General features: G+C 51.1%; 1 protein-coding gene across 1 annotated transcript; it reads left to right on the top strand.

Moving 5' to 3' along the window:
• Nucleotides 1-12148: 12148 nt before the first annotated feature.
• Nucleotides 12149-50685, top strand: CHST3 (carbohydrate sulfotransferase 3). Its single transcript, XM_058543237.1, has 3 exons — nt 12149-12759; nt 43139-43363; nt 44552-50685. Exons 2-3 carry the CDS (start codon nt 43224-43226, stop codon nt 45816-45818), a joined length of 1407 nt encoding a protein of 468 aa, XP_058399220.1. The 5' UTR covers nt 12149-12759; nt 43139-43223; the 3' UTR covers nt 45819-50685.
• The last annotated feature ends 20430 nt before the right edge of the window (nt 50686-71115 follow it).

Below are 71115 nucleotides of genomic sequence, written 5' to 3'. Positions count from 1 at the left end.
TTACTGGCAGCGTGGGGTTCCTGCAAACGCACCAGACCAGCGTGAACAGAAGTCAGAGGGCAGAAGCAAGGGGAGCGGAGCCCAGAGCACTCGGCTTCGTTCCCCACTTCAGATTCTCAGAGCTGGGAGGGTGCCCGGTGCCACGGCACCCACGCCCCTGATCTGCAGAAAGGGAAACTGAGGGCTTCAGAGTTAATGACCACCCAAGGCTGCACAGATCAGTGAGGGAGCCAGAGCCTGGCCTGCAGGGTCCTATGCGGTCATATTTCCCTGTGGTTCCCAGTACTGGGTACTGGCTGGTTATTTCTCAAAGTAGATAACACACATCAAACACAGTCATCCACACCCCTCCCCTTCTCCCCACCTGCCTGGCCTGCTGAGGCTCAGGCTCTCTTCATCTCTTCTGGACCGTCAGAGGGCCCTCAGGCCTCCCTGCCTCCAGTCCAGCCCCTCACTGCCCATGGAACGGCTGGGACCCTCCCGTTGAATCTTTCCTGGCTCCTGTTGGTGTGCACACCTCTCTGTGGGGCACTGGGGCCACCCATCTCTCAGGCACCCCCCATCTCACACCTCACATTTCCTTGCCCTGGAGTTCCTGCAGTCTTCCAGTGAGTATTGCTTTATTGCCCATGAGGCTGTCAGCTCCAAGGTCCCTGCACGTGTCTGTCCTGTTCGCAGTGTCTCTGCACTGCATGGTCCAGCGCTTGGCACAGAGGAGATACTGGTCAAATATGTGAGGAGTGTAGGGCCAGCTTCATGGGTGTGTGATCTAGGCAGCCTCACAGGACCTCAGGCTTAGAAGGACCCTGCGATGGGTTTAATGTTCTGCTACTGTTGTCTTGAAGTTCTTAATAATCTGTGAACAAGTGCTCCTCTATTTTTATTTTTCACGGAGCCCCACAAATTATGGAGCCAGTCCTGGATGGATGGATGAATGAATGAATGAGTGAATAAGTGCCTCAGTGCCTTTGCACATGCTACTTCCTCTGTCCCAAAGGTCTTGTGCTCTCTTCACCAAGGAGGACTACTCAAGCTTTATTCAGTCAGGGTCCTGGCACACTTAACAGGCCTTTGTGGAAGGACAGAGGACAGAGGTGTGAGCAGGGTTAGGAGGGCCAATGTGGGATGGGGAAGCACCCAGGGACTAGCGCAGGCAGGAAGCTTCAGGGCCTGAGGGGCAAGGAGAGGAGGCGGTGCTACTGGAGCCAGGGAGAGCTGGACCCAGGGCTGCTGGAGGGGCTGTGGGATTAAAATATCCCCCACCTCTGTGCTCCCATCCTTCCATCTCTTGTCAGTGCTGCCCACAGGCCGAGCCCGACAGGAAGCCAGAGGGCAGAGCCCTGGGTGATGCGGGCAGTAGAGGTCCACCCCTTGGGGCACAGAGCAGGCTGAGAAGGGTAGAGAATGGATGGGGTGGCAAAGGAGGCAAACGGAATCACCACAAACCGTATGTTAAGCATCTTTCCCCTGCAAAGCCTTTTGTGATGACCCTGAGGACAAAGGGATGTTTCCTCCCCTGTCTCCTCACATGACAGCAATAATAAGCACTATCGCACTGTGCCAGGCACTATGCTAAGTACCTATGCTGCAGAGTCTACTATCAGCCCATCTTACAGATGAGGAAACTGAGGCTCAGAAAGGTCACACAGCCAGCAGGCGGGAGAACTGGCATCTGAGTTCTCCTAACCCTCGTCCTGGTTGCCTTGCTCTGGAATGCTTAACACAGGTCTGTCTCGCCACCAGCACGCAAGCTCCCCATGAACACTGTATCAGGTTTACCTCTGTCTCCCCAGCACCAAGTCAAGGGCTGAACGTGTAACGGGTGCCTGGCAAATATTTGTTGAATAAATGAATGAATGGATGATTACGAATTGTAAAGCTGTTTTCCAACATATGATTATTATTTCTTCTTTCTCTTTTTTCCTTACCCTTGATTCCTTCCCGATAATTAGGCCTGCCTTGGTGGCTCTATTCCCCCACACTCCGAAAGGCTTCGGAATCCCTAGGTCCAGGAAGAGGAGGTGCAGGACCACTGCCCCCAAGAGGCAACTTAGTATAAGGGCTAAGAACGCAATCTTTAGAGCCGGACTACCTGGGTTTGAATCCTGGCTCTGCTGTTGACTAGAGGGTGACCTCTGTGAGCATCAGTTTTCTCACCTGTAGAGTGGGGATAATGATGGTGGTGTGATAATAATGATGACCATGTATCACACACCCCTTAGGCACCACTTCAGATGCTCTTGGCCTCTGCTATTACTCATTCTAACCACTGCGGTGGCAACAGCTCTGCCTGGACTATGACCAGCTTCGCTGGGGTGCAACCTGACAGCGCCCAGCCTCGTGTCCACGCTGCGTGCCTCTGGCCTCCTGTCTTGGGGCTTCTCAGAGGCCATCAGAACAGAGGGTGCCGCAGGGCTCTGCTTGCTGTCTGCTCCTGCATAACCAAGTGGGGGGTGGTTAGGTAAAGACCCCTGTGGCGGCCATTGGCCAGTGGGAGACAGGAGCTGGTGGATAAATTCTTCCTCCTTTTTTCCCCCTGCTCCAACTGTCTTGAGGTGCATTTATATACCTTCTTGAAGGATGCTCCCAGGGGACAGAGCCTTCATTCCACTGTACCTAGTGGAGGCCAGTGGGATCACACACCCTCCTTCCCTGCGTCTCTCCTTGTCCCTCCCTCCCGCTCCCCGGGGTCACTCCTCCTAACCAAGGTTAGGAAAGTTTCAAACCTAACGTTTTACCTCGGGCTTTGCTTCCTAGGAATCCAGACTAAGACAACCATTCCTTCCTCTAAGGGTTTGAGAGAAGATGAAACCAGCTCATTAACGTAAGGTGCTGAGATCAGGCCCCACGCCAGTGGGCTCCGTCCCATTACCGCTGGGCTCCTCCTTCTCCCTCTTCCCCATGTCCAAGCAATCAGAGGCCCGCTCACTTCACCTCCTAAATAAATCTTGACTAGGTCCCCCTCTCTCTGCCCCCATGGCCACCACCTGCTCCTCGCCTGGACCCTAAGTGGGTGCTCACTCCAGCCTTCCCCTGCCGAAGCCTCCTCTACTCTGCGTCCACAGCGACCTTCCTAAAGAACAAATCTGGTTGCGCCTCTCTTCTGCTTTGAACCCTGCCATCTCTCCCCACTGCTCCTTAAACTGGCTCAAGCTCCTTAGTGTGCCGAGACCCGACTCTCCAAGGCTCCTCTCTGACCATGCCCACCCGCATCTGGGCTCCAGGCAGCTCTCCCTTCCCTTCAGCTCTTCACTTGCACCGTCTCTACCTGGAATGGTCTCTGCATGTCCCGCTTCCCTCCTCATCTGGCTAACATCAAGTAACAGCAGAAACGGGGAGCCTTTCACTGAACTTTTTATTGAAATTTTCAAACACATACAGATAGAATGAATACTATAATGAAGCCAACGTACCTATCACCCAGCTTGAACAATTACCAATACATGGCCGATCATGTTTCATCCATATGTACCCCACCCACTCCTTCCTCACACACATCATGTGTATCATTTCATCTGTAACTGTTTCACTGTGTCCCTTTACAAGATAAAGACTCTTTTTTACAAAAACAGTACCACAGTATCACTATGACATCTATAAAATTTAATAATAGTTCCCTAAATAGTTGTAGGAAACGCCATCAGAGTTCATATTTTACTAATTATTTTATAAATTTTTTAAAAATACAGTTTTTTTGTTTGAATCAGGATCCAAAGTCCATACACTATGTTTGGTTAATATGCCTTAAATTTCTTTTTTTTCCCTGTCAATTTCTTTTAATTTATGTTTCCCTTCCATCTCTTCTTTTTTCCTTGCAATTTTTATTTGGTGGTTGTTATTGAAAAACTTGGGTCTTTTGTCTGTAGAATTTTTCACGATCTGAATTACATCAGTTTTGATGGTATCATTTCAACAATGTTCCTTTGTCCCTCGAAGTTCCTTAAATTAGCAGTTAGATTATAGCTTGATCAGATTCAAGGTCATTTCTCCCCTCTGCCTCTATCTTCCTACTCCTCCTCCGCTTCGTCCCCCTTCTGCTTTTGCTTCTCCTTTTTGGCAAGACCGTTTAATAGGTGATGTTTTGTTCTTCCATCAGGAAACGCACAACATCTGATGGTCTCTCTCTCTGTGATATTAGCAGCCACAGATGACCATTGCCTGGATCCTTTAACACTTCAAGCTTACAAAATGGTGATATTTTAATTCTATGATTCTGCCTTCGTTTATTCGCTGGGATATTTCACAAGACTTAATTTCAGTGGTTCACCAATCTTCTTTTGTTTTCTGAAGCTTCTTCTCTAGTGGATTACCCGGAAAGGGCTCAAGGGAACAATATTTCTTGGGTTCTTCCATATTCATAACAGTTTGACTTTTATCCTTGAAGGTCAGTGTCACTCAATACAAAATCCTTGGTTCATATTTCCTGAAATATGTCATTACACTGTCTTCTGGCATAAATTCCTGTTGAAAAATCAGATGACTGTTTTTCCTTCCTTTATAAGTGATTGGGCATTTTGCTTGGATTCACTGCACTGTTATTATTATTTTTCTTTAAAGCTCAATAGTTCTCCTAGACTTAAATCTCAGGGTTGATTCACCAGGTACACAGCAAGCCCCTTCAACATGAAATTTCAGGCCATTTGCCTTGAATTATAGTTTTTTGGTATGTGTTCTACGCCTTTGTGTTGGTTTTCTTCAGGGTTCTTCATGGATTCTAGTACATGGATGTTGAATCTTCCTTTTCTATGAACTGTATCTATCACTTAACTCCTGAATCTTTCTATCTCTATTTTATTTCTATACGTTAAAATGCCCTCTGCTCTATCTTATTTTTCTCTTAAAATATTGTCTATTGTGGTTATTCTCTCTTGTTTCTTTTCATCTTCATTTCTGAAATGATCTCTTATTCTTTTATGCTTAGTTATTTGCTGACTTTTATCAACACTCTTTTCAAAACTTCCTTCTTTTTTCCCCATCACCTCATTTCTGAGTTTATCTGATTTTGATTTATGTCATTTCATAACTTCTATCATTTCTTAAATTTCTCTGAATTTGTTTTGAAATAGTAAGTTACAGATTTCATCTCTTCTGTGGACATGATTTTCTGGCATGATTTCATTATTTGTAGGAATGTTATTTCACTACTTATTCTTCCTTTACTTATAATTTTATGCAGGATTCAAACTGGATGCTTTTATGATGCTTCTTTTTAAAGTGAAGTGAATTTTCCAGTACTTTTAGGAGACATGGGGTGAGCAAGGGTAGTTTTCTAGCTTCATGGCTCTTGGGCCCTTTATACTGTTGAGTCCACAAAGTGATGGTTGTAATTACTATTGATGCATAACAAACCACCCCAAATTTAGTGTATAAAACAGCAACTGTTTTATTGTGTTCTCAGATTCTGTGGGTTGGACATTGAGAAAGAGTACAGTGAGGATGGCATGCCTGGAGCCTCAGCTGCACAACTGAGTGCAAGTGATTGATGGCTAGGGGCTGGGGTCCTCTGAGGGCCCGTTCACTCATATGCCACGTGGTCTCTGCTTCCGTTGTACTCCATTGGTCAGTCACAAAGTTCCAGCCAGGTACACAGATCCCACCATTTAAAGGGGCAAATGTCAAGGTCACATTGTAAGAAAAGCACGTGGGATGAGGAGATAATTTTTGCAGCCATCTTTGGAAAATAAAATCTGCCCCAATGATTATATATATATAAGTACATGTATGTGTGTGTGTGTATTATATATATATATATATATATATATATATATATATATATATATATATATCCCTAGTGTAACTGTCCTGATCAGTTTGGATTCTACTCTCAAAGTCCCAGTGAGGGACTCTGTCATGAAAAAGAGCCCCAGTCTATTAGTTTCAGGAGTTTATAGAAGAAGCAACAGTGAGTTTAGAGGGCCCAGATGGCTGCAGCACCATCAGCCCTCATAGCACGAGATCCCCCGGCACTCGCATGCAAATTAGATTCTGCAGAATTACTTTTCAGTTTCAGCTGCTGTTGAATTGGCTTGCCATACTTTTAGTACTAGTCGCTGATTTGGGTGTTTACCTATTCTCAGGAACATCAGAAGCCCAGTTGTCTTCCTTCTGCTTCCTCCCACACAGACACTGATATCACAGGGGTCTGGTAACTGCCTGTGGTTTGTCCCCAACCCCCCTGTATTTTTGGCTTGTGGGTTTAACTTGTCACCTACTTTTGGCATAGATGTTGTCTGTGGATCATCTGATTTTTTTTTTAATCCTAGTTGTGTCGTTTTATTTCGAGGGGGTGTATTAGTTACTCAGGCCATCATAACAAAATACCACAGATTGGGTGGCTTAAACAGGAGAAATTTATTTTCTCACAGTTCTGGAAGCTAGAAGTCCAAGATCAAGGTGCTGTCAGAGTTGGTTTCTGGTGAGAACTCTCTTCCTGGCTTATAGACAGGTGCCTTCTCACCTGTCCTCACACGGCCTTTCCCCTGTGAGCACCTGGAGGGGGGGGAGAGAGAGAGAGAGAGAGATCTCTGGTGTCTCTTCCTCTTCTCCTAAAGACACCACTCCTGTCAGATTAGGGCCCCACCCTTATGACCTCATTTAACCTTAATTACATCCTTAAAGGCCCTATCTCCAAATATGGTCACTTTGAGGGTTAAGATTTCAACATACGAATTTTGGGAGGATACGGTTCAGTTCATAACAGGGGGAATTTGGGGAAAGGCAAAAACTACATTGTGCCACGTTCCTGGAATAAGACAGGCTTTGGCTGCAGTCCATACAGGCCAGTGACCCAGGATAGGCAGCAGAGTGTAGAAGGCTGGGGAGTGCTCTTGAGGGGGTGAAAGGAGGGTTTCCAGCACATGACACAGGCCCTCCGTGGCTGGGCTCCTGCCTACGTCTCCCTCTCATCAACTCCTGACACCCACCACCTTCCCTGTTACACTGCGAGGACAGCAAACTGCTTCTCGTTTCCCTGCACACATCACCCTGTTTCTGGTCTCCTCACCTTTCTCACACAGACGTGACTGCCTGTAACGTCCTTCCTCGCTTCCCTACCCTCTTCTCTCTATTTCAACGAACAGCGCCCAGTTATTTTATCCTTTAACATTTACCTTGGGCATCTCCTTCTCTAGAAAGTCTTCCCAGCTGTCAGGCTGGCTGCAGGGACCCACATCCACGCTCCCATGGTGTGGGGCACTATGCACACATTCCCGCGCCGCCACTACACCTCCTCACGGCACTTACCTCTCTGCAGTGTAACTGTCTTTATGAGTCGCCCCACTAGCCTGTGAGCTCTCTGAGGACAAGGCCCGTGCCCTGTCACTGTTGGCAGACTGGATCCCTGCTCTCAATTCTTCATCCCCCTGTCTCAGAACTCACTCTCTGTGCCATCCCCGTGGCTTCATGGTGAGTAGAATAGACTTACCTGCCTTAATGACTTTAGGTTTGGGCCTGGGATTTGCCTTGGCAGGGATGTCAGCAGAGGCTTTAAATGTGCTTGGGTGGCTTGTCTTGTCTCCTGTACTCCTGTGATCTACCTTGAGAAGAACATGTCCCAGGGCAGCCATTGGTCCACGTAGAATGTGGGGACATGAAGAGTGACCTGAACCCAACCCAAAGGCTGGACCCACGCCCAGCAATCTGTGGCCTGAAACAGAATCCCTGCTGACCCACCAACCTGTGAGTGAGGAAAATGAATGCTTGCTGTTGTAGACCACTGAGATCTGGGGCATGTTTGCTTTGCAGCATTGCTGCAGCAATAGCTGACTAAGACATCAGTCATCCTTGTGTTCCAAGCCCAGCATAGTCCTGGGCCAAAAAATATTTGTTGAATAAAGAAGTAAATACATTCTTTGATTCAATACCTTTGCAGTACGAGTCTACTCAAGTCACCACACCTCCCAAGACCTCTGCTACCTCTTCTTGTCAAAGGGGAAAATAACGGTTTCTTTGCAGGATCGCTGTGAGGCTTAAATGAAATAATGTGGGTGAAGCTCCTGGCACTTTGTGCTAAATAAGTCACATTTTCCTTCCTCCCTCTCCACCCCTTGACATCTTTAAGTGAGCTCCCAGGTTAAAATGATGAGGGGGCAGAGGATGGGGTGGGGCAGCGGGGAGAGGGAAGAGCTGACTCTGGGCTGTTGAGCCTCGGGGCCCTTTAACCTCCAGCTGGGGGAGCCTCCTTATATCCTTCCTCTTCCCCTCCTCCTTTGCCCCCAGGATTCTTCCCTGAGTCACTGCTGTCTAGCTCTACCTGGCCCAGAGAAGAGGATTTGCCCCAGATCCCAAGAAGGGCTCAGCATGCAGCTGGGCTCCTTAAGAGGACGGGCAGCTTACACTTCCTCCCTCTTAAAAGCTGGCAGCTATGTACTACTATGTAAATGACCATGCTGTGAGGAAGCCCGAGCTAGCCACACAGGGCGAGAGGGACATGTTGAGGAGCACCAAGGTGCCAAACATGGGAGTGAAGCCCTCTCGGACTTTCCAGCCTAGCTCAGCCCAGTTGCCAGCTGAATGCAGCCGAGTGAGAGCCCTCAGCTGATGCCAAATGGAACAGAGCAACCTTCCAGATGAATCCTATCAACGCACAAAATTGTGAAAAAAAATACATTTTTGTTGTTTTAAATTATTAAGTTTTGAGGTAGTTTATTATACAATAGATAAATTAATAGATAAATGAAACTCTCTCTTTCTCTATAATATATATGTTATATATAATATTTATTTTTATTATTTATTTCTGAACCATTCAAAAGGTAGGAAGGAAATCATGACCTTAAATACTTTGGTGTATATCTCTAATGAACCAACATTATCTTACAAAACAGTGCAGTTATCAGACTCAGAAATTTAACATTGACATAATATTATTATTCATTGATCCCTATTACTATTTTGCCAGCTATCTAAGTAATGTTTTTCACAGTAATTTTTTTTTCTGTCCCAGGATCCAGTTCAGGATTACACATTGCATTTAGTAGTTGTATTAGTTACATATAGCTGCATAACAAGTTACCCCAAAACTTCGTGGCTTAAAACAACCACCTTTATGACCTCACAGTTTCTGTGGGTCAGGCGTCTGGATGTGGCTTAGCTGGGCTCTTTGGCTCAGGGTCCCCAAGGCTGCATCAAGATGTCGGCCAGTGATCTCAAGGTTCACCTGGGCCAGGGTGTGCTTCCAGGCTCACTTGGCGATTGTTGGCAGGATGCAGGTCATTGCTGCCTGTTGGCCAGAGGCCTCCCTCAGTTCCTTGAAACAGGGGCCTCTCCATAGGACAGCTCACAATGTGGCAACTCACTTCATCAAAGCAAGCAAGCTGAGAAGAGGTGGGGAGAGAATGCTAGCAAGACGGAAGGCAGTCACGGAAGTCACTCACGGTCTTTTGTAACCTCAATTGCAGTCCTCTGTAATCTCAGAAGTGACATTCTGTCACCTTTGCTATAATCTATTCATCAGGAGCAAGTCACCAGGTCCAAGCACACTCGAGGGAAGGGGAATACACAAGGGTGTGAACACCAGGAGAGGGGGTGTTATGGGGACCATCTTAGAAGTCTGCCTACCACAGTGCTCATGTCTCTTTAACCTCTTCTAATCTGGAATGGTTTCTTAGCCTTTTTCTTTGTCTTGCATGTCATTGACATTTTAAACATTACAGCCCAGCTGTTTCATAAATGTCCCTCAGTTTGGGTTTGTCTGGTGTTTCCTCGTGATTAGATTCAGAAGCTGCATTTTTTGGCAGGAATACTTCATACTCAACACTGTGTCCTTTAAGAACATCCCATCAGGAGGGACAGGATGTCAGCGTGTCCCATTGCTAGTGACCTTAACTTGCATTGCTTGGTCAAAGCGGTGCTCAGGCTCCCACATTCGTAACCTCTCTGCAATTCTGCCTCTGGCTTGGAAAGTTCTCTCAATTGTTCAAACAGGATAAAAAAACTGAGACCAGTTCTCTTGGCAGGGCAGTGTGTGGGAAGAAGTTGAGCCTGAAAACTATTGTAGGATGAAAATTCTTGATGTCCTGCGTCAGACCTTTATCCTATACCTCTCATTGGCACCCAAGACGCCCTCACTGGAGGCCCAAGTGTTGGCTGTCATGCCAGCCTGAAGCTTGGGGAATGAATACCCTTTCATACCTGTTTCTTTCATTGCTGGTCCCTTCACTTAGACAGCCCTCGTCCCAGCTCTTCTTTTCTACCTGCAGGACTCCAGCTCATCTCTTCAGCCCAGGCCTGGGGTCTTCAGCTCCAGGAATAAGGCTGCAGCATTGCACAATTCCAGGGGTCAACAGTCACATCATGATCCTTGTACCTGGCACCCCCTGGCGTGGTGCAAGCCTGTGTTCTTATTCTGGAGACACCCCCCACCCCCACCCTGCTCCCAGCCCAGCCTCACCTCACCCAGCCTCACCTCACCTAGCATATTGTATCACTAGTATTTATTTAGACATAGGTCTGTCTTCTCTAGACAGAAGGTGGGACTAAGGCTTGTTTACCTCTGCAGGCCCCAGTATCCAATATGTGCTCAACAAGTACGGGGTGAACACAGGAATTTCTCAGTGACTCCTTGCGCTCCCCTCCTCACCCTCACTTCAGCAGCACAGAGTCCCATTCTCTGTTTTCTGGTGGTGACACAGTTCTAGGTTTTGGCCTTTGTATCCCCTGAGGTGCATCACAAAGTTCTGGCAATAAAATCCAAGACTCCATATGTCCGACAGGAAGGCCTCCCTTATAAGGCCAGCAGGTGCAGTGAAATAGAGCTTCTTGACAGATTTGCGAGGCTGAAATGGATGTCCTCCCTTCCGAGAAGAGGCGATGGAGTCAGCAGGAACCCACCACGCGCAGGCGCAGGGGGAAGATTCCCGCTCTGAGAACCAGTTGGAGAGCATGCAGACTGCTTCCAGGGCTGAGACAGGCCCCCTGTGAGGTGAGGTGAGGGCAGCCAGGGCTGCAGGAGATACAGAGGGATTCAGGGCACTTACCCAGGAAGTGAACTAGGGTCTGAATTCTCACCAAATCTCTGGTCCCCTATAGCAGGTCACAGAACTGTTAATAACAGAACTGAAGCACCCAATCAAGTTTTTCTGCTACAAGAGACACCAAGGTCTCACCTCACAGCCCAGAGCACTTTGCCCAGGCCCCCTCCAGCCTGCAGCCCTGAGAGCTTCAGGTGGGCTGGACCCAGGTAATGAACAGGGACCTCTGATGTCCCCCTCTGTCAGGAGCTCCCGGGAAGGCCGGGGTCGTGCTCAGTTCTCTTCGGGTTTCTCATCTATAAATGTTGAGAATGAGGAGGGAGGCCAAGTGCAGATGTTGAGGTTTGTGCTTTTGGGGATTTTCCTATTTCTCCTTTACAGGAAATGACTTATTGTGCCTAAACCCTATACTATCCCATTAAATGCCAGGACCACTGTCTTACAGAGGCCTGAATTAGCTCCTGACGCTAAGTGTTGGGAAGACTTAGGAGAAAGCCTTGCGAGCCAGAATCTAAGCCTGGGAGGCGCGGGCATCACCAGGATTCAGGCAAGTAACAGGGAGGCGCGGATCGTGTTCCAGTTCCGAGCCCTTTACCGCGCTCCTGGTGAAGCTAGCCTTGTACCTCAGAGCCGGCGCTGCCCAGCTGGGCACTGCCCCACGAGCGGGAGGGGACTGGGTCACTCGTTCGGCAGTCCCCCGGCGGAGGTGCCCGCTGCCCAGGAGGGTCGGAAGATAACGCGAAGCGGCTCTGGCTGGGCCCGCATGGACCCTACTTCCTTCTGGCTTCCCGGGTCCTGCATTGGGGCGCCTGGACTGGCGGCGGGAGAAGGCACAGAAGGGCGGGTGGGTGACCTGTGACCGCCCAGGGAGGCGGTGCTGTAGTCTTTGGAAGCCCGGGGGACCATCATTTGCGTCCCCCTCCCCCGGCCTCCCCGAGGCGGGGGGTGAAGATCCCCCCGGGCAGAGATGGCGAAGATCCCACGCAGCCAGAGGAGTCTCCCTGGGGAGGGATAGGATGGGAGGCTGGTTACGGCTTGGGGGGCTCTGGCAGGGTCTCCTGCGAGGTCTTTCCGCGAGGATCTCCACGCTACCTCTACCCCCACCTACCCACTCAGGGGCCGGGAGCTCCTCCCAGCCTCTCTGGGAGGATTCGAGTGGCCCCGAGTCCCCGGGGAGGGGCGGGCCGAGGTGCAGCGGCCGGAACAAAGGCCCACAGAGGGGTCCTGGAGAGCGCGTCTCCCCGGGGGCGGGGAGGGCCCTCTCTCCCCGTCCCGCCTCAGCTCCTCCCTCTCCTCTCCTCTCCTTCCACGCGGAGGCCCGGCCGGCGCGCAGCCCGAACTGCGCCAACTTCGCCAACGGTTCCCAAGTTGCTGGGCGCGCAGGGCTGGGAGCAGGGTGGGGTGAAGAAGAAGAGGAGGAGAAGGAGGGCTCGCCAGGCGCCTTGGACGCGGTTCAGGAATCCGCCGCCGCCGTGGGCCGCTCGCCGGCTCTGGCCCGAGCAGGGAGGGCTCCGGGCAGGACTGCTCGCTCACTCGCTCGCTGCGCAGGACGGCGCCCGCCTGGCGCCGCTTCTCGCCCGGCGTGAGAACCGGCCGGGCCGCGCCTCCCTTCCTCCCTCCTTTCGCACCGCGGTCCCCTGGAGGCCGCAGAGCTCGGGCCGCGAGGGAGCCGGAGCCCCGGAGCCGCTTCTGCCGAGAGGAGCGCAAAGTTGCGAGCGGATGCTGCCGGTGCCGGACCCCAGCCGCGGAGAGTTGGATCCGCCCCCGCCGGAGGAGCCTCGGCGGCCGGGTAAGTGGGGCGCCAGCGTCCCGGAACCGCTTCTGGGGCCCGGAGGAGGCCGCCCAGCCGTGCGCCCCCCAACGTCCCCGTCCGGGCGCGCGCGCCAAACTTTGGAGGAGGAGGGGGCGAAACCGAGGGTGGGACAGGGAGTTTCCGGCTCGGGGAAAACTCCACGCAGGCACCCACACCACCAAGACCTACTGCACCCAGATTCACAACTGCCGGGTACACACAGTTCATCACTCAAGCCGCAGACACACCGCGCTCACGCTCTAAGCACACGCCACGCCGACCTGGCACACGCCAAAGACCGAAATTTACAGTCCCGGGAGCGCAGGATTTTGGAACTTTAGACCAAGCTTGTCCTCCTGCCCTGAAATAAGTCCACGGTCTTTGTCTGCTGTCCCCGCAATCCCCCAGTGAGGAGCCCCCAAACGCGGCTGGCAAGGGAGGGGCTGCCTTGTCTTTGGAAAGTCGGGCCAGGATCCCAGGGCCGAAGAGTGGGGAGGGGAAAGCAGACATTGCAGTAGGTTTTCAGGGTTCATCAGGAGCGAGTTTGGAGTGGAAACTCGGTGTCTGGGTGATGTGTCTGGGTGTGCGCAGCCCTTCCGGAGGCGAGGCCCGGAGAGAGGAGGGAGTGATTCATGAACTCAGACCGGCGTGCTGGGGTCTGTGAGCAGAGTGGAAAAGGCCGGCAGGCCGGTGCTGCACTGGACAGCTGGGTGGTGGCAGTGACAGGGCCTGCGAGGGAAGCACAGACCCTTCCCCCCAGCGGATGTGCTTCCTCAAAGAGACTTTGGGGGAACTGGCTGAGGAGATCCACCCCTGCGTGTGTATGTATAAAACTGGGTGGCGGATGTTTAAGACTCCAAGGTCAGGGAGAAACCAGAGTGGTCCAGACGCCTTATTTCTTTTCATTGCACCTGAAGTTGTGTTTGCTTTCGGACGCCCTGATGTCCTGGGGGCCAAGAATGGTTCAAGGATTATCCTGGACCTAGCACAGTGCCTGGCACATAGTGGGCACTTAATAAATAGTTGTTTGCTGAATACTAACACCAATAATTAATATTTGTTAAGGACACTATGAGCCAAGCCTGGTGGGCCTCTGCTGGGTTGGAATTGGTCTTCCTACAGAGGAAGGGGCCCTGAGTGGCTCCAGGGAGCCCTGCCTAATCTGTGTGGGGAAGTGGCCCAGGCAGCATGTTCCACTGTGCCCTGTGGGCTGGCACCAGGGGCTTGAATCTCATCATTGGCCTCTGCTCCCCTAAGAGGGGCAGCAGGAGAGTCCATTTCTGCATCTGACTAAGCTGGGCCTGCTGTGGGGTGTTTCTTCCTGGCTCCTGCTGGTCTGGCTGGAGATGAGTCTCATGAAGAGTCTAGGATCTGTGTCCTCCAGCAGGGGCTTGGCTCCGTGGTGGCAGCAGGTGGAGGGGCCATCACAGGCCCTGTGTTGAGCACTGGATGGGTGTCTCTGCGCCAGCTGGCGTGAGCTTCCCAGAGGAGCGGAAACGTCTCATGTTCCCAGACTGGAGTTGCAAGCAGTCTTGGGAATGATTGCCTCCTGGCATAGGATTGAGAGTGTGGAAGGATGTGGGGGCCACCTGGCCATGTAATTGCAAAGAAATGTGTCCTTCCCCACCCCTGCCCCTTTGTGACTAGGTTCGTTGTGCATTTCAAGCTTCTAAATGGTCTCAATGCTGAAATTAGCGAAGTATGTGGGCAGCCAGCGCCTAGGACTCTGGCCTCAGATGAGAGATGGACTGATCTGGGCTTGGCCACCCCCATTGTCAGGTGGAATGCTGCAGCCAGTCCTTTCCCAGTATCGCCTTTCCACCTTAATTATTTCTTCTGTGGATCAAGAGCTCTACATATATTATCTCATTAAGCCCTTACATCCCTGTGAGGTTAGCATTTTATCACCATTTTACAGATTAGGAAACTGAGGCTCAGGGAAGTTAAGTAATTTTTTCGAGGTCACACAGCTGGTGAGGGACAAAGCCAGGATTCAAACCTGGGCAGTCTGACTCTGGAACCCATGCTGTCTCCACCATGCCAGGCTGTCTCTAAGGTCCCTTCTGGTTCTCCACGGCAACAAGGAAGCAACATTGATGCACTTCTGACAAGGTCCTGGGACCTCTGACTGCAGTCCTCTTTTTCCACACACTCTGCCCAGGCTGGCTTACACCATGGGTCATGGGAATCAAAGCCTGGGGGGCACCAGGCTGCTAGAGCTTCCATGTGGATCTGGAGTCAGGAAACAATGTCGGTTTGGGAGCGATTGCAGGGAGATGTTGCAGCAATTCCAGAGAGAGAAGATTCTCTGCTTATCCAAGAAGTGGAGACACAGGTGCTACTTGTGACCATATACGTCACAAGTTTGGGTTTGGGAGAAATTGCCAGGTAAACTTCCTCAAATGGATTACTATATTCCTTTTCCTTTTCGGCTCTCACCAGGGTAGAAATCTATTACACAGGGAAATCAGCCCTCATCTGCCACCTACTGCTGTCACTTACCTGGAGAATATAAAAAGACACATCGTGGATGTTCTTCCCACCCCCGCCACGTGCCCTGGAGGGTTGGACTTAGTGGGGTCTGGTCCTCAGGAGAGATGGAGGGGGCAGAGCCGGGGCAGCCAGGGAGGGTGATAGCCACACAGCTCACCTGGTCCTGGATTTATGGGTTCTCATACATGCCCCATAGAGGGACAGCGGTTGTCATCCCCACTTTACAGATGAGGAAATGAGGCTCAGGGGGTGCAGCGGATGCCCGAGGGCACGAAGCTAGGGAACTGCCAGCCACGCTGCCTTCAGGACACCCCTGCAGGCTCTGAGGGGCAGCTGTGATTTCAGTCTGGTTGGTATTCTGTACTCTGCTAAGGGCTGAAAGGGGTTACTCCTGTCGGGACAGGATCCTCACTGCTCTGCCCACCCCCATGTCTGCCCCAAGAGCCTCTGATACAGGTGTCCATAGTATAGGAAAAGCTGGCAACCTGCAAAGGAAGCAAGGAGCAGAGGATGAGCACTGCCCGGCCAGCCCCTGCTCACCTCCCACAGGAAGCCCACCTGGGTGAGTTCTGAGAGCCTTCGCAGTGCTAAGCTGCAAAGATGTTGGAGTCCTCTCCCCCCACACTGCGGAGTGGACATGCTGTGCAGGATGGAAGTTGGGAGACTGGGTGTGGAGAGAAGCTGCCCCACCCGTGGGACGGGGCTATTCATCCTTGTCCCCCTGGCTCTGTCCCAGTGTCTGACACATGGAGGTACTTGGGGACGTTGTCAGATGATGGGTGAAGCCCAGGGAGGGGCTGTGAGTGCCTCTGCTGAGAAGTCTTAAAGCAGTGGAGCAAAGGGAATCTTAGCCATGAGGAAAGACCCAGAGAGTTCTCTGCCCTTCATGAAGTCACACAGGAGGAAAGGAAAACAGCTCTCCTTTTCATTCCTTAAACAGAAATACTTGTCACCTTTTCTTCTCTGATGCCTAAACAGATGATAGAATGCTGCTTGTCCTGCCCTGAGCGTGTGGATTCCACAGCTGGGTGTGGGGTGGTCCCTGGGAGGCTGGAAAGTTTGTTCTGTGCTTGAAGGAGACACACTCAGCCTTCATCTCCAGCGCCCCATATCTGGCTGGTTGCTCCTGCCAGCATGGAGGGAGGGGGCAAGCAGGCCATGGGAGCCCCTGACCTCCAGTAACTTCATGTCGCCACCCCCCATCCCTCCTTCTATGCCTCTCCCCTCCACAACCCCCACCCCCAAAGATGGCTGTGTGCTGAGGGACTGTGGGTTTCTCTGGGCCCCGGGGAAATTTTTCACAGGGGTTCCAGAGGACTCTCTGAAAAGGATTTGGAGGAAAAGTGTGGAAAATAAATAAGCCAGCCCCCAGCTCAGCCTCTCCTGAATACCACAAGTAAACAACCACCTCAGAGGCCGGGCTGGGAAGCTCTGTTCTGGCCTCCTTGTGGTTACACCTGGCTCACTGGCTGTCTTCACCAGCTCCCTCCTTCCTGTGCCCTCCCCGTCCAGCCCCTCCTCCTTGACTTTGGGAGCCTCAAAAGTCAGGGAACACATCCACTGCTGGCCTGTCCTTGTGCTGCAGGACGGGACACTGGTGGCCAGGGACAGAAGGAGCATGTGGGAGAAAAGACCGCCTGCGGGGGGTTGCAGCTCAGGCCTGCTCCATCTGAGTAAGTCTCCCAGCCCTGACCCTGCTCAGCGAGGCCGAGGGGCTCTCTCATTGGTGAATTTGACTTTGATAGTGGAGAATGGTGGGGCTTTTTCCAGTTTTGTGGCATCTGAGGAAGGTTTGCGTCTTAAAGATTGGTTTAGAGTGGATGGACCAAGGCTAATTTTCCCTCCAAGGGGGGGCTCACATGTGAAGAAACCTTCAAACACCATACAGTTGTGTTGAGGGCTTCACAGACTAACTAGAATTTCAAGGTTCTTTGCTTTGGACCGGAATCATATCAGCATAGGGTGCTAGTGGTCTGAGTTCACACCAGTGATTTCAAGAAGCTCGAGCGCTATTGTAAGTTACTATGGCTGCGGGGCAGGAAGCAAATTCATGATAACTTAATAACTTCAGTTTATTCAGTTGAACACTCTAACAGCCAGCACCCAGTGAGGAGGGGAGAGCCAGGGCTCTAGGTTGGGGGCAGTTCCCCGGCAGGGTTGGCAGCCGAGGGCCCCCACCTCAGACCCAGGGAGTATCTGAGGGGCCTTCCCGTTGTATGTGGCTGTGCCGAGCTGGGCCAGCAAACTGAAACCTGTAGGATTTGGGGAGCAGGCACTGTTGGAATGCTCTGGGTCCTGCCTCCAGATGGGGAGCCCCTTTGTCCTGTGCTGCCAGGCTGCTGAGAGGGAACTTGAGGGGTGCACCCCATAGATTGCAGCCTTGGTGGTAGAGAGGCTGCACACCCACATACTCACAGACCATCACACACATTGTCATGGGCAAGAATACACACACACACTCAGATATGCCCCCCAACACACAAATATTTCAGTAAACAGCTGGACACATTACACACCAAAACCAGGTTTGTAGGCACAAGTGCATGCACACACACACAGATACGCAAATACTGGGACACACGCCTTCCAAAAGGCAAATTATGTAACAACTAAGAGACACGTTCTAAAGCCAGAATGCCCGCGGTACTGCGTAGTAGCTATGTGACCTTGGGCACATCACTTAACCTCTCTGGGCCTTAGTCTTCTAATCGGTAAGAAGGGGGTGGTAATAGGGCTGTAACTGACTTAATATCTGTGAGGAGTTTAGAAACGTGTCTGTCATAGTGAGAGCTAGGTATCTGTTATAACCATTATTCACCCCACGCTGTCTGCCCCAGATGTTCAGATCCAGGCACACAGCACTTCTCAGAGAGGTACCCACAAACTCGTCAGCTAATGGGATCCATCACTTTGCACTTTCTGAGCCCTGATTCTCAGGATGTGTGGCATTTGCTGTGCTAGACTCGAATTAGAATTTTTTTTTTTAATTTTTTGTGAGGCAGATCAGCCCTGGGCTAACATCTGCCAATCCTCCTCTTTTTGTTGAGGAAGACTGGCCCTGGGCTAACATCCGCGCCCATCTTCCTCTGCTTTATATGGGACACCGCCACAGCATGGCTTGACAAGCGGTGTGTTGGTGCGCACCTGGGGTTCCGAACCCCAGGCCGCTGCCCCGGAGCGCTCGCACTTAACCGCTACGCCACCGGGCGGCCCCTTGAATTAGAATTTATTAGAAAGATCATTTCATCTTCCCTTAGGAAGCTCCGTATGTTAGAACAATGTGGGCACTAACTCTTTCAAAGAAAGGGGTGCTTCCTCTAGCAGCAAGGATTTTCAAACGAGGTTCCATGGAGCCCCCAGTGCAGCGGGGACCCCACTGAGGCCTGATGGGACGGCCTCCAGGCCTCTCCCCCATTTGTCTGTTCTACACATCGGGAGTCTGAGGAATGTTCTGGTTCATCAGAAGGCTCCACAGCTCAGATGTTTGCAAGCCTCCTTTCCAGGCTGACCCGCCTTCCGTCCCGTGTGCACCCCTGTTCGCGCACACCGCACCCATGCCCGCGCATGCGCCTGTGTGAGCGCACGCAGCTCCCTGAGACTTGGCCCCGGGCCTCTCCCACTCTGTTCCCCACTTCCCTCTTCTCCTTCCTCTCCAGCTGCCTCACCATCTGCGGGATTCTGGAAAGTGCTAACGTGTCTGAGCCAAAGCGGCGCTATCTGAGGAAATATTTTGAAAACAAAGTGGGCCGCCCCCTGGCTGAGCCTGCGCTGATTTTCAGCAGGGAATGTTACAGCTGGAGAAGGCCGGGCCTGTTGCGCAGGGTTAGGACAGACGTGCCTGACGAGGCCCGAGATTAGAGACCTAGAACCTGTGAGTCAGGAAGGGGAAGTCATCCCCGCGGGGCATGAAGAACCAAACCGCTCATGACCTCAAAGGTCAGGCCCCTGTCTTATTTTTATCCTGAGAGAGGCTATGTTTCTTCCACTTTTCCTCCTCCCCCTGCCTGTGGTGCGGGTGCCGCGGGGCAGGGTGCACAGGAAATGTTACTGGTAACAGTCTGCATGCTCAGCATCTTCCAGGCCTGCACTCAGAGTTCCTGCAGGAAGCTTGTGAGGTGGTACTTTGTTCTCACCATTTTACGGTCCAGCGTCTCAGAGCTGGTGAGTGCAAGGCCGGGCCCGAGCCCTGCAGCCCAGCTCGGGTCAGCGCTCCCAGCCCTGCCGTGATGTCCCCTGTGTGTGTGTCTGTCCTGCTCTGGCTGCAGCCAGAGAGGCGAATGGCACAGAGGAATGATCATTTCGTAACTGTGACGAGCTTGTGCCACTGGTTTCTGGTTGGGAAGCTCCGGGGAGGCTGGCTTCAGGGGCAGCCACAGCCCCTGTGGGCACTGCAAGTGGAAGTCTGAGCCTCGGCCTTCCTCAAGGCTGACCCAGGCGGGGCAATTCTGGTGGGACAGCAGCCTCTTTTGCAAGGCCGGCATCTGCTGATTGCTGCTCCCTCTTGGCAGTGACCTGATCTCAGGGAGTGGCGTGGATGGCAGCAGGAGAGGTTTAAATTAGCGAGGAGGGACTGGCAGATCAGGGCCTCTGTCTTCCTGATGGCTGTTCCAGCAAGACGGAAACCCCACTCTGGAGTAAGCACCGAGCTGCTCAGGCCGCCAAATGGCTTCCCTGGGCCTGTGATCTAGTGAATGTTAGCCCCAGCCTCTTCTTTCATCGGCCCTTACCTTGTACTTGGGGTTCCAAGTTCCAAACTGCCCTCCTTTCCCAGACGCACGTCTCCTGCTAACAGGAGCACCCTATCCTGGGAGGATGAGCAGGTCCCTTCCTCCCAGCCAGCAGCTCCTGGAGGGTCAGATCCATGCCTCCTTCATCCCAGGGCATCCAGCTGCCGAGAACACTCCTTCCTTCTTTTTTTGTGGCCAGCTTCCATTCATCCTCAGCTGCAGCTTGGATGTCACTTTCTGGAAGCCCAGTTCAGTGGCCCTCCCTACGGCTGCCTGCGCATCCCCTTCCCTGTGCTTACTCCGCTTAGCCACTGCTGGTCTCATGGTCTGTGGTCTCCACCAGGTAGTGAGCTCTGCGAGGCAGGACAGCGTCTGCCTTTCCACCTCTTTGTCCCCACTGCTTAGCACAGCCCCAGGCACGCAGTGAGTTCCAACACCTGAGTGTGGACCCATGAATGACAGATGTGACACGGAGCCCTGGGATGAAGGAGGCGTGGATTTGACCTTCCAGGAGCTACTGGCTGGGAGGATGGGACCTGCTCATCCTCCCAGGATAGGGTGCTCCTGTTAGGGAGTGATCTGTGCAGAGGTGGTGGGAGTCGTGGTGAGTGGGAGGGGGCAGTTGACATGGACCAGAGGCCCTGTGTGGGACAGGAAGGGAATGGGAGAGTGGGGCCTCTTGCAGTCGGTACCTTGTGTGCACTGGGCTGGGATCCTGCGGATGGGCCTGAAACCCTCTAAGTTGCCCCTTTGAATTAGGTGGGCTGGTGCGTGGTTGCACTATAGGTCCCACTACCCAAGCCCACTAGCAAGTGGTTCTCAGTCCTGTCCCTTTGTGGACGGATGTCTGTTTAGCCTCTCCAGAGTTCAGCCCCAAACCCTAGACAATGGAGGACTTCCATGGATGGGTCCTTTCCCCTGAGCAGAGAAAAGGAAGCCCAGCTGGCAGGCGGCCTCCCCGGAGGCGGTTGCAGCTGCAGCCCTTGAGCTGTCCTTGCACAAGTAGTGGGGCCATGAGTGCTGGATTCTCCTCCACGCCCCCCGGGGAGCACACACGAGGGTGCTCCAGCCAGGCCATCACCTGTCCAGGTACTGCGTGTCTGACACTGTAGAATGGGCTGGGGTAGCTGAGGCCACCTCCAGGCTAGAAATGGAGAGGAGACTTGGGCACAAATAACCACCTTCGAGTCCAACTGTGATGAGCCCACAAAGGTGGACATGAGGGAGGACTTGGGGAAGGCTTCATGGAGGAGGTGGGCATTCCAGTGCAAGAAGAGAAGCTGGGCAAAAGCACAGGGATGGGAGAGTCCAGATGGAATGCAGAGTGTGGCGGTGAGTCCAGTTGGACTGAACTGTAATTTGTAGGATGCGTGAAGGAGAGAGAGAGAGATGAGGCAGGATGGAGTTGTGGTTGCACATGAAGGCTCCAGAGCCAGGCTGCCTGCATGGGAAACCTTGCTCCTCACTCACTGGCTGTGTGATCATGTTCAAGTTGCTTAACTTCTCTGTGGCTCAGTTTTCTCACCTGTAAATGGAGGTACTAATAGTACCCTTCATGGGGTGATATGAGAATAAAATGTGTTTCTATGCAAGTGTTTAGAGCAGTGCCTGGCACACAGGGAGCGTCGAGAGGAATGAGCTATTATCTTCTTCAAAAAAATACAGCTAGGAAAGTAAATTGAGGGCAGACAGATCACAGAGGCCTTTGAATGTCATACTTTCCATTCGCTAAGCACCTGCTCTGTGCCAAGGACTTTACAGACATTCTCACGTAGCCCCATACAACCTAGCAAGGCTGTTATCAATGTTTCCATTTTACAGATGAAAAAACTGAGGCTCAGAGAAGCAGAGTAACCTGCCCACGGTCACCCAGGCAGGAGGAGTTAGAGGCAGTTGTGAAACCCAGGTCTTTCTGGCACTTAGGTCTTCCTTCAACATGGAGATTGGAGAGACATGACAGAGGCAGCGTGGGGATGTGCCCTGGACTGGGGTCGTGGCTAGGAGCAGAGCATGGATGCTGTGGCCATGAGTCCGTGGGCAGGGAGAGCAGGAGAGATGCCAGGCAAGCCTGGAGGGCAAGGAGACGGGGAGGCCCTGAGGCCACAGCACACAGCTCACTGTTCATAGCCCAGGGGCAAGCCATGGACTCATTTTGGGAAAACATGACATCACTGAGTCTCACTGTCTGCTGCCCACCTGCCAGTCTGCCCTCTGTGGTTCTCCTGGTGACCTCTTGCCCAGAGTCCTTTAAGGGGACCATTGAACCCCAAGTAGCAGGGCCAAGTCAGCTCCCCAACTTCCTGTCCTGGGTTTCCCTCCCCAACTGCTGTCTCCCCCCTTCCCACTGCTCCCCCCGCTGCCTGGGGCCCCCGCCCCATCCCCACTCATAAATCCTGCTGAAGCAGGAGCTTCTGGAAGTGGCGATGGGCATGAAGAGCTTCTAAAATGTCCCCTATGCCAGGCCTCTGATTGGAAATCTGGGTGAGGAGGGGACAGCTCAGAAGCCTGTGTTGAGTTTCTAGAGTTGCTTTCCCTCTGAGAATGGTGCCTGCTATTCTGTTGGAATCACTTTAAAAAAGTAAAGCCTGGTCGAGCTGTGTGCCCAGCACTATGCCAGGTCCCGGAACCCTTTGCCTTCCTGGATGGTACAGCTGAGTGTCTGAGAGCTCTTTATGTACTAAGCATTCTCAAGCTGAGTGATTTATTTGCATCAGTCTAAGTGCATGAGGTAGCCCCATTTTACGGATGTCAATGCTGAGACCCAGAGAGGTTAGGTGACATGTCCAAGGTCACACAGCCAGAATTCAAACCCTTGGCTGTCCAACTCCAGATGTGCCTATGCTCTTAGCCACTAGACCATCCAGCTGCACATGAAGCCACCAGAGAATCGTAGGAGGTGGGGTGTACTGAATGTGCCTGCCAGATGATGCGGTGCAGACAGGAAGAGCCCAGAGAGTTTTCATCTCAGAGTGTGGGTGACTCCCCAGAGCTTCTTGGAGATTGTGGATCCATTTACGAGGTGGCAGAGAGCGCCTAGCTTCTTTGGCCGTGCAAACCCTGCTGACATGGCCGTTTGGGGTGAGACTCTCCCCTCTGGACGGAGCACGGGGGCTCAGGGGGCGCCTGTCCTGTTTTTGGTGGACCAGACTTGGAAAAGGAGTATGAGTCAAGTGAGAGGCAGGGTGCCAGCTTCCTCAGCCCAGCCCGTGGGCGCAGGGTGCCAGGCTGCCGCAGCTGCTGCCAAGACTTGCTGTTCCCTCCGGGCTGCCCGCAGCAGCTGGAAAGAGGGGCCGGTGGCCCGCCCTGTGCTGAATGGCCCTCTCACCCTCACCACAGCCTCTCGAGGGCGGCGTGACTGTCCCTGTTTTCTTGGGGGGGACATTGAGACTTAGGTTTTTCTGGCTCGCCTGAACCTGTCGGAAAGGGGAGGAACCGAGACTCAGTTCTTTCTGCAGAGAGAGAGAGAGACACGGACGGAGGGAGGGGTCAGGCCGCCCTCTGACACTGAGCAGTGCAGGCTGGCTCTGCTCTCAGGCCTGCATTTCTGATTCATTCTGCAGTCACCAGTCCCTGTGTTGCAGGGCCAGTGACCCTCGGGGGTGAGAGAACAGCTCTGATTTCTCTTGGGCCGTGAGTCGCCATTTTCCAGGGAGCACTTTTGCAGCCATAGGGGCTCTCTCTGGACCTGGGGGCCGGGGACAGTTTCCTTCTCTGCCCTAGTGCCAGCCTTACCCAGGTCCTGCCAGTGCCTGTCCGTGGAAGGGCCTGGAAACAAAGGGCCTCCATGAGAGGCCTGGCCACCATGATTACCAACATGTGACGTGTTGCCTTGCTCTCAGTGGACAGGTGCCAGACTCCCAGAGGTCTGTGGGGTCTGCAGCCTGTGGGGTCCCTCGTCACCTTTAATGCCCAAGTCCGATGTGGTTAGCAGAGCTCCACCTGCCCTCCCCGAGGATACCGGGGAATCCCCCAGGACTCCACAAGCTGCCGTGCAGTGCGGCTCCTCCTGACAGCCCCCCTCAGCCCGCAGGTCCCCCAGGCTTCAGGGGTGGCCTCTCTTACCCCCACGGGAGAGAGAGGACCCAAACCCATCACTCCCTCCTCCTCAGTCTCAGGCCCAATCAATAATTTCTGGAGAGTTGTCGCTTTTCTCGCAGAGAAAATAGACTGTTAAATTCGTTGCTCCCAAATTATCCTTTCTGGCTTTGCCTCTGTTTAAATTCAAAGGCCTGTTAAAATGACTTTTCCAAAATGAGAGTGTCTCATCTCAAAAGAACTTTGCCTTTACCTCTACAGGTGGAAAACTGGTGCTGCTTTTATTGTTTTTAAGTTTGATAAAATTTTATAAAATAAGTAGTACATGCCCGTGGTACCAAAGTGGAAAGGTACAAAGGCTATATGGGGAAATCTCTTCCTCAGGCCTGCCCCCGGCATCCAGGGCTCTCCCAAAGGCAGCCAGTGCTCTCAGTTTCTTGTGTGTAAACTGCTCTTAAATCGTCCAGTTTTGACATTTAAAAGCATACTTTATTGGGCTTCCTGTTCCACCAAACTAAGGCACAACCCAGGAAATAGCACGGGGCCTGCAGAGCCCAGCTCGGCCCAGACTGTTTGTGTTGTTACTGCCTGTCATCATGCTAAGGGTTGCTCCCTCCCAAGCTGTGCTGGCGGCCACACCCCAGCCCCTACCCTCAGTAGTCACCTTTGCCTCCACCCACACCACGCAAAGGAGGCCTCCACAGCCCTCATCCCCCGCAGCCCCAGCACGGCCCCTCAGCTTCCAAGGCTAGCATTCTCCAGGCTCCGGGTTAACCCTGCGCTCCCAGCTGCCCCTTCTCCATCTTCCCGTCTTGTCTGGCTTGGCAGGGGCCTGCAGCTGGGGCCTATGGCGTCAGGGCCTGGCGATGGTGATCTGACCAGACCAGGCTGTCTCTTGGCCAGACTGCATGTTCAGAGTCCCCTGGGTGTGGGTGCTCACACAGGCACTGTCCATCCTTCTCCCCTCCCAGCCCGAGTGTGATCAGAGGCCTCCCCTGCTCCCCCTTCTCCCCTCCCTTCCCTTCCCATCCTCTCCCCTCCCTCTTCTCCCCTCACCTCCCTTCCTCCCTGCATCCTTTCCTCCTTCCTTCCTTCTTCCCTTACATATTTATTTGGTGCTGTACAGCAATTGTAAACTCTAATGCAAAATGGAAAGTGATAAGAACGGCACGAGGTAGAGAAATAAATAGTGCCAGGAGAGCAGAGTGCCTGAGATTTGACTTCAGCAGACCCAGCCCTTCATGTCCTGGCCTTGCACGTCCAGCCGGGTGACCTTGGGCACGTCACTTAGCTTCTCTGAACCTCCCTTTCTCATCTGGATAACGAAGGAGAGAGGGCGGTGGTAAGGATCCAGGCTGTGCACAGGGCTGGCGTGGGAACCAGGAGTCACAAAAGGGCTTTCTAAGGGGGAGAGAGGCAAATGTGGGGGCGTGGGGAGGCAGTGCTATTCCTCTAGGGGATTCGTTATGGCTGTGGGGGCTGGATCAAGGAGGGCTCTGGGGACGTATGGGGTTTGGGCTCAGCCTTGGGGGACAGGAAGAATTCAGCTGGGCATGGATGGTGGGGGTGGTGGCCTCTTGGCAGTGCCAGCCCTGGGCTGATGGCTGCCTGCCCTCCCTTGGGGATGCCTTCTTTTCCTCTGTTTCCGCACAGAGAGGGACCTCGGCTTTGTATTTTTTTAAGTTGTGACTTTATTGTTTTTATAATAATGATAGATGCTTAGTATGCAAAATTCAAGTAAAATGGACAAACACAGAGAAGAAAGCAACAAATCACCCCTCAGTCTTACCCCCTAGATGGAGCTGGTTAGTTTTTCGGTCCACATACTTCTCCGGGCATATGTACATAGATGAGGGAGCAGTAGAGGGACAGGAAGTCTTGTAAACGTGGGGAAAATGCAGAATTTTATTTAGCTTAAGGCCAGCATTATAGAGGCCGTCTGCCCCGAAAGCAGCCCCTCTCATCTGTTCGCCGCCTACGTGAGCGCATCCCGTGAGGCAAGGCAACTCACACACCGTGATCTTTACAACGTCCGATTCAGACAAATTACAAAAGGGGAGCTGGTTGAAATTAGTACATTCCAGCACTAGAACAGTGGCTTTCAGTCTTTTTGGACCAAAACCTCAGACAGAGACACCCATGCATAACTGAAATAAAAGTCTTATGAAACCCATATGTATCCTTATGACACGTGATGCTCTGTGATATTTTCTGTTCTATACAATTCTATTCTATTCTATTAAAAAAACAAAAGGTGGTCTGACCTACCAAATTGATTGCACAACCTAAAAATATCGCTCTAGAACAGTGATCTTCAAACTTGAGCATGCAGCCAGACTCACCTGCAGAACTTACTGAAACAGCTTGCTGTGCCTGCCCTCAGGGATGCTGATTGAGGAGGGGCCCGAGAATGTGCATTTCCACCAAGTTCCCAGGTGCTGCTGCTGCTGCTGGCCCAGAGCCCCCCTCTGAAATCCCACCCTCCTAGAATGGTTTTTTTTTTTTTTTGAGGAAGACTAGCCCTGAGCTAACATCCGATGCCAATCCTCCTCTTTTTTGCTGAGGAAGATTGGCCCTGGGCTAACGTCCGTGCCCATCTTCCTCTACTTTATATGGGATGCTGCCACAGCATGGCTTGTTAAGCGGTACTTCGGTCCGCGCCTGGGATCCGAACCTGCGAACCCCGGGCCACCAAAGAGGAGAGCGCGAACTCAACTGCTGTGCCACCCGGCTGGCCCCTAGAATATTTTTTAAGGCAAGTCCCTTGTCAGAGACTACCAGAGGATCTGCTTTTTTCAACAGATGAGAATGGCTGATGGCTAACACAAGAATTGTAGGTCTCGGACATTTTTGAGGATGCTGGTCAGGCACTGTCTTTGGGATCTTAAACACCACCCTCCTGAAATCCAGCTCTCACTATTAATATCAAGTGCTGAATGCGGAAAAGGTGTTTAAGCGAAGGGACGTTTATGCCCAGCCCTGGTTGAGTTACCTGCCTCTTAAATCCCGAGCCCACAGAACATAAAACCCTCCCAGCCCTTTTGAAAACACTGTTCTTCTATAGGCAATGAAAGGAGCCGTTTACCGTGTGGATTTCACCTTTCTGTTTTTTAAAGGGAAGAAAGCGGGTCAGGCATGACAACCCCCTGGGGAAATCTGCCCCCTGGCTCTGGTTAGGCTCGAGTGGGTTTCATGGGCTGTCCCTGGATTTCCAGCTTTAACTAGAACCTCTTCTGGCATTGCAGCTGAGTGGCCACATCAGCACCCCGGCTTTCCAGCCTGCTGACTTCTGAGACTGGCCTATGTTCCAGTCTTCTGCTCCGCCAACCAGAGAACTCTCAGCCTTTACCGCTAGTCCTCCCCCTGCATAGCCTTGGGGCCTCCTCCCAGCCTCGCAGTCCTCCAGAAGCCAGCCCTCAGCTGGGAGCAGCCTCGGGAGGGAGGGAAGTGTTAAATGGGCACAGAGCCCCTCTGTTCCGTTGACAATGGCCCGTTGATGACTGGATTCTGCCCGGGGCAGCCCTCTTGACTGGACTTTGGGGAGGAGGGGGTGGCTCCAGGCCCCCAGTCAACCATTTCTGGGTGTGAGGTTGATTTGGAGGCTTCGGCCTCTGTCTGCCCACAGAACTTCATTCTTCAGGCCCTGATGCAGCAGTGACAAACCCTCTCACCCCTCCCACCCCCTCCCAGGGGCACTGTGGGCCCCAGAAGTGACTCAGTTCAGTCTAATTCAACAAACATCTATTGACCAGCTCCTGGGCACTGAGGTTCAGTGCTAAGAAGCTGTGGGGACTAAGAATAACTGCTAACATGAATTTAGTGCTTATTATAGTCAGCCCCACACTGCTGCCCCACCGAGTCCTAGGAAGCTTATAAAAATTCCACTGCACAGACCACCCCCTCCCAAATCGTCAGGAGTGAACCCAGGCACTGATATTTCGTAAAAGCTCTCAAAGTGATTCTCATGCCCAGCTGGGATTATGTATCACGGGCCTCCTATTGGTTAAACACTGCGCTAAGCATTTAATGTATAATGTCCCGTTTCGTGAGGTAGGTGTTTGTGGAAGGCTGAATAATGGCCCCGCAAGGATGTCCACATATGAATCTCCTGCACCTGTGGATATGTTACCTCACATGGAAAAGCATGATTAAGTTAAGGCATTTGAAATAGGGAGATTACCCTGGATTATGCAGTGGGCCCAATGAAATCATAAGGGTTCTTATAAAAGGGAGATTTGACTACATAAGAAGAGGTCAGAGTAATGCATCATGAAAGACTCAACCAACCATTGCTGACTTTGAAGATGGAGGAAGGGGCCATGAGCCATGGAAATCAGGCAGCCTCTAGAAGCTGGAACAGGCAAGGAAGCAGATTCTCTCTTAGAGCCTCTAGAAGGAACACAGGTCTGTTGACACCTTGATTTTAGGCCAGTGAGACTGATCTTGGCCTTCTCACATTCAGAACTGTAAGGTAATAAATATGGGTTGTTTTAAGCCACTGAGTTTGTAGTAATGTGTTACAACAGCCATAGGAAACTAATACAGGGCTATTGCTAACCCTATTTTATAGATGAGGCACAGAGAGGTGAGGTGGTCGGTCACCTGGGGTCACACAGCTAGTGAGTAGTAGAGCTGGAACAGGAAGAAATCAGGTGTGTCTGACCCCTCAGTCAGTGCTCTCTCCACCTCACCACACTGCCACTCTTTGCAGCCAGACAGACGTGGGTTCAAATCCCATCTCTGCCACATTCTGTGCTTCTGTCCTTTGCTAATGGTGGAGCCCTTTTGGCGGGGAGGGGGTGTGTGTCAGGAGGGGAGAAGGGAGGTGTGAAGACCAATTGGGAAGCTAGGATGGGCCAGATTGTCCCTAGGTGGAATGCCCACAGGTCACCATCCCTGCTTCTCTACTGTGTTTCATGATGCTGTCTTCCAGGCTCACTCAGTCTCTGGGATCTGGCCTACTGCAGTAACCCAGCTCCAGTTCAGAACCGCAGGGTTGGGGCCAGGAGCAGCATTCTACTCATCGTCACCCGCAGCCAGCAACAGCTGCTTATGTGGGACAGCCAGCGGGCTCCCATTTCCTGGGAGGCCAGCAACACGTTGCCTTGTGCCTCCAAAGCATGTTTTTTCCAAGACTCTCCAAGAACCTTGTTTTGGGGCCATGCATATTTCTCAGAGAAGGAGTGTGAGACATAAAGTGGTCTAGAGAGTTGTCCCAAGTTGCAGGGCAAGTTGGCGACAGGTCCTGGCAGACCAGTTCCCGGCCAGGACTCTGAGCTGCCTACTGCCATACAGCTCCCGCCTTTTGGCTAAACTTGCTTGCTCAGTGGTACAGCACAGTGATGGGATTCGTGGACTGTGGAGCCAGACTACCTGGGGTCAGATCCCAGCTCTGCCCTGTAACTGAGGGTAAGATGTTTGGCCTCTACTTGCCTTAGATGGGGATGGTGATTATTATCTAGGAAGGTAGGGCTGCTCCGAGGACTGAATGCATTTATGTGTGTGAAGTGCTGGGAACAGTGCCTGGCTCATTTCAGGTGTTAACTTCTGTTACTATGCAGCTCCCTAGGGCAGAGACATGTCTTTCCCTCCCTCTCTTCCCAGTGCCTGTTCCCCTGCTTGGCCGAGAGCAAGCACTCAGCAAATGAATTCACTTGTTGAATGTCAGCTTTTATCATCTGGGGCTTCGCTGGGGACTTTCCCAAATGTTTTCACAAGTTCCACCTTGTTCTTCAAACCCTTCTCCTCCTTCTTGCCTGGGAGCTGCAGAATTGCCGTAAACCAGCCGCATGCTTGCTTTGCCCCTTGGTAAATCTCATGAGCAGTTCAGAAATAACCCAGACGTCTCCAGGTCTCGCCAACTGTGAGTGCCAGTGTTGCGCAGTTAGTGTGGCTGCCCAGATCTCCTTCACTCCAAGGCCGTGCCTGACTGACCTGCTGGGGTCTCCCGGGGGTCTCTGGGCCCTGTGGCAGCACTGCTTGGGCCCCCAGTCTTGGTGGCCTCACATGGACTCCGTGTCTGCTCCCAGCTCCTCTCCTTACTGGAGCCCACACCAGGTCTTCCAGCTGATGGGGCTCAGATAGCATGTCACTCCCTCCGGAGTCCTGTTGCCCTCTCTCTCTTTCCCTGACTGTGAGGTTGGGGCTTCCTCATCAAATTCCACTTCCTCGTTCAGCCTCCCCCTCAAAAATCCCCCACACTTGTCCTCGCACATGAATGGTCCCTGGGAGGGTCGCCAGTTCGTGGTTCTACAAAAGCCAAACTCGGAGTTCCAGTTTGGATTCAACTAGCGTACTCTTCTGCCCCAGGAAGGCCATTTCTGCTCAATCTTATTACCCACCTCTAGCTCCACTTTCCAGAGATCTCTTTAAACCCCGCCTACTATTGTGGGAGCTACTTTTCTTTTCTTTTTAACTAAACTGTTTTTGTTTGGAGATAATTGTAGATACACATGCAGTTTTAAGAAATAATACAAGGAGAGTGAACCCATTACCAGTGGTAATACATGGTAGTGAACCCATTACCAAATTTCCTCCGATGGTAACATCTTGCAAAACTCTAGTACAATATCACAACCAGGATAGTGACGCTGACAGTCAAGATACAGAACATTTCCATGGCCATGAGTCCCTCATGTTGCCCTTTTGTAGCTATACCCACCTCCCTCCTGCCCCTACCCCTTCCTTAACTCCTGCAATACTAATCTGTTCTTCTTATAATTTTGTCACTTCAAGAATGTTATATAAATGGAATCCTGCAGTATGTAACCTTTTGAGATTGGCTTTTCTCACTTGACTTAATACCCCGAAATTCATCCAAGTTGTGTGCATCGGCAGTACATGCCTTTTTATTGCTGAGTTGTATCCCTTGGTACAGGGGAGCTGGTTTTAAATGGACCACTCAAACACGGGCCTAGAAACTCCCCAAGCTCTTGTGTCCTGAGTGAAACAAGGAACACAGACCTGCTCCCGGCATCCATCCCTGGTCAGCAAGAGATCAGCAACCCCCTGCCAGTCTGGCCTTGCTGCTGAGCTCCTGTGCACACAGGCAGCAGCTCCCGCTGTCTGAGATGCCCTGAGGGCACGCTTTTTAGGGAAGCTGGTGCTCTACCACTTGGCTCTCAATCTTTGCCGATTCTAGGTTAGAATCACCTAGGGAGCTTTAAATAATCGATGCCCAAGCCGTAGCCAGACCAATTCAGTCATAATCCCTGGGCCTCAGTAATTCCAGAAACTCCCCAGGTGGTTCTCACATGCTGTCAGGTTGAAAAGCAGTGCCCAAGTGGACTCAACAAATGCTCAACAGTCCTGCTACCCCTCTAGTCGTGGCAGACATCACCAAGCAATGCCAGCACTCTTCCCGTGGAGATGTACCTTCTCAGGTGCAGCACTCCAGGCGGCCGCTTCCCATTGATCAGCCTTGGCCCAGGAGTTGAGATTGACTGCCCTGCTAGCTGGGAAGCCTGAAAATGTTTGGCAATGGACATGTCCAGGTGTGTCTAGGCCTGAGGGCTGGTACGTTAGGTGAGTGTCCCTCCAAATAATGCTAGAAAGGTGGGCCCTTGACCAGTAGTTGTAGTGGCAGCAAAGGCCACAGCAGGCAAGGATTGTCTGAGCTGGTTCTGTAGGAGAAGGTGAAGTGAGTCAGCCAGTGTCCTTCCCTGGCAGCAGCCTGCAGCCCAGCTGGGAGAGATGTGCACGAGGAGTGCGAACCAACAGTGCCGTCAGCATGGACCGGCTTGGCTCACTTCTGTCCAGCCCTGTGATAATGACCAGCCTGTGTGCAGTCTTCCCTATTTCAGAGCCTCACACAAGCTTCTCTGATGCTCACAACAGCCCTGTGGGGCTGACCAGGCTCAGAGCAGTTAAGTACCTTGCCCAAGGTCACCTGAGAGAAAGTGGGAGAGCTGGGACCCAATCCAAGTCTGATTCCACGCCCAGGGCCCTCTGTCCAGTACTCAGAGCAGTTAGAAGATTGACTGCCAGCACCACTCTCCCCACCCTCAGTCTCCTCTCCCAGGGCCAGGTGAAGATGGCTCCTTCAGGGCCATAGATCAGCCCAGACAATATCAGTAGTCAGTGCAGGTTAAGAGTCCGCCTGCTCCTCTCTTTCCTACCCCCCACCACTCCCACAGATCCGGCACTGGGATGCTGGGCAGAACTCCCTGGTGAAAAAGAGAAGAGGCTGGAGATCCTATTTTTGTCCCAAGGAATAAAGCCCCGTCCTGCTGTCAACAGGACCATTAAATGGGGGCTTGAGGAAGCTGTGGGACTGTAGACGACCCCAGAGGACCCAAGTTTCTGTTTCTTCTGCACTGAAGACAGTAGGGATGGGAAAAAATAGGGAGTAAAAGAAATTCTCGTCTCCATCCTGTCCCTTACTTGGACATTCTGCGGGCGCAGAGAGGTTCAAAGTCTGCTTAGGAAGGTCAGAAAGTAGGATAAAGCAGGAAGGGGATCCTGGGCTTATGCACTGCGAGTTTTTCTCTACCCAGTTGTCTCAGAAATCTTGTAATGGAGCTGTCTTTGCAGAGGTACAGAGCAAGATGGAAAGCTGTGTGACTACATTGAAGGGCAACCCATGGTCGCCCCACAGTTTCCATGGGCTTCTCCTGAGCATGTTCACATATGATGTACGTATGCATGTATACATGCTGGCACACAATTCTGGTTGAAAGATTGCTGATCAATAAAACTAACAAAAGCCCCTAAACCCACAAACGAGCAGAGAACTTTCACTAGTGCACATGGCCAAAATGGAAATGATAGGACACATAAGGAATGAGGGAAGAAAAAGAACTCCAGAGCCTAGAAGATTCCTAGCCTTCCTTAGCCTGTTCCTCCCAAAGTAAGAGTAGCAAATGCATGACACACGTGCCAACTCTTCCCCATCCTGTACATGTGGCAGACGTCACTAATCAACCACCATATTCTCTCCCACAGAAAACAAGCTTGACCTCAGAATTCTTGTCATCATAGTGCTCCAGGCAGCCAATACCAATCTATTGGCTTTGGCTCATGGAGTGAAAACTATTTGCTGTCCTCAGCTTAACAGCATTATTTGGTTCAAGATGCTGGAAACCTGGTACAGTGACCATCTTTGTCAAGCTCCCTCTTGCTTGTGCTGGGTTAATTTCATCACAAAGCTTCTTAGACGTGGTCATTCAAGTAAATATTAAGCACTAACTAAGAATAGGAAAGTGGACTGGAACACAGCTCCATACATTCTTTTTATTTCAGTTTATTTTGTAACCGTTTCCTGTTATTTGGAAAAGGTAATAAGTGAACACGATAACAAATTCAAACAGTACAAGAGGATATAAGTGAAAAATGCGTCCCCATTCCCACCCTTATTTCCCAGTCCCCATAACCACTCTTTCCGATTTCTTGTTTCTCTCTCGGGAGATATTCTAAGTAGGTACCAGCATTTGTGTGTATCCACCCCTGATTTTTGCACATCTGGTAGTTAGTATACCACACACACTCTTCCCTCTTGCTTTATCACTCGTGTCTTGAACAGCGTTTCATGTCAGCTCATACAGAGCTGCCTCTTTCTTTTTAAACATTACAGAGTATTTCCCTGATAAATGTACCATCATTCATCTAACTGGTATGTTTTTGGGTCTATTAACAGACATTAAGGTCATTTTCAGCCTTTTGAAATTATAAACAGTTTACTCTTTGTGTGTATCCTCGTTGTACCTGTGCAAGTGTATCTGTAAGATTAACTCCTAGAAGTGGAATTGCTGCGTTGAAGAGTGTACATATTTAAAGTTGTGATGGTTTTGCCAAATTGTCCTTCAAAAAGGACGTGCCCATCAACATTATGAGAGAATCCTAGGTATTAGTCAGGGCAGGACAGGCTATACTGTAGCAACAATTAGACCCCAAATCTCGTGGTTTAGCACAACAGAGGCGTATTTTTTGCTTGCATCACATCTGATGCAGGTTGGGTGGCTCTCAGGATCTGGGCTGCTTCCGTCTTGTACTAAGCCAGTCAGAACATGTGGCCTCCAGTGTTGCCACAGCAAGAGAAGAGAGGGCCCCAGGAATGTGTGGGATCGTTTAAGGACCAGGCCTTGAAATGGCTTATGTCTCTTTAATCTACATCCTATTGATCAGAACCTTGGTCCATGGCCTCAACCTGACTTCAGGAGAGGCTGGGGAGGGTGGAGGCATGTGGGCACTTGATGAGCACCAAGTCTCTGCCAGCTGGTTTCCCCCAGAACTTCACCTACACAGTATGTTATAGAACATTTTGTTCCTCAGTCAAATATGTGAAAAAATGGCACCATGTCTTGTTTCGATTTGCCTTTATATGCTTTCTCTAGGCAATTGCCCTCAACCTTTTTCTCCTGTAATACCTGTAGCAGATTATGTTCACACTCAAGACATACTCCAGTGGACTTGCCCAAATTTTCCCCAAACCCAAAAAACATTTTGTGGGGAAGCCCTAAGACTTTTTAAATTTTGGCTCTTATTCATAAAAACATATAAAGGCATGTGAGTAATAATATAAAATTAGCCGTGTAAAGATCTTTGCCAGCTGTGGTGTGGACTGGATTGGCAGCAGTTCTGTGCAATTTCCTAGGCTCCCTGTAACTTCGCCTCCTCTCTTGTTTGTGAATGCACAAGCCAGGTGAGGGAGAAAGGTGGACTTATATGAACCTTACATCCATTGCAGTTCTTTTCAAAAAGCAACTTTTTTTTTTTATTACAAATTTTGTTGCTTTAATTATTCTTCGTAACTTTACCATTCATTGTAATCTGTGGTGTTTTGTTTAATAAAGAGCTTTATGGACTAAATTAAAGGCTTGGAGGATGGATGCAGAAGGCATATGTGTGGAGGGTTTCTGTAAGAGGAGAGTTGAAATTTGGGCTGGCATTGCAGAGTGATGTCAGATAGTAGAATGCCAAACTAAGGGGTGGTGAGGAATTTTGTTTGGTAGCCACTAAGGATCCTGTAAAGTTGGGAGAGCAAATCGGTTTTGTGTCACATGCCAGCTCTAATGGATTGGTACAGCGTTGAGAAACCTTATGAGGCTACATCTAGTCTCAGCTGAAAAGGGGAGGATGATTGATTAGTGATGTCTGCCACCAGCACAGGACTGCTGAGTGGTGGAATGTGTGCCATCTATTTGCCATGCTTGTGCTGAAGATTCCTGAGTGGGCTAAGCTCTGAGAGTCAGAGAGATGAAGTTGGGCAGGGTCATCACTAACCTGGGAGACAGGAGACCTAGGTCATAGTTTGAGTTTTGTCACCAGCCAGTTGTCTGCCTTCCCCTCTCAGAGCCTGAATTTCTACAGGTGAAAAATGAGGAATAGCGGACAAGAAAATTTCCAAGCCCTTTCCAGTCCATGTTTTTTGACAAAATAGAATCCTAGTTTAGATACTGGTGTGTCCTTTTCTGGTGCAACATCATAACATAAACATCTTTCTGTGCAATAAAATAACTTTATGCCAACATTCGTTTTTCAGTGGAGTATTAATCAAGCATCTTCTCTGTGCCCAGTACTCACGAGCACTAAGGAAGAGAAGACCAACCTATGGGAAACCACAGCTAACTCTTCATGACAGTGCATGAATCCATTCATTCACTTCACAGATGTTTATTGAGCCCTGCCATGTGCCAGGTGCTGTGGGTGCAGCGGAGAACAAGACTGTGTCCATGGAAAGAACTAGGGATCCTCCTAGAGTCCTCTGTTCGCCTTACCTCCCTCTGCCCATAGGCATCGTTGTTTATTGATTTATTTTTTGCTGTGGAAAATATACATACCATACAATTTACTTTTTTAACCATTTTTAAGTGTACAGTTCAGTGGCATTAAGTACATTTCACATTGTTGTGCAACCATCACCACCATCCATCTCCAGAACTTTTTCATCATCCCAATCTGACGCTCTGTCCCCATTAAACACTAACTCCCCATTTCCTCTCCCCTCAACCCCAGGCAAGCACCCTTCTACTTTCTGTCTATGAATTTGGCTTCTCTAGGAACCTCACGTAAGAGGAATCATACAGTATTTGTCCTTTTGTGTCTGACTTATTTCACTTAGCATACCGGGCTCAAGGCTCACCCACATTGTGTGTGTCATAGGCGTCGGGTTGGCTACCTAACATCTCTCGTGTCTATCCTTCCTCTTCGCCCCTCTGCCACCACTTACTCAGGCTGCCCCCTCTCTCCTGGCCCATTGCAGAAGGGCTCACTGGTCTCCCAGCCTCTAGTCCTGCCCTCTTCCAATGCATTTTCCATACCACTTCCAAAGCGATCTTATATTTCTCTTTTTAAGTTTCAGATTAGGTTTTAAAACTCATTAAAGTGATACATGTGCATGGTTGTCAAAAATTCAAAGAATATGAAAGGGTATAAAATGAAAATATCATCACTTAATATTCCCTTTTTGTAGCTGTGCATCAGCATTTTTAACCCCTGCATGGGGTTAATTGTGCCAGTGCACCGCAGTTACTCATCCAGCCTGGTCTGGGGGGGGCACTCAAGGTGCGTCTACCACGTTGGATTTGCAGGGCTGGGTGCCCATCCTTGGCCATGAATCTTGGCCCATGTCCAGGTCAGTTCCAATCCAGTCAGCAGACCCCTCACCAGGCTGCCGGGCTTCCTGGACGCCGGCCTCCACTGCAGCTCCTGACCGGGCGAGGGCAGTGAAACCCAGAGCAGTGGGCCAGCTCCGACCCGGCCCAGGCCCGGGGTTCAGCATGAGAGGCGCGGGAAGGGCCTTTACTGACAGGGAGGCCTGGGACTGTTCTCCAGGGCCTTGTCTTTCATGCAGCTGTCAGCTTTGGGGTTTACGCAGGATGTGTTGTTCACACAGCTGAGCAGACCCTAGTGAAGTGACTGGCAGCCCCCCTCACACACCAGGCTGGCCCTCAGCCCCACGGTCCACCTCGTGGCTCTGGCCCACAGCTTCTCACACGTTCTTGGGTGTCCACTGCCACTCAGGTGACACACCTTCACCTTTGGCTGCTTCAACTCTGTCTGTCTTGGCTGGGGTTGGATGCGTGCCCATAAGGAGGGTATAGACGGGTTTGTTCTGGGGAGAGGAAGCTGGAGCCCTGGGATGTGAGGTGCTTGGGGAGAAATGATAGCCCTGAGCTGCACAGGCATCAGCCAGGCATTTATTCACTTGCTCATTCTTTCATTCCTTCTCTTCTTCCTTCACTCACTGGTTCATCCAACAACCTCTGAGCATTTACTTTCTGGTCAGACACTAAGCTTGAGATACTGGGGGGCCTTGGTCCTTCCCAAACCATCTCTGGATGTCCTCACGTGAAATAGAACCTCACCTGGACAGGCCACTGGATGGGCTTCTGCATTTCCCAAGCAAAGGTCATCTACAACAGAGTCAGGCCAGCATCTGAGCTCCTTCTCCCTGCCCTGCCCTCTGTCTCCACTCTAGGGGATTCAGAGACAAACCACAGAAACCCCGAGGTCTCCCTTCCCAGGTATTTGGCAACACGGCATGGTTGGGGCAGCCTCCCAGCCCTCGAGGACTGCTGCCCATGGGTTGGTTCAGAGTTTTGCCACAGTGGGCTTCACGGCTCCCCTCTCTGCCCATGGAGCCTCCTCCATCTCAGTCCTTGCCCTCCCTCAGCCCCTCTTCTCTGGGCAGCTCCTCCTGCCTGGGGGAAAGGCAGAGTGAGCAGGGCCTGCCACAGCTGAGGCCCCAGTCCCCGCTGTGCCCTTGGCCCTGAGCGAGTGAGGGGAGTGGAGTTTTGCTGCCTGATGCAATGTCTGGCAAGGCCCGTCCCTTATCAGAGCTCCATTCACAGCAGACTCCGGGACCCCACCTCCCGCAGGGGGAGGTAGAGGGGGACTGCAGTCCATCTGGGGCCTCAGTGGAAGGCCTGGGGAAGCCAAGGGCCTAACTGGGAGCCATCCAAGTGGAAAACTATTGTCTAGTGAGGGCCCCTTGCCAGGTCATGAGGGAGGCCTGAGCAGAAAGGATCCTGAGGGAGAGCAGGGTAGGGAAGCCAGTGCCTGGAGTGTAGGGCCTCAGCCCACAGCCCACAGTCCACTTTCTTTCCAGTGTTCCCGCACTAAGTTTTGTCTGGGGTGCCTTCACTGTTTTCTGCCCTGCTCGTCATTAGCACATAGCTGTGAGGGCTTGCACTGAAAGCCTCAAGGCTCAGTTTCTTCATCCTCAAAAATAGCATCCTCGGATTGATACGATAATTCAAGAGACTAATGTATTGAAGTCCCAAGTGTGAAATTTTGCCCATAGTACACACTCATGTAGGTGCCCATAGTATACCTCCATAGTATACACTCACGTACATGCCCATAGTATACCTCCATAGTACACACTCACGAACATGCCTGTAGTACACCTCCATGGTACACACTGACATACATGCCTGCAGTATACCTCCACAGTACATACTCACATACATGCCCGTAGTACACCTCCATGGTACACACTTACACACGTGCCTGCAGTATACCTCCATGGTACACACTCACGTACACGCCTACAGTATACCTCCATAGTACATACTCATATACGTGCCCGTAGTGCACCTCCATGGTACACACTCATGGATGTGCCTGTAGTGTACCTCCGTAGTACACACTCACGTACATGCCCACAGTATACCTCCATAGTACACACTCATGTACATGCCCGTAGTACACCTCCATGGTACACACTCACAGACATGCCCATAGTATACCTCCATAGTACACACTCATGTACACACCCGTAGCATACCTCCATAGTACATACTCATGTACATGCCTGTAGTATATCTCCATAGTTCACACTCACGTACATGCCCATAGTATACCTCCATAGTACACACTCGTCATGCATGCCCATAATATACTTCCATAGTACACACTCACATACATGCCTATAGAATATCTCCATAGTACACACTCAGCACTTGCTGATAGTGCACACTCAGGCCATATACTCATAGCACACACTCACAGTATATGCCTGTAGTACACACTCATAGCACACATCCATAGCACATGCTCCTAGTATGAGTTCCTAGCACACACTTATAGTATCTGCTCATAGTACACGCTCACAGTACACACACATGATTCACTCACAGAGGGAACAGCTGCTTTTTCTTCTTCCTCTTCATATTGCCCATCAACTTAGAATGATTAAGCATCTCACACTGGGCTAAATGCTTTTGGAAAAGGCTGTCATCCATTCATTCAGCAAGTCTTATGGAGCACCTACTCTGTGCTCAGATCCCGCAGAACAGGACACGACTACAGAGGTGGAGCCGACAGACAGGCTCTCTTCTCATGGAGCTGACATTCCAGTGGCTGAAAGAGGCAGGAAACAAGTAGATTTCCGTCTAGGAAGGAAATAAAGCAGGAGGCAGAGAGGGGAAGTGATGGGGGGAGGGGAGATGGTCAACGTTAGGTCGGTGGTCAGGGAAGGACTCCAGAGGAGGGGACATTTGAGCTGAGCACTGGGTATAACTGGGCCGAGGGCAGCTGTCCCCGCTCCCTGCATCCAGGCAGAGCTGGCTGGGCACCTGCCCCTGGCCTTCTTCACCATTGGCCCTGGCGCCCTGGAAATGCGGACGCCACCTTTTTCTTTGGCTGTCACATCATTGCTGGGTGTTGGAGGAGGAAAGATATTGAATACTCCCCTGGGAGGCGGCATCCGCCAAGAGAAGGAAGAGATTTTTCATTCTTCCTGTGAGCTAAGCAAGGGAGGCAGGACTAGCCCGTGCACCACAGGTTTTGGGAGGGAAGTAGTGCAAAGGTTTGTCCAGTGTCACAGATGTCACAGACCCACTTCTTGCAGAGGGCCCTCTGCAGGGCAGGTTCTGCCTGGAGCTTTGCTGGGTGACCTCATTCCAGCCCTGTCCTCCTCCCTCCTGATCCTGTGACCTTCTGGCACCTGTGACCCTTTCTTACCTCTTGACTCTGGGGACCTCCTGTATTTCCCTGGGAACTCTAAACCTCCCTCTCCTGCCTGCCCACCCGCCCACTGGGCTTCCAAAGCTAAACCTAGGGGCAGCCTGCCTGGGCAGAGCAAAGGACCAGCAGACTGCCTCACGTTTCATGTTGGAGAAAGTTTTCACCCTCGCTTCTTCCTTTTAGGGCAATGCCAGGAAGGTTCTCGGGAACCCTGTATTATTCGGGGGCTGAGGGGGCTGGGATGGCAGCTCTAAAATAGAAACAGTGCCTGGAAGCGAGGGGAGGAGAAGGCTCAGGAGCTTTGTCTCCGAGGCAACCAAACTTCTAAATCTCACCCAAGATGTTAGACCCAGAAGGGAGAGGACAGTGAGGGCATCTACCCCTCACCACCCTGCCTTTCTCTCCTCTCGTATTTAATGAACACTTACCGTGCACCAGATCCTGTTCCTCACAGCAAACTTATGCAGTAGGTACCACCCTTTTCATGCTACAGGTGAAGAAACTGAGGTCCAGAGAGGTTAAGTCACTTATACCAGGTTACACAGCATGGTAAGGACTAGACAGGAAGGACTAGAACCCAGGACTTCTGGTCGCAGCTCGTCTGCTTCCCTCACACCATCAGACCCAGGCAACTCTCAGCTGAGAGCCGGGAGGGCAGAAAGTCAGGATTTCAACCCCCTGTGCTCTGCAGAGTCAGTGTTGGGTCTCACCCTCCCAGTGGGACAGGTGGCCTCACACCCCACCATGGGCTAAATGGGGTGCATGGGGAACATGGCCCTGCCCATCATTCTGCAAACTCGTGCCGACGGCCTGCCTGGCACCAGCTTTGACCGGTTCACTCACCAGTGATTTGTGGGACAGCTGGTATGTGCCAGGTGCTGTTCTAGATGCCAGTCTCGACTTCAGGGATCTGGCAGTCTGGAAAGGGAGACAGACAGACTGTCTGGAAAGCCCTACTCTATGTGGAGGTCACTGGGAAGCACTGAGAGGCTCGAATGACCTGGACCTGGAAGGGGCAGTCAGGGCCGCTGCTGGAGGAACCTTGGGCAAGTTACTTAACTTCAACCTCAGGTTCCTCCTCTGTAGAATGGGACGGTTGCTACTTAATAGGGCGTTTGTGAGGATTTGATGAGGAAATGCAAATCGAGTACTTAGCATGGCACCTGGCACAGAGTAGTGAGCACTTAATAAAATTCAGCTACCCATAATATTCCAGCTGGCCCTTCCAACCAGAGTGTAAGCCCCATGAGCGCACGGACCGTGCCTGCTTGTTCCCTGCTGTATCCCCAGTGCCTAGACCAGAGGCTGGCACATAATAGGGACTCAGAAAATATTTGTTTAATAAGTGCATGGGGTAAAGGCCCCGAAGGATTAGGAAGAGGCAGGAATATTCCAGTTACTCTGGAGCTGGCCTTGCAGCCTCTTCCCCACTGGGCCCTTCTCCACCCACCCACACTCAGGAAGCACCCCCAGTGCCCCGTCAGGGAGAGCTGCCTGCCGCACCACCACCCCTCTGCCCTGCACAGCTGGGAACCTCCACTCAGCTGCTGGTGTACACAGCTACCTCCTCACATGCAGAACCCTCGCCCCACTGCTTTCCCCTAAGGACAGATTTTCTGGCTGTCCCTGAAGCCACTTCTATTTTGTGACAAAGTTGCAGCCCTGGGACCTTCCTTCCTGCCCTCCCACTCCCCGAGGTCAACACCAGCTGCTTCCCTTGGGAAAATCCGTTTTTTCCGGAGAGACATGGTCCTGGTTGCCCTACACAAGGTCACAATAAGATTTTTTCAGACTTGGAGCAGATTGTCTCCTGTGGACGAGGGTCCTCATGGAGAAAGGGAGAGACTTGCGGAAGTGGGGGTTGTGCTGGAACCGGGGGCTCGCGGTGCAGACAAGTGCATGTGTGACGGTGAGGCCGAATGAGAGATGCTCCACTGGACAATGCTGTATTTGCTCTGGTTTTGAAAAATATACACACCTTCCATTGAGGGTCATTTATTCTTTTATCCATTCTGTGGTTTAGCAACCGTGCATGAGTGTCTCCTGTGTGCCTGGCCCAGTGCTAAGGGACAATGAGGGGCCCAGACAAACTCCCAGTTCCCCATGAAGGGATGAGCAGCACTGAACAAGTCATTACAAGTGGGGTCGCTTTATGACGAAGTCTCAGGTGCTCATGGGAGTCTTTGTGCGGTGGTGGGGCTGGGGGAGCCCTAACCTATCCCCGGGGAGGCTGCCCCAGGAAGCTGAGACTGAAGACCGAGGCCACGTGAAGGATTTTGGTAGAATTCGTGTGCTCTGGTGGGTTTTTCCTTTGGCTAATTTTTAAAAATTTCCACATCCACATGATAAAATTTCTAACAGTTCACAGTGTTACACAGCAAACAGAAGACTCACCCCACTTTTCTCTCCCCACCTCCCTGTCCCTTTGTTACAAGGCCTTGTGTGTCCCTGCAGTCATAGTCCATTTTTATCCAGCATCTATATTTTTCTCTCACTTAAAAAAAATTTTTTTCAAATGGGATCATACCACATCAGAGGTTCTCCACCTGGGTGATTTAGCACCTCCCCCTCGCCCAGGGGACATTTGACAATGTCTGGAGACATTTTTGATTGTCACATCTGAGCAGAGGGGATGCTACTGGCATCTAATGAGTAGAGGCCAAGGATGCTGTTAAACATCCTACAATGCACAGGACAGCCCCCCAACAAAGAGTTATCTGCCCCAAAATGTCAAAAGTGCTAAGGTTAAGAAACCCTGTCCTATATAAACACATTGTGTCTGTAGCTTGCTTTTATATGTATACATATAATTACTATATATGTATAATAGATTATTCACATCAACATTTGTCCATCCATCTCATTATTCTTTGTGTCTGCATAATAACCCATTGCATGGATCATTTTTTATTTACGTGTTTGCAGTCTTTTGCTATTGCAAACATTTATACGCAAGGAACATTCTTTTCCATATACGTGAGTCATGTGTGAGGTCCAAGGATAAATTGATGGAGGCGGCATGGATGAATCAGAGGGGTCATTAGCATTTTAAATGACCTGATTTCAAGTCTCCCTGGGGCATAGTCCACTGGGAGAGCGGGTCTGGGGTTCTGGCTGCTAAGCAGGGCCAGGATCCTCAAAAGTCTGGTGGAAAAGTTCCCGTTCGTTCTTATCTCCAGACAAAGGTGTCCTGACCGCCTGTCTCTCCACAGGACGAGGGTGTCCCCCACCTGAAGACAACAAGCCAGGCCCCGAGTGATGCCCCTGAGCTGAGCGCCCACGGCCCCAGCCTACCCCATGGAGAAAGGACTTGCTTTGCCCCAGGACTGCCGGGACTTTCTGCACAGCCTGAGGATGAGAAGCAAATATGCCCTTTTCCTGGTTTTTGTGGTGGTGGTTTTTGTCTTCATTGAAAAGGAAAATAAAATCATATCGAGGTGAGGGCTGCAGGTGGGGGCGGAGAGGCAGCTGTAGGCCTCCCTGTGGGCCTACACAGGCAGCCCTTCAACCGGTAATCCTCAGGCCCCTCCTGTGCCCAGGCAGAGGTCCCACACATGTCCTCAGGGCTGCACAGTGGTGAGACCTGGGCTCTGGACTCAGGCAACCTGAGTCGGAATCCTGATTCTGGCCCTTTCTAGCTGTGACAGCTTTAACAAATTACTTCACTTTTCTGTCTTAAGTTCCTCTTCTGTAAAATGTGGCTAATGATGGGCCTGTCTTGTTGTAAAGCTTAAATGAGAAAATATAAAAGAATTTAGCCCAGTGCCTGGCACATAGTTGGTATCCAGTACTTGCTGGCTGTGGTTATTATTAATTAACTCCCTGGCCTAGGATGATGCCTTGCATTAACAGCCCATCCCCTATACCAACCCGAAGTCAGGGATGAGAGTGAGCCCCTGGAAAGTTAGGGTCCTGGTACACATACTCTCGTGGGCAGGGCTGCCATGTGCAGCTGCCCAGGTTGTGTATTGCTCCACGCCCGGGGTATGCACTCACACAGGCTACACTGGGAATGCTGCGCCGTAGAGTTGGTAGTGTACTGCTGTGCGCAGTGGCCCTGCCAGTAGACCTGCTAGACACATAAATGTCTGGAGAAAGCATCAACCAAGATGAGTAGGTTAGGAACTGGGCTGTGTAGCAGGCGCTGTGTCAGTGCCCTGCCTGGGTTCCTCAGCATGGACTCTTCCAGTCCTACTGCAGGTTCCTGCAACGCTCAGCCTGAGAACGTTCTCTGCACGTGCACACTGGCTAGCCGGGAGTAAGTAAATGCCTCTGGGAGCAGCCCTCAGCCACTGCCAGCTGGGAGCTTCACACCCCTTGGGTGAGAGAATCCTGAGGCTTGTTCTACACTGCCTCCCAGGGTTCCCCAGTCAGATCGATTTGCCCACAGGGGTAGCCTGCTCACCCTGTATGGACCTCCATTCCTCTCCGCCTCGCTACCTACCCCTTCCTGTGATTGTCTGCCAAATCAACTACCTACACTCAGATCCTTGCCTCAAAGTCTGCTTCTGGGGAAACCCAACTAAGACAGGCTGTGGGTGGTCAGCCTGGGAGGCTGCTTAGGGCTGCACAGGGGCTGGAGTCCCCAGTCAGTCGCTGACCCTGCTCTCCCTTTGTCCTCACAGGGTCTCGGACAAGCTGAAGCAGATCCCCCAATCCCTGGTGGATGCCAACAGCACCGACCCGGCCCTGGTCTTGGCCGAGAACGCATCCCTCTTGTCCCTGAGTGAGCTTGATTCAGCCTTCACGCAGCTGCGGAGCCGCCTGCGAAACCTCAGTCTGCAGCTGGGGGTGGAGCCCGCGGAGGGGGAGGAGGAGGAGCCACCCCCACCCGCCCGGGCCCAGCCCCGGCGCCACGTGCTCCTCATGGCCACCACGCGCACCGGCTCCTCGTTCGTGGGCGAGTTCTTCAACCAGCAGGGCAACATCTTCTACCTCTTCGAGCCGCTGTGGCACATCGAGCGCACGGTGTCCTTCGAGCCGGGAGGCGCCAATGCGGCGGGCTCGGCCCTGGTCTACCGCGACGTGCTCAAGCAGCTCTTCCTGTGCGACCTGTACGTCCTGGAGCATTTCATCAGCCCGCTGCCCGAGGACCACCTGACCCAGTACATGTTCCGCCGGGGCTCCAGCCGCTCGCTCTGCGAGGACCCCGTGTGCACGCCCTTTGTCAAGAAGGTCTTTGAGAAGTACCACTGCAAGAACCGCCGCTGCGGCCCCCTCAACGTGACGCTGGCCGCCGAGGCCTGCCGCCGCAAGGAGCACATGGCGCTCAAGGCCGTCCGCATCCGGCAGCTGGAGTTCCTGCAGCCGCTGGCCGAAGACCCCCGGCTGGACCTGCGCGTCATCCAGCTGGTGCGCGACCCCCGGGCCGTGCTGGCCTCCCGCATGGTGGCCTTCGCCGGCAAGTACGAGACCTGGAAGAAGTGGCTGGCCGAGGGCCAGGACCAGCTGAGAGAGGAGGAGGTGCAGCGGCTGCGGGGCAACTGCGAGAGCATCCGCCTATCGGCGGAGCTGGGCCTGAGGCAGCCGGCCTGGCTGCGCGGCCGCTACATGCTGGTGCGCTACGAGGACGTGGCCCGCAGGCCCCTGCAGAAGGCCCGGGAGATGTACCGCTTTGCAGGCATCCCCCTGACGCCGCAGGTGGAAGACTGGATCCAGAAGAACACCCAGGCGGCCCGGGACAGCAGCGGCATCTACTCCACACAGAAGAACTCCTCGGAGCAGTTCGAGAAGTGGCGCTTCGGCATGCCCTTCAAGCTGGCGCAGGTGGTGCAGGCCGCCTGCGGTCCCGCCATGCGCCTCTTTGGCTACAAATTGGCACAGGATGCCGCCACCCTCACCAACCGCTCTGTCAGCCTCCTGGAGGAGCGTGGCACCTTCTGGGTCACGTAGGGGGCCTGGGGCCACGAGCACCCCTCCTTGTGGAAGTCCCGCCCTGCCTTCCTCACACCCAGGCCAGTGGTGAGAGGCGCTCGCAGACGGCGGGCAGGGGGCCGTGCAGTGAGCAGGAAGCCCCTCCGCTATAGAAGTAGGCCCCTAGCCAGCTAGCTTCCCCGCTGCAGCCGTGGGCCTGAGGTTTCTCGCTGAAAACAGGACAGTGCCTGGTCCCCTTGAGGGCCATCAAGCCCAGACCTAAGGGGCTGCGGTCTCCTGCACAGGTCCAGGTGGGCCCGGGGCCTATTGACAAGGCTTTCTCTCTCTCATACACACACACACGCGCACATACAGAAACATACATGAAACACACATAAATTCTTGTGGACGCTGTGGCCCAGAGTCCAAATATTTAACAACCAGAAGGGGCAGTGGGCACTGACCAGTCACAGTCGGACCTCCTGCTGTCCTCAGTGTTAACCTTTCAGTGTCTGGATTTCTGCACAATCCCGTGTGGAATCTGGGTGGGTCCCTGTGGAGGGGCTGGGGTAGCCGGGGTGTCAGAGCATGGCATTTGGGGCTTAGCAACCAGGAACGAGTCAATATTTTCATAAATGGGATAGCTGTGCTGGTTGCTGATGAAATCAGCCCGGTATAGAGCTACAAAACACACAGACATAAGTAAAGACCAATACCTAGACACACACCACATACACAGACAGGAAAACATCATAAAAACACAAATACACACACACACATTTATACACAGACAAGCTTCTTTGCTTTATGCCTACAGGGTTTCTTTGTATCCCACGCCTAAGGAGGAGGCTTTAATTACATTTTTAGAATTACTTGGGGGCAGGAGAAGAAAACACAGTTACAGGCTATGACCCCCTTCCCCGGCCGGGTTTGGGGCTGAACGGTGGATACAGAACTGCCTTGGATTCTCGCAGCTACCTCCTCTGTCCCACTCACGTCCTCACCGCTGGCAGGCAGCATGTTTTAAAATGGCGTGGCTGACCCTCACATGACTGCCGCCCAGAGGCCCCATCCCCGCTCGGCTGGCTTCCTGAGAGCATATCCATATTTGACGGCTGCCTCAGGCCTAACTGACGGAAGTAGCTATGGTCCCCGGAGGCAAAAGGCAGCTCATGGGTCCTGCCATTTCCAGCCAATCCCCTGTGGGGCAGGGCCCAGAATAAAGTACAGAGTGCTCTTGGGGGAGAAGTCACATCAGGATACCCTCTCCCCTGAAAAGACAGGGGACAGAGGTTAGCTGCATGGTTGGTTGCCATGGTTATGTGGTTAGTGTCTGAAATTCCTCCTTTAGGGCTCTGGGAAGAGTATTGCTCAACTCAGGCTGGGTGTTTTATTTGGGTTTTTTTAAGTTATTTATGGTTTGGTGTCTTGTGGCTGTGTTTTTGGTTTTGTTTCTGGAAAAGTGCCACTTGGAAGCAATCCGGGCTTAGGGTGCTAAGGGGGGCTGGGAGAACCAGCGGGGAACACTCTGGCTCCTCCCAGAGGAGGAGGAGGAAGAGGAGCCTCCTCCAGAAGGATCAGAGCCTAGGTGGCCATGTGGCAGCCCACAGTATTCCACGGGCTTTTCTGTTTGAACTCCATGTGGAACAAATCTGAGAAACCACCAGCGTTCTTTGCTGAGTGTCCAGAAGCAGCATAAATTAGCAGCCCTCACCCCCTCCCCAAGAAGAGGCCGGATTTAAAAATCTCTCCCAGGCCCCTGGGGGGTCGGGGGCCTATGACCAAACAGCAGATGTCCCCAAAGTGGAAGTCTTTCCCATTTCCACCCTAAACTGGGGAGCAGAACTCAGTACCCGCCTCAGAACTTGCAGGGAGCTGCAACAGTTTATTAAGGGCTGTTTCTGATTTCCTGGACAACCTCTGTGTCAGATCCGTCCCATTGTCAAACCCAGAGGGCTGAGTTTTGGTTTGAGTATTATAGATGCCAGGGAAACACAGGATCTGAGTCCAGCTGGTGTTGCCCTGGGGAAGGGAGGCATGTGTCCTGGCTGGAAGCCGCAGTTTGAAAAGGTGAGGACCATAGCCATCTTGTGGGATCCGTTATAGTCAGCATATCTGAGCTGCTAGGTCTCCCTTAGCATGGACTTCAGCCATTCAAGGAGGTCTTCACTCTAGGTCTTCCAGTCCAAGAATAAGTTGTGCAGGGAGCTGCCTCTAATTTGGTGTCCAAAGGGACTCCAACTCTGAAAACTTGACCCTGGGGTAGAGTGGGGCCAGGGTGTCTGGCAGGCCCAGAAGTGCTGGCCGTTCTTCCCCAGCTCCTCCCTGCACTCTTCCCCACCTGGGCTCTTCCATCCAGGGCTCTTCCGGGGCCTCCTAGTGTGGACAGCAGGCTGCTTCCTTCCTGTGCCTCCCCCCAGGGCCGAGCCCTGAGCTCGGGGGACAGCACCGAGAATAGACCTGTGGGACTTCTCAGGACATGGACAGATTGTACACTACAAGTTGACTTAATTTATTTATTTTGTGGAAAAGGCGAGACAGAAATACCTTATTATTTGCAGGTACTCAAAGCTGTACCCAAATCAAGAAGGACAAGACAATAATAATAGAAACCATTCGCTCACTCCGTAGACACAAGGACACTGAGAGATGATTCAGAATACAAGAGGACTGAACCAGGATGCAGGAGTCGCGATGGCCCCGGCCTGTTGTTTAAGGAGACACGGTGGTTTCCTCCTTTTGATTCGAAGATGTGACAGGAAGGCCCTTTCTGCTGTATTACCTTTGCCCAGGGGTCTGAACAGGACACTACTCAAGTGAGTGTCGCCTTGGGGCTCAGCAATGCCCTGGGAACCCGTGGGGTTTGGGGAAGGACAGGGTGGGGGTGACTACTGACTTTACACTCTGCAGGACCTGGCTGGAGTCATGCATGCGGGGTTTTCCTAATGGAGCTGGGCCGACGAAGGTGGTCCAGCTGGGGGCTAGTGCCTCCTCCTCCAGCGAGGCCAGCCCTGTTTCTCTGCTCCTGCTGGCTCCACCAGGAGCCGTCCCCTCCACAGCACCCACCTGTCTGGAGACAGGGGAGCAGTTAAGGCCTCACCTCCAGCAGCCGCCAGCTTCTCCGGAACAAGAGGCCCATTCAGCAATGAGCGTTTACTCATTTTCTCTTTCTTCATGAAGACCTCTTTAGTCTGGCCTATGTAAATAGTTCAGAACTTTCCAGGCCTTGGTGAGACAGGGCAGTGTCCAACACCCGCAGGCCGTCACCACCGCTGCCCGTTCCTGGCTCCTCCTCTGGGCCTTCTTTGTAAACCTTGGAGTGGATGAGGGCATGGGGGGTCCTTGGGAGTAGCCAGTGGGGCTGGATTCCTGAGTCCCCCTGGAGAGGGAAAGAGCAGCAGCAGATGGCTCTGCAGCACCCCCTGCAGGTCATCACTGAGTGACTACTAAGGTTGAGAGCAGAGTCTAGCCTTGTGTCCCTTTATGTGATACACACACTTGAACATAAATAAGTGAACAGAAAAAGAAATGTTTAATGAAGTGTTTACTCCCTGTCTTCCAGCACCCTCAGCCTTGGAGCTACTGCCAGAGGGTGGTGTAATGAGGCAGCTTGCTGTGTGAACCCCCCAGGGCAGAGGGCACCCACCCAACCCATTACAATGGCACCTTTCCTACCACCTCTGCCGTCTGTCCGATGATGGAACGGGTTCCAGCAGGAGGTCAGGGGGTCCCTGTCCCGGAAGGTGGCCACTTGGCCTGGACAGCAGTCAGGAGATGTAAGCATTAGATGGCCTGGTCCTGACCCTCAAGGTCTCTTCCAATCCCTGGTGCCCTCTCCCACGCTAGGGCCTGTTTTAATTGACCACAGGGCCTGTCCCTTGATAGCCCTGGATTATAAAGCACAGGAGCAGAAGACTGGTTGGCTGTGTCCCCAAGGCAGTCCCCTCCCACTTCCATCCCCCAAGGCTGAAAGCAAAGGCAGGTCTCAGAGGGAGATCCTGAGGCCAGGAGAGCTCGGGGGAGGGGGGAAGTGGGGATCAGATGCCTGTGAAGCCAAGTGGGTCTCGTCCATCTGTACAAGTGGAAAGAGGGCACATCCGCTGAAATCCACATTGATGGATTTGCTTGTGAAAATTCCTAGGACGTAGTCCAGCTAGACGGGAGGGGGCAGGCCCAGGGTTTCCTGATTGCAGCCACATGGCCTCCCCACTGCCCCTGGTTTTGGGAATAATGGGAGTTGCTCTTTACCTCAACAGGACAAGCAGAATGGGCAACTTCAGATGTCTTAAGAGCTTCAAGATCCTTTGGTCTTGTGTCCTTTGTCATTCCATGACTGTGCCTAGGGGACGAGTTAGTGTTTTCAAGGACGCAGAGCAGTGCCATCCTCATGGGCCTGGCTCATATTGTAGAGCAGGTATTTTATTTGGGAAATAAAATGACCCAGCTACCCTGCTTCCTCAGACATTCGGCTTGAACTGGGCGCCCCTGCAATGACCATCTCATCAGTATATTCCAGGCCTAGTTTGCCTGGCTCCCCTGCTCCCTCCTGGATCCTGCCAACTCCGTCATTTTGCTGAGACCTCAGCCCTGTGTCATGTTGCATGGCCACATGGTACAGGACAGTCCCTGCGTGGCCATGTGTGGCCATGGTGTAGACAGAAGTGTCCGCGTGTGTGTGTGGGTAGCATGCAGCTCCTTCTGCTCGGCCACGTTGCTCCCAGCCCCCTTGCCATCAATGTCCCAGACATCCTTGCTGTGGCAGCAATCTGCCGTCTCCTGGAAACGCAGGGGCTGTTCTTCAGAGAGCTGGCAGCCACCACCGATCAGGGTCTGCTTTGCGGAACAGAATGTGAACCCATCACTTGATGGCTTACTTGACTTATTTAATTAAAAATGAAAACATGCAGTGAGCAAAATCTGAAGTGTGTCTGCCTTTCTTTTGCATTTGTTCTCAGCAGCGATCATAAAAATTAACAGGAAAAAAATTCGCCGCGGTAGGAAAGGGGTGGCTGCGTGAAGCAGGGCAGAGGAAGGCCCTGCCCAGTCTGGAGGGGTGAAGGGCCCAGTGGAAGTTTGTTTAAGTGGAGGGGGCGTGACGAATGTTCTCTGTGTTACCAGGATGGCAGAGCTGGTGGTAACTGTGCTTGGAGTCGGCTGCAAGAATGAGCCTGAGAGATAAATACTCAGGCATCGTAGGGCAGGGACAGGAGCACTGGCTAGAGGTCAGGGGACCTGGGGACAAGTCCCAGCTCTGCCATTGTCTGGCCCTGTGACCTTGAACAAGTCACTTCCCTTGTCTGGGCCCCAGTTTCCTTTAGAATGAGGAGTGTGATCAGTGGTTTACACCATTGTTCCAAAAAACACCTTTAGGAATTCAAAAGTCGGGGCAAGGACAGGCGACACCCTCTCACACAGAGCCGTGGTGCTGTGTTATCTGCTTCACATGTTGAAATAGCACCTAAGATTTCGTTTGGTCTTCAACAAAATCTCAAAAACCACATGAGGAGGTTGCTAAGGACCCTTTCAGCTGAGAAATAGAATGGAGTCCTTTCAAATTGCAATTACGTTGCTCTATCAGTCATAACAACTTGAGTGTGAATTAGATTTCAGCTCTTTTTGTCTCCTAACAGCCACCTGGAAGGAATGGGCATTTCCTCAGGGAGAAGGTTCCTTTTGGAACACAGGAAGACAGAGCTGGTGGAGCTGTGTGGGTTTGGGGACCCAGGGGAAGCAGGGAGAGCAGCATTCATGAAGAGGCAGAGAAAAGCTGAGCACTGGGGACAGGGTATCTGGGGTGAGGGGGTGATGACAAGGTGAGGCATGACGTGAGGGACTGGAACCCCCTCCCCCAAACTCAAACCTGTATCTGCCATTTCACCCAGGCCAGGCCTTGGAAACTCAAACCATTTTCCTCCCAACCCTTACAATGTAGGAGTCAGTACAGTGACATCCCAACCTGAGTAGAGTCTTCGCAGCCCCACCCCAGCCAGGTGCCACTGCTGTCTCCACTCCTCTGGGGCCTGGGTATATTTAGTTTAATTTCTAGGCTGTGTTTCCTACCACAAATGACCTCCTGGAGAAACAAATTGCCCTAATCATAGAGTAGAGAAGCCTGCACATCTCCCCACCCACTCACCCCTTCAGCCAGCAGCCCAGGCCAGAAACTGTCTTTCCTCTGCTCCCAGACCTCTGGGCTCCTGAATCTTCCTCTACTACACCCCAAGTCACCTGCCCCCGGGAAGGAGCCGGACACCCCCCAGGATCTCAGGGAGTGACAATCAGCTAGACCCATACCAGGAAGCAGTTTGATTACCAGCAGGGGCGTGGCACCTGTACCATTTGCTCATGGAGCCCTGCCAGGCAGGCCCAGCACTAGAGTCTGCAGCAGCATGTCCCAAAGTGTATTTGGAGGAACTGTGGTTACCTAACTGCTCTTAGGAAGTTATAGGACACATTAGCATATTAAAGGCTCTGAGAAGTCCTGCTTTCTTTTGACCCAGCTTACCAGGATTCACTCAGAACCATTTTTATGGGGGGAATTCTTTCGTCATGCAAACTTTTTTTTTTGGCCAAACAACATTTTCAAGACTCTGGCATTCCCCAGAACAGTTTGTAGCTACCAGAAAGCTGCAAGTATAAGCGTCTAGGACTGAAAGCCATGATAAGCAGACAAGAAGGTGGTGGGTGAAGAGGCTGGGGAGAAAAAGTCCAGGGACAGGCTTTAGGGCCCCATCCCATCTTCACCCCATTCTCACTGAGGCGTTCTCACTTGCAGGCCAGGAGCAAGAGTTGGCCTGTGCAGATTTTTGCAGACTCAAGGTCATTGTGGGTCAGAGTTCATGACCCCAAGGCACACATGCTGCTGTCATAAAATCTTCTGGTCATCTAAACCCCTTGATCCTTGGCTTCCTCAACTCAACCGACATCTTCAGGGCCTCTGTGGCATTACTCAAAAGATATGATGACCGCCACAGAGAGTGGGGACCCTGGGGAACCAGGCCAGGCATAAACACCACAGGGGACACTGAAACTAAAGCTTGGGGTAATTCTTAAAGGAGCCATTTCTGAAACAGCTGGACAAAAGTTACCCGCAGTAAGCAGGTTCCCCGGAGATGTAATCCTCTGGTAGCTAGTAAACCCCTTGCTAAATGCTGCTGTGCAGTTTATTGGAAGAACAAGCAAGTGATACAGGCTCAGCTGGAGAGTCTTGCCCAAGAAAATCAGAATGAGAGAAAGAAGGAAGGGAGGGAAAGTGACAGCAAGGAGGGGACAGTCTCACGAGATGCAGGAGAAGAAGACAGCCAAGTCGCCAAAGAGAACACCCATGAGGGTAGCCACAGCCACGATGCCCCAAGAATTTAGGGGATGGGCAGGGTTAGGCCAGGCCCAGGCGCACATGTAGCCCTGCACACCACTAGCCATGGACCAAATCTACCCTGTGGGTGTGGGGCCCACACAGTGTCTGGTTTTGTTTTTAACAGTTGGCATTAGAAGCCAACACTTAAAAATTAAGAGGTTTTATATAAAAACCAGACTTCCACTTCCTCTTGAAAATTGGGTGTCTTGGCTTGAGTTATACCAGAACCTGATGTTGAGACAAGAGTTTGAGAGCAAACGGTTCATTTGGGAGCGGCAGACAGCCTGGCGGGGGAGGATGAGACGGAGACAGCCAGCAAAGGGTGCCCTGTTAGCCAGCCGCCACCTCGGGCCGGTGGAGCAGAGTCCCTCTGGGTAAAGGTACAAAGTCCCTGCCGAGGGGAGCGGTGAGGGAGCCTGGAGCATTTCTACACCAACCATTGTCGGCCCTTGGTTGAAGGCTGCTCTTAGGGAGTATTAATGCCCCTTCACTGCCCCACTGCAGAACAGCATTCAGAATTCTGAAAGAAGCCATCAGGCCCAGAGACAAAGATACAGGCAGTTGGAAGTTTCCAGAGTGCAGTGTAGTTTCCAGAGTAAGGTGTGAGGGGTGGGGAGGGGTCTGGCAGCACCTGCTCCCCGGGGCGATAGGTCCCCTGGGGCTCTCGTTCCCGCAGGAACAAAGGCTGCAGCTGGGAGAAGGGCGGGGTCCGCGGTCCCTCTGGTCTCTCCAACCCTGCGGCAGCATTGATGACTGCACTTGCACTGATGGTTTACCTTCAACAGAGATATCTCTGTGAATCCACATCTGTCCAAAGTGAGAAAGCGACAGGCCAAGAGGGCCACAGCTGCCACTGCGTTCATTATGATCGTGTCCCGGGCCCTACAGGTGTTTTTTTCAACCCCCAGCTTAAAGTCCTAGTGGCATGCTGCGGCCTGGGTTGGCCTTCTGGACAGTGCCCATCCCTAGCTCCTTAACACTTAGACCCTGGGGAATAAGGTGGCTAGTCTGGAACCCTAGGCTGGCCTGTCAGGACACCATGGAACTCAACCACCCCATCGCCATCTCTCTCCTGCCCACCCCTGCCTACCCCGAAGCAGCTGCTGCCCATCCGAGCAGGTGGCCAGAATGAGCAGTGAGGAGGAGGACAGGTGGCGTTGCCCACCTGGAGAGAGGATGGGGCCAGCCTGCATCCAGTCCACACCAGAGCTGCCCTCCCCGGAGAGTTTTCAACGTCTTTCTGCTCTGATGCACATGGTGGGGGATGCTCGCCCGTGGGGCACAACAGGTCCCTCGGGCATGCTCTCGCGATGATCAGCGTGGCAATCCCCAGTGCCTGAGTTCAAATGTACCCTGTTCTCTCCCACTCAGGAGAGTTCAATAGAATGACCAAGGAGACAGCGTGTGCAAAGGCCCGGAGGATGAAGGGGACTTGGAGTTTGGGGTCAGAGAAACAGTTTGTTCTGACTGAGACAGTGATGAGACAGGAGGCTGGGGAGGAAAGCTAGTGCCTGAGTGCTCTGAACCCTGCTAAGGAAAAGAGGTTGGACTTGATCCTACGAGCTATAAGGAGCCGCTGAAAGGCAGAGTGAAGCAGAGTGGCCTGGTCTGATCAATTATATCCCACTTTACAGATGAGAAGAGTGAGGCACAGAGCACTGACATGACAGCAGTGTCAGGATGTGAATCCACGTCCCTCATCCTTGCAGACCCTTCTGTCTCATCTTTTGCCTCAAGTCTCCCATTTTGATCTGTTGAGACCCCATAGGCCATGTAAATGCCATGGAGGCAAAGCCTAGAACCAAAAGCTTCCCTTTGGGGTAGTACAAACAAGCCCGATCCCTCCCCTACTTGCCAGCTTTTCAAAATCAGCCCGAGTCTGCTCTTCTCCAGGCTTGAATAACAGCAATGTGTTCTAGCTGTAGACCTTGGACCAGTGAATTGCCCTCTCTGAGCCTTGGGTTGCTCATGTGTAAAATGGGGATAATATCAATGCAGGACAGGAATATATGCAGTGTGCCTGGTTCACGGTGAGCCTTGAATAAACAGTGGCTGCTACTACTTGAAGACAGCCAGAGGTCTATCACCCTATGTTCGCCCTCTTCTGGACACCTCTCAGTTAATCAGTCAATCAACAAATACTTTGAAGGCTGAAGGGGGGCCCAAATAGAGCTTATAATGGAACCCAGGGCCAAACAGAATGAGTCCTTCAGCATTTGCCCCAGGCAGTCAGGCTGCCCCCAGAAGGACAAATCCTGAAAACCAGAGGTGAGCTCCAGGGACAGACCTCAAGATGCCCCACAGAGCATCTCCCAGAGTGTGGATGAGTGAGTGGGGCTAATCATTTCTTTCCCTTTGGAAGTCTTCATTAATTCCACTTCTGTGTGTTAACATTCTCTTTCCCCTGACTGGATGTTGATTTCTTTAAGCAGTTTTCCTTCCAGGAAAAAACGCCCTCTGCCTTCTGTCTCTATGAGTGGAGAGACTGGCACTTGAGAACCCAGAAGACCTGGGTTTAAATCAATTCATTCACAACATCGCCCGACAGACAGGACTTCTCCCCCTACCCTGGACCCTGGGGAGTCTGGCTAGCCCAAATAGAGGTGTGCTCACGCTTGGCCTGGAGCCCACCGCTTCCTGACTCATGTCTCGCTTGGCTGGGGAGCAGAGGAGCAGTTGAAAAGACGTGTGTCAAGCCTTGCTCGTGGAAGTGGAAATCCAAGGAGCTCATTACAGGGAAATGCTCCTGCCATCTTCCTTCTGGATGTCAGTGCCTTCCTCTTGCTCTTTCAGGAGTGATTAAGCCTCAGGGAAAGCCTTCAGCATTCACATTGCCTCTCACTGTGCCTGACACAGCACAAGTGGTGGTTGAATAAATGAATGAATGAATGAATGAATGAGTGAACAGTGATGGAATTTAAGAAGCACTTGGAATAAACACTTTCAACGTTTTTATTGTGGTAAAATACGTATGACACAAAATTTACTATAAGTGATATTAGCATATTCATAATATGCAACCAACCACCACTGTCTAGTTCCAGAACATTTCTACTTCCACAACCTCAAAAGGAAACCCCGTATCTCCTGGCAACCACTAATCTGCTTTCTGTCTCTATGGATGTGCCTATTCTGGACATTTCTTGTAAATGGAATCGCATAATATGTGCCCTTTGTGTCTGATGTATCAGAATTTCATTCCTTTTTAAGGCTGAATAATGTTCCATTGTATTGATATACCACCTTTTGTTTATCCAGTCATCCATTCAATTGATGGACACTTGGGTTGTTTCCATCTTTTAGCAGCACTTTCATTTAATAAACATTTCCTGAACACCTACTATGACTCAGGCACTGTGCTCATTGTCTTTTACGGAACCCTCAGAACTGCTCTCAACTGGGTGGAAATTATTTCCTCATTTCACAGATAAAGGAAGTGAGGCCCAGCAAAGTTTAAGGAACTTGCTGAGATAGAAAGCAGCAGAAACAGTTCAGTCCAAGAAATGCTGGCTGTGTGCTTGTAGTGTGCCAGACCCCACGCGGGGCTGCAGGTGGAGAAGGGAAGAGTGCTGCGCGGTAACAGACATCCTACGTCAGACTTTCCAGGGCAGACTCAGCGTTACTTACTTTCATACTTTCCAATAAAAGAAATTCATCGATGATTCCAATAGGGCTTAATTTGTAATCGTCTGTACCAATAAATTCCCAATCAGGCAGAAATAAAACCCACCAAAAGACCCGTTTCTGTGTCAGTCCCTCTCTGCATACGACTGATGGGATCGTCCAGTTGAAGTGGTTTGGGCCTCGCTGGTTCGAGTGTAACTCACCAGCTCCTTTCTGCCCTTCACAGTACAAAGTCGCTCGGTCTCTATCTGCAGCACCAGCTCCCTGAGGGAGCTCTATCAGTCTCTTCAAGAGGTCGGGGACTTCTGCCTGCACTTTATCTCGGACAAAGAAGCAGATGACCAGACCCCAGGACTGTGGCAGGCTCCCTGATTTCTCAGCATTGCCCAGGGAGAGCCCCCTGGTCCTGTGGCCGTGGGAGCAGAGCGGACCCCTGAGGACATCAGCAGGAGATGGCTCACTGCGCAACTCGGCCACAACTTCCCATCATTGAATCCCCTGGGCAGGATCCAGCAGAGAGGCATAAAGCGGTAGAGCCTGGAGGGCTCCGAGTCCACCCCTCTGTGTCTTTTCCCAGAGGCCGATGGCAGAGCCCTGGCAGTGCCATATGTGACCTCTTGGAGCATAAACTGAAGCAGGATTTAAGTGAGATTGGGCATTTTTTTCCAAATACACAGAGATCCCGCCATCTTTGCAAATGTCAGCAATTGTGTCACCTGGAGGATAACGGTGTGGCATGTGGAGCCAGCCTACCTGTTCTCAAATCCTGGCTCTGCCCGCTTCCTCACTGCGTGACCTTGGGCAAAGTACTCAACCTGTCTGTGCCACAGTTTCCTCATCTGTAAAATGAGGATACTGATGGTATCCACCTCCACCTCATGCCGTTATTGTAAGGATTAGGTAAAGTAATATGTATGAGGGGCCCGGCACAGAGTAAGTGCTCATAAATGTTAGCTATTATGTTAAGAGCCCGGTCAGAGGTGGGAATAAAGACAGCAAAATAGATTTCTACTGGCCTTTCTTCCAGGAAGTGACAAGATTGGTTGTGTATCCATGAACATTTTAAGCCAGTGAACATTTGTAATATTGTTTCTCACTGAAAATCTCTCTCAAAACCCTTCAGATTCCCACAACCAAATGATCATCCTAATGATGAAGATTTATTGAGCACATACTGTCTGTTAGGCACTGTGCCCTGTGCCTTCCACGCATTATCACCCAACCCTGTGAAATGGGCACTTGATGATCACCCATTTTACTGATGAGGAAACTAAGGCTTGGAGAGGTGGAGGGAGGGCAGATCCAGGTTGCAAACCCAGGTCTCTGCCTCCAGAGCTTGACCTCAGAACAGCAGTGCCACCATTGGGAGGACACCCACGTGCTCGTGGCCTTCAGCACTCTTGTCCCTTTCCTTGAGGACAGGACAAATAAGGAACTTATTTGTCAGCTGGGTTGTCTGGGATCTTGGGCAATCCCTGCGATATCATCTGCCTCTGTGAACAGTGCTCATGGGATCCTGACCTGGCCAAGAAAGAGGCAGCAGGACCAGAGACTCTTTAGAACTTGGCTTTCGAAGTCTGTGGCGCAGAGCTAAGGCAGGGAAATGTCACGTGTCCTAGAGGAAAGGTCTCCTGTTGCCCTCCGGATCCGAGCCCCTGATAAACATAGGAATAAAGCTCAAACTCAGCAGAGCCAAGAAATGCAAACCCAAACAACAATGACCTCTTAAATTGGCAACAATGTTTTAAAAATAGTAAAACCCAGCGCTGGTGAAGGTGTGGAGAAACATCCATTTATCTGATGGGAGACTTTTGGAGGAAAGTTTGGTAACATGTATCAAACACTTTAACATCTTCCATACAGTTTCATCCAGCAAATCCAGTACAGGAATTTATCTTAAGGAAATAACTGTGGCTGAATGTTAAGATTTAATATTCTTAAACATTAAATGTTGTTTATAATAGTGAAAAACCAGAAAACCACTTAAGTGTTGAGTAATAGGGGATTAGTCAAATAAATTATGGTTACACGTATGATGGAATACTCTGCAGCCGTTAAAATGATCATGCAGAAGACTTTCTACAACAAAGAGGCTTAGAATATATAAATGACAAAAGTAGTCTATAAAACAAGCACCATATGACTCTATTTACATAAAATTAAGTATTCTCTATAGTGTGAATATATTTGTACAGAGAAATGATTGGAAAGACAAATCAAATGTTGACAGGAAATTACTTGTCTGAATTTTTTTTTTTTTTTTTTTTTTGCTGAGGAAGATTTGCCCTGAGCTAACATCTGTGCCAATCTTCCTCTATTTTGTATGTGGGAGGCTGCCATACCACGGCTTGATGAGTAGTGTAGGCCCATGCCTAGGAACTAAACTCAGGCCACCGAAGCGGAGCATGCAGAACTTAACCACTAGGCCACGGGGAATTTCTTTAACAAACGTGTTCCTTGTATCTGTCACACAGCATTTAAGAGCACAGCCTCTGGAGTCAGGCTGCCCGAGTTCAAATCCCAATTATAGCCCTTATTCCTGGAGACCTCTCTGAGTTTTCGTCTTCAAGTACAAATGAGGATAATAACAATGCAAAGCCCGCGCTCGCGTGGAGAGGCTCTAAATGAGAAGATCCATGGGAAGTTCCTAGTTTAATGCCTCACAGTGATTTATCATTACCGTTACTAGGATTATCGTGACTGACTATTGTTAGGATTATTAAAATAACTCTTGCAGGGGCTGGTCCGGTGGCGCAGCGGTTAAGTTCGTGCACTCCGCTTTGGTAGCCCGGGGTCCACAAGTTCAGATCCTGGGTGCGGACCAACCCACTGCCTGTCAAGCCGTGCTGTGGCGGCGTCCCGTATAAGTAGAGGAAGATGGGCACGGATGTTAGCCCAGGGCCAGTCTTCCTCAGCAACAAAGAGGAGGATTGGCAATGGATGTTAGCTCAGGGCTAATCTTCCTCGAAAAAAAAAAAAAAAACCTCTTACAATTAGGAAGGAGAAAAGCCTGAGCATTTGCCCACTTCCTCTGCCTACCCAGCCGGGAAGCTGTCCCTGCCAGCTCTCCCCCACAAGGCCAGGGCTCGCTCACCGACTTCCTGCAGGGCCTTCGGCTCACACTTGCCAGGACTCTGGAGTTCTGTCCTCCTCTCTCCTGTCCACAAAGAGGGCTTGGAAGAAACAGCCCAGCAAACGCTGGCCTGCTGGCCGCAGAGTGAGACGCGGAAGTTTACAGAAATGCATAAGCAAATGTTTGGTTTGGGAACAGAGACGGAGCAGACCCCCTACCAGGAAAGGCGACTTTTCCGTCAGACCCAGGAAGAGACTGTCGTTCATCCCTAGGCCTCTTTGGTTCCATTTGGTTCTTCACTTCGTCCTGATCTCCTCATTGGCTGTGAAGCATCTGGCCCCAATATGGGCTAATTTTAATAAATCCAAGACATTGCCCTTAGCCCAGCAAACTCGGAAGAAGCCAAGGATTGGCAGCCGGAGCCCTGAGAGGCAGAGATAGACAGGAAAGAGGAGGGTGGGGAGCATCTGGGGGGCAAGCCTGTACACGTGACTGACTGATGGGTTCAGAAAACTAGAGGGATGGCCAGGGAGACACATGCCCATTGGAGCCAACAGCAGCCTCTGGCAGGTGTCCGCCTGCCCTTGGTTTCCATCCTCTCCTGTGCTCCCTCACTAAGCAGGAGCTGGCTCAACTGGGTCACAGATTTCTCAAGACGTGGGAAGAGAACAGGATCAAGGGACATGTTGTAGTTGGTCCCCTACCCAGACCCAGACCCAGACACACACACACACACACACACAGACACACACACAGACACAGACACACACACACCTCCTTCCAGATGCGGAAGCAGACGAGTTACAGAGTTCCAGCCAGACTCCATCCTCCAGTTGGTCTAACCCGGAAGGATGCTGACCTCCGGGTTTTCAACCTCCACTTGAAAACACCAACATGGGTGTTAAATTCTGGTGACCAAGACAAAGCAGAGTGACTGTTGCTAGACAGAGCGTCAGGAAGGGCAGACAGGAATGTTAGACTGAGAATGAGAGAAAGAGGTGAATGAGAAACACCTGTGGGGCCGGCCCTGTGTCTTAGCGGTTAAGTGCGCGCGCTCCACTACTGGCTGCCAGGTTCGGATCCCGGGCACGCACCGACGCACCGCTTCTCGGGCCATGCTGAGGCCGCGACCCACATACAGCAACTAGAAGGATGTGCAACTATGACGTACAACTATCTACTGGGGCTTTGGGGAAAAAAAGGAGGAGGATTGCCAATAGATCTTGGCTCAGAACCGGTCTTCCTCAGCAAAAAGAGGAGGATTGGCACGGATGTTAGCTTGGGGCTGATCTTCCTCACAAAAAAAAAAAAAAAAGATTTAGAAACACCTGTGACTCCTGGAAATTCCCACTCCACCCACTTCCCACACTATTCTATTGCTCCAAAATGAGACATTAATTCCTTGAGGATCAGGACTGTGAAGAATGTGCCAAAATCCAAGAGAAAGGCTTCATGTTTGCAGGGCATGAACGTGGCTTAAACGGAACTCACTGAGACGCAGCTAAGGGAGCCTGTGCTTGACTTCTTCGCATTTCAGTAGAGTCTCAAAATAGTTTCTCAAGGAAGCCCTGAGCAGGTTTCGGTCTGGCCTCTTCTGTTATTCGTGTTGGTGTTCGAGCAGAGTGGGCAGGAATATTAATTGTGACAGTAATTTTTGTCTTGATTTTACATATGGATGTAGTAGATGTTCAAAGAATGGAAAGGTCATTGTTCCCTTCCCCCTACAAGGAGTAGAGCCCAGCTACCCTCATCCTGAACTCTGAACTTCAGCAGAGAAGAGAGAAGCCACTAAATTCAACACTCACCCTTTTACTACTTATTTAAAAAAAAACTAGAACTCCCTAAACTAACCCAATAGTTTTCAACTCTGGACACACATTAAAATCACCTCCTGGTTCTCACACTTTCTTATGCATTAGACTCTCCTGGAGGACTTGTTAAAACACAGATTTCTGGACCCCACTCCAGAGTTTCTGACTTGGTAAGTCAGGGGTGGGGCCTGAGAATTTGCATTTTAACAAGTGCCCTGGGGCTGCTGGCCTTGTGTCTACACTTTGAGAACTGCTGCCCTCCCCCTGTCCTCAGAGACTGGTTCAGTTGATTTGCAGTGGGGACTGGACATTCGTTATTTAAAAGTGCCAGGGGATCCTGGGAGAACCACTGCCAACACCACCAGGGCCAATTAAGGTGAGACCTACGACAAGAGCACATTATAAAAATAAGTGCAAACGTCCAGTTGTCAGTTAAGTACTTACTAAAACCCAGCTGTTCTCAATCAGGGCCTTATCTAACTCCTATTCCTTTTTTACATCAAAGAGAAGGCTTGACATCTTTCTCTGACTTGGCTGGCTGCCACTTCGCCGCGGCCGTGTCTGCGTGTCCCTGCTTTGCTCCTAGCTCGGCTGAGCTGTGGGCATCAGCGCTTGGTTACAGCTCCTAGCTCTCAGTTTGCAGGTTCATTGGCGTCTTAATGCTCCCCTCTTCCCTTTATTCCCTCTCCTGGCACATGGCGGAGATCCTCTAGGTCTTGCCTTCCTGATAATCGAGCACAAGGAAAGCCGATCGCCTTGCTCCATGGAAATGCCGAGGTCCTGCAAGCCCACAGCCTTGGCCTGGGCAGACCAGCTCTGGGAAGGACGGCCTGCCCAGCACACAGCCAATGGGGTGATCCTTGGTCTGCATGGGCATAAATCCCCATCCGAGACCTGACAGAGGGAAGCTGTGGGCCTCCAGCCTCTCTGTGGGAAGATTTATGAAACAAAGAGCAGATGCTTTGAACAATGACTTCACCGCAGAATGGGGCCCCATACATCACATGAGGAAGGGGAGGGTCAGTGGACGCTGGCCAAGTCGTGCTCAGAGGAGCCTCAAAGAGAGACAGGCAGGCAAGCACACTGACCAGGCAGCTGTAATGAGGAGCAGAGGGAGGAAAACGAACACACTTCACCTCCCCTGGGCTGAGCACTTATGAGCTGTACCTTATTTAATCCCCACAACAACTCCACAGTAGATGCTGTCATTGCTCCTATTTTGAAGGTGAGGAAACAGAGGCTCAGGGAGGTCAAGCATCCTGCCTACAGCCACACAGCTGGTATGAAAGCTGACATTTATTGAGCCCTAACTATATACCAGGTACTGCTTTAGTTGCTTTACACGTGTTGACCCATTTAATCCCCACCACAATCCTAGACGTAGTGTATTAGTCAGCGTAGGCTAGGTTGTGCTGCAGTAACAAACAATCCCCAAAGTCTCAGCACCTACCATAACAAAGGTTCATTTCCCACTTACACAAAGTCTGGTGTGGGTCCATGTGACTCTCCAGGGCAACTTTCCTTCATGCAGTGACCGAGCAAGCCGGGCAGTCTTGATCTCGTGGCTCGGCCAGCTGATCGGGTGTTGAGGCAGAGGGAAAGACAGCTGCAGGGTCCTATGCTGGCTCTCTTATGCTTTGGCAGAGGTAACTCATGTCACTTCAGCCCATAGGCCACTGGCCAGCTCTAGTCACATGGCCCCTCCCCAGTTGCAGAGGGGCTGGGAATGTAGGGGAACAAAGAGAATGTCTGCAGACCATCATTATCTTTGCCACAGTTGGGTACTATTATTATCCCCATTTTACAGACAAGAAAACTGAGACTGAGAGGTGAGATGACTTGCTGTATTAGTTTGCTAGGGCTGCCATAACAAAGGACCACAAACTGGATGGCTTAAACAGCAGAAATTTATTGTCTAACAGTTCCGGAGGCCAGAAGTCTGAGATCAAGGTGTCAGCAGGGTTAGTTCCTTCTGTGGGTGGTGAGAGAGAATCTGTTCCATGCCTCTCTCCTGGTTTCGGATAGTTTGCTGACATCTTTGATGTTCCTTGGCTTGTAGAAGCATCACCCCAATCTCTGCCTTCATCTTCACGTGGTGTTCTCTCGGTATGCATGTCTATGTCCAAATTTCTCCTTTTTATAAGGACACCAGTCATATTGGGTTAGGGGCCGGAAATGGGAAAGGGTGTGTGTGTGTGTGTGTGTGTGTGTTGATTTACATGCCTGGCTGCGCTTCCCCGCTCCCCCCCCGCCCGGCGCCACTGCACACAGACCCCATCTCTATTTTATTCAGTCTTCCTCTTTGCCCGTAGCCTCCCCCAGGGAGTGTCCTGTTGCGCTGGTGCAGGATTCCCCTGAGCCCAGATAGGAGAAAACAATCTGAAGGTTTTAGAGTCTGGGTGTCAATAGTCATGTGTGTCATTTTATAACCGAGCCCCTCGAGCCCACTGAACTTCAATTTCCCCTTATATAAAATGCAGGCAGTGAAGGGGTCATGAAGGCTTCTGGTCAAGTTAGTTTTACATTCATGCTTTGAGGGCCCCCTGGCTCCAGAAACACAGTAATAACAGGCAAAACATTTTTTAAAAATTAAAATGTTCCTCTCTCCCTCTCCCAAAAAGACAGGGTCACAATCAAAAACGTGATAAACACTTTTGTGGTGCAGAAATGGAATGAAACCCCAAAGCTGTGAGAGGGGCAGGAGCCCCCGGCTCAGGGTCAGAAGCCCCCAAAGCTTGTGAGAAGCTGCAGGTCGTGGGACAGGGTGTAGCAGGACACCCGTCTGAGTTCTCCACAGGGACCCAAGGCAGGCCTCTCTGTCTGATTTCCCAGTATGGGCACGGAGCAGGTGCCCCACAATGCCCACGTAAAACCCAGATTGTGGTCTCAGAGGGCGAAGCCTGAGACGGGCGTAGTGAGCAGGAGGGAGACAGAAAGAAACCACGAACCAGCCTCCCACTCACAGCTAGCCTAGAAACTAACATTCCAAATCAAATGAAGAAATCTAATGCTAAGAAAACAGACAAATTCAACAATAAGAAGTGAATCCACTGCAGATGAATCTGAAAAAAAATATTTTAAAAGAAGTATGTTTAGGCTCTTAATCAACACAGGAATCAATTTTTTAAAAAGAATAAACATTTGTGAAGCCTAAGTAGGGAGAAGCAAAACAAGAACAGTGAAAAACGTAAAACTAGATTTTTATATTTTTAAAGTGAATAATATATCATTGAACTTAATAGAATGGATAGACTCTTATGGGACATAGCTGTTTAGCCCGGAGGAATTCACCCCGAATGGAGCAAAGAGACGGGTAATGTAAACATCGTTTTGATAGCTGCATAATTTTCCATCATATGTGACTTCAGCAAGGTCACGGGAGACAAGGTCAACCCACAGACATCAATGGCGTTTATATCTACTAACAATGAACGTGCGGACACCGAAATTAAAAGTCCAACACCATTTACAACAGCTTAAAAAAATAAAATGCTGAGATAGTCACTTAACTAAACACATGTAGGATCATTATGTTGAAAATTACAGAATTTTGATGAAAGAAATCAAAGAGGATCTAAATAAATGGAGAAACAAACTGTGTCCATGAATTGGAAGACTCAGCATAGTAGAGACGTCAATTCTCTCCAAAATGATCTATAGGTTTATAATTTCTATCAAAATCCCAAACAAGATTTTTTTGTAGACATAGACAAGCTCATTCTAAAATTTACATGCAGGCACAGGTCCTAGAATAGCGAAAACAATCTCGACAAAGAAGAGTAAGGTAGGAAGCTGCCCAATATTACAGCCTCCTACGTAGCTATAGTAATAAAGACTATGTGGTATTGGCGAAGGGAGAGATTCGTAATCAATGGAACAGAACAGAGAACCCAGAAATAGACATACATATACACCTCCAACTGATTTGTTACAAGGAGCAAAGCGATTCGATGGCGGAAAGGATCTTTTTAACAAATGGTGTTGGAGCAATTGGCCATCTACAGGCAAAAATATAAACCTCAACCTAAACCTTGCACCTCACACAAAAATTAGCTCAAAATGAAGCATAGACTTCAATGTAAAATATGAAATGCTAAAACTTTTGGGAAAAAAATCAGAAAAAACCGTCAGAGTCTAGAGGTAGTCAAAGTTCTTAAACTTGACACCAAAATCATGAACCACAAAAGGAAAAATTGATAAATTGGACCTCATCAAAATTAACTGTCTGGACCTCATTTAGATCTTGATTTGAACAAACAGTAAACACAATTAGGAGACAATGAAGAAATGTGAACACCAATTTGATATTTGATGAAATTAAGGATATAGTTAAAAAGATATTAAAGATATAATTAAACTTGTAGGCGGGATATTGGCATTATGTTTTTTTTTTTAAGAATTCTGATCTTTTCGAGATATATGATAAAGTATCTGCAGAGGAAATGATGCGAAGTCTGGGATTTTCTTCTAAATAATTGAGGGATGGAAGAGGGATAAATTAAGTGAGATTGGCCATGAGCTGATAATTTTTGTATCTGGACAATAGATAGAAGGCAGTTCCTTATATTATTCACTCTACTTCTATATATACTAGTAATTTTCCATAATAAAAGGCTAAAATAAAAGAAAAAATACCCCATCCCATAAATGTTGTGGCAATTACCTTTCTCCCCTGCTTGCCTTGTAATACACTACCTAATTATTTGAGGGACACATGGCCTCCCAGAAGCAAAGACATCTCTCGTCTTTCCTGGAATCTCTTACAGCAAGGTGTAGCTGTGTGGTAAAGACTGGCCAATGGAAGGTAAGTGGAAATGTCAGGTGCAATTTCATAAAGGGAGAGTGTGCACCCTTCTTTGCTTCTTCCTCCTTCATGATAGCTGGAATGGAGATATGATGGCTAGACTCAAGTAGTCATATTGGAGCATGAGGTAAAAGCCACTCACTGAGGACAGCAGAACTGGAAAGAAATAGCCTGAATCCCTGATAACCAGGGAGGTGTCACACTAGCCCCAGACAACTTATCTCTGGACTTTGTTATATGAAGTTTATGTCTCCTAAACTTCTGTCTTGCTGCTATAATTTTGGGTTCTTTTCCTCAAGGTTGAATCAGAGGTATCACATTTACTTAACTATCCATTAAATTGGGACATTCAGATTAACTTTCAAATTTTTGCTATTCTGAATAGTGTAACACCAACCTTTTTATGCAAAAAACTCTGAATCTTCATGTGTGTTCATGTTTTTCCTCATGTATTTTATCATTTTCCGGGGATAGATTTCTGGTCTTGGGATTTTGAGGTCAAAGAATATCAACATTTTAATATTCCTCAGTACATACTGAGGAACAAATAACAAATAACAAAAAACACTGCAGAACAAATAACGTTCTGCAATGGTTGTACAAATTAGATTCCTGCCAGTAGTGTATATGGAGGCCCATTTCGTGGTCCCTGCATTTTCTCCAAAGCCTCAGGAGCTCACCTACCCTCCAGTAAGTGAAGTATGGTGAGGAGTTAATGCCTCAAGGAGCTGGGAGATGGTGAAACATGTCTGAGTACTTTTTCTTTTTTTGTGTGTGTGTGTGAGGAAGATCAGCCCTGAGCTAACATCCATTGCCAATCCTCCTCTTTTTGCTGAGGAAGATTGGCCCTGGGCTAACATCCGTGCCTATCTTCCTCTACTTTACATGTAGGACGCCGCCACAGCATGGCTTGACACCCGGTGCATCTGTCCACGTCCGGGATCGGAACCTGCAAACCCCAGGCCGGCCCCTGGGTGCTTTTTATTTCTTTCTATTGTTGTTGGTAATAATTTATAAAAGAGGAAGAACTGAGTCAGCAGGAGAAAATATTTTTGAGGATAGTGATGAGGAACAAATAATGACAATAGCAATCATTTAACACCTACTGTGTACCAGGCACTATTCAGGCCTTAAAACAAGCTCACATCCACTCTCAAGGTAGATATTTATTATTCCTCTTTTTACAGATGAGGAAACTAACGTTTGGAGATGTTAAGTAACTTGCTCAAGGTCTTGCCGCCACTAAATTGAAGAGCTGAGGTTTGAGCAAAGCCTTTACCCCCCCACCCCCCCCCACCCCCCCCCCCCGTCCCGAGAGAGCAGAGTATGGGGTAAGGGGTGCTAATTTTAGGAGAGAGGGAAGGGCAGATGTTCAGAAATTAATCCCAGTTGCCCCCTAGGAAACATGGGAATCATGCATGGAGAACCCTGTTCAAGTCTACTTCTCTTTATCCCTCCCACTCCAGTGCACGCGCGCGCGCGCGCGCGCGCGCGCGCGCGCGCGCACACACACACACACACACACACACACACACAGGGGTTGGCTTGCGTATAATGCATGTCAGCTCCTGCCCTCTACCCCTTTTTGTCATTCAATGTCCCAAATACCCACTGGTCCTCAGCCTCTGGAGCCAGCAGAGCCCTAAGGCCATGCTCCTGGGGCCCTGATGGGCAGTATGGGGCAGGCACTTGATAAAGGTAGGGAGTGCGCTCAGAGGACAAGAAGCCCAGTGAGATGCTGCATTGCCTGGCAGGGCCTCGGGTGCTGGGCCCACGGATCTCTGGGGCCCCAAGCGTCTGGGTAGGCTGTGGCCAGTCCAGCTCCAGGCCAGGCGGAGGCGGGATGCTCAGGTGACGAATATGTCCTAACACCTTGTCAGCTGCGACAGTGCAGCACACCTGGCAGAGATGCCCAGTGAGCAAGGCCATGCCCAACAACGGGCTGAGTGTCTCATCCAGACTCACAGCAGCCCTGAGACGCCTCTGTGGAAGAGGAACCTAGCGGGCACTAGCTGGGGTGGGAGGGCAGATTTTAGTCAATAATGACTGTTGCAAATAGGGACAAGAGTCCCGTGTGAGCTGAACTCAACTGTAGTTTGCACAGAGGTGACTGGCCCTTTTAACGGGAGATGAAAGCCTAGGGAGGGAGTGAGCAGGGAAGACCCTGCAGAGTCAAGGAAGTGAAAAATTGCAAAAACTGGGAAGGAGGTTGGTCCACGTGGACCTCTCTGGGTTTGCTGGCTGGCTGATAGAGGTCAGGCTCCTCCCTCCAGAGCTGGGAGGTGGGGGCCCTCTCTTCTGTGATGGCTAGAACGATGGTTCTTTTGGCAGCCTTGCATTTCCCTATGCAGGCCCTTTAAGGTGGCCAGGGTCATCCTAGGGATGTGGCCTTGAGCTGTTAGGAACTATGTTAGTGTTTGTTCAGGTCTTTATAGGACAAGGTTGAGGCCTAGTCTGCAAAAGGGCTCAGAGGAGCCTGGCTAGAGTTTGGTCAAGGAGAGAATCTTTGTCATTTCCATCGTTCTCTGTGCTTCTCCAATGACAGCGGTTCAGTGTTCTACTCAAGGCCACACACTTGGTGAAATGTCAAGCTGACACTTGGTCTCTTGAGTCCCTTGGGCCATGTCTGTGGCTCTGGCTTCTGGCAGACCCTCTCTCTGCCTGGGTCTGTCCACTCACACCCTCCTCACCACCTCACCCAACTCACTGCTCAGGGCTCTCGGCAGGGGGACGATGGCCATCTGTGAGGGCATGAGGCTGTCAGGAACAAGGTGAGTGAGTGGCCTAGAGCAAGTCATCCATCCTCTCCTAGCCCCAGCATCCTCACACTTCAAGCAGAAGGTTACAGAGCTGTTCTTGAATGGGGCTGGGAAGACCAATGACCCCACTGGGAAGCTAATGATAACAGCTGACATTTATTCAACATTTATGATATGCCAGGCACTTCACCTAACCTGATTTTTTTAACCAGAAAAGCCAGTTAAAATGCTGAGAGGTCCCTCTGCCACCAAGATGTGTAGGCCACGTGGAAGGGGTCAAGTGAGTGATCTTGGTCAGAGGATGGAGAGTGCAGGTGGAGAGAAACCATCAGCCAACAGGAGGGCTCCTTCTCAGCCCCTCAGCCCCTGCCGGCCTCCTTGGGCCTCCGTCCCGTGGAGAAAGGGCAGCATGAAGCTGTGGGCTTGGGGCCCCAATGACTGGGTGCCCCGTGGTTTGACATAGGTTCAACCTCCTCTGGGCTGAACTCCAGGCCACACTCACTGTTCATTGGCTGAGCAACCCAGGCTTGTTATTGTCCCTTTCTTAGCCTCAGTTTCCCCATCTGTAACAACTCTTGAAATGGTTGTGTGAAGGTATGAGATTTAATGAGATAGTGGAAGCGAAGAGCTTAGAAGAGAGCTTGGTGCATAGAAAGTCTCAAAAATGTTAGCTTATACGTATGGCAGGGATGAATGTCAAATCACATCTCCTTTAGGAGACAGGGGAGGGTGGACATTGATGACTAAATTAGCACCCCCAGGTCCTATAGGGCCCTAGGCTGGGGCTCCAGGGCAGGAGGATCTCTGAGCCCCTGGAGCCCCCGTGTGGAACCCTCCTTCCAGGCCCACTGCCAGCCTCCTCTGGCCCCTGGACACCCTGCCCTGCGCTGAGGCAGGACGCTGCTCGCACATGCACTGGACAGCCTCCATGTGGCTTGGCCCAGAGGGAGGCCAGCAGGGGCATGGGGGGAGAGGAACCCAGGAATCTGTCACTCTCGAAGACATGGAAACAGCCCTTAACTGTTGCTTTGAAAAGAAAATAAATCCTTGTCCAAACCCACCCCCTGCAGAGAGCCCCAGCCACAGACGGGCTGGTCCAGTTCCCTCCTGGGCTCTTGGGACCCCTGTCCTGAGGGATGACCCTCCCCCCAGCCCCACGTCTCCCCTCAGGGCACTTCCCATCCCAGCGCAGTTCCCCTACCAGTTGTTAGCAACAGAATCCGCCACCTACAGTGATACCTCACATGGGGCTTTAAGTGATTGGAAAAAAACAACAAAAATAACCCCAAAACTAGAAGCACAGCTGTTATGCTTGAAGCCCTGTCCTCTGATCCACTTTTTAATAACAGTAACAATAGCACTCACTTATTGTGCTTTGTTGGAAGGACATTCAACTAAATTCAATGCTCACAATAACCTCAGAAGTAGGTATTATTATTATCCCCACTTCACAGATGGGGAAACTGAGTCACGGAGAAGTTAAGCCACTTGCCCAAGGTGACACAGATCACAGTGAGGATTGTCACTGTGCCCTCTCCATCCTCAGGGACTTGTGTGGCCATCTTAGTGCCCGCCCCTTGCCTAGGTGTCTCCGCTCTCAGGGGTGGGCACAGAGAGCTCTCCAGCTGGCCGCAGCGTTCTGAGCAAAATGCCAAGCCTGACCTAGAAAACCCTGCCCCGGATGGCGAGCCTGAGCATCCACCGCTGGTTGCTTTCCCGTGTTTGCCCTGAGGCCGCCATGCCAGACAAAGGCTCCTTGTCCAGTCCTGGGAGGTGGCAGGTTTTTAAGGACATGGGTTTAGTACCAGGGCTGTTTATTACCAGGACTAGGTTTCCTCCGAGAGGTGAAGCAGCTGCTGTCACAGATTGTGGAGATCAATGCCATCCTCGTCACCTCTTCCTCTGCTC

This window comes from Diceros bicornis, chromosome 6 (assembly GCF_020826845.1).
Source record: "Diceros bicornis minor isolate mBicDic1 chromosome 6, mDicBic1.mat.cur, whole genome shotgun sequence".
NCBI lineage: Eukaryota > Metazoa > Chordata > Mammalia > Perissodactyla > Rhinocerotidae > Diceros > Diceros bicornis.
Note: the sequence above shows the minus strand (reverse complement) of the source record. Positions and strands in the feature narration are given on the sequence as shown.

Bases quoted from the DNA above. Each gene is read 5' to 3' on its own strand.
- CHST3 (XM_058543237.1), top strand. From the start codon at position 43,224: ATGGAGAAAGGACTTGCTTTGCCCCAGGACTGCCGGGACTTTCTGCAC. The intron at 43,364-44,551 runs GTGAGGGCTGCA...TTGTCCTCACAG, and splicing joins GAAAATAAAATCATATCGAG to GGTCTCGGACAAGCTGAAGC.